Source organism: Brassica napus, chromosome C3 (assembly GCF_020379485.1).
Source record: "Brassica napus cultivar Da-Ae chromosome C3, Da-Ae, whole genome shotgun sequence".
Taxonomy (NCBI): Eukaryota; Viridiplantae; Streptophyta; class Magnoliopsida; order Brassicales; family Brassicaceae; genus Brassica; species Brassica napus.
The window spans coordinates 18,567,400-18,639,488 of NC_063446.1; the positions used below are offsets into that span (position 1 = coordinate 18,567,400).

The following is a 72,089-nucleotide window of genomic DNA, read 5'->3' on the forward strand; positions in this document are numbered from 1 at the left end:
TATCTCCTTATTTATTTATTATGTGTAAGAAAGCATTGGTAGCGAGTATTAATAAGGCCGAGAGAGAGAAGCAACTGACATGCATAAAGGTTTCAAGGGCTTGTCCTCCAATTTCTCATATGCTCTTTCTAGACGATAGTCTTTTCTTTTGCAAAGCACGAAAAGAGAAATTCCAGACAATTCTCAGGAATATTAAGGAATACAAAGTGGTATCAGATCAGCAGAGAAAATCTTTGATTTAGTTCGGTCACAAGATTGAAGAACCCATTAGACAGGAACTACGAGACATTTTAGGGATACATAATTTAGGTGGAATGAGATCATATTTAGGAATCCCTGAGAATTTGGGAGGATCAAAAACACAAGTTTTTTGTTTTATTAATGATCGTTTAAATAATAGAGTAAATGGATGGACCTTCAAGTTTTTCACCAAGGGTGAAAACGAAGTGATTATAAAATCTGTGGTAACGGCTTTGCTAAACCATGTAATATCATGTTTTCACATACCAAAAACGGTAACGAAGAAGCTAACGAGTGCAGTGGCACATTTTTTGGGAGTCCAGAGGGGAAATACAAAAGGTATACATGGGAAATCATGGGATAAACTATGTAGTCCTAAGGACGAATGAGGCTTATGGTTTAAAGTCCTCGCATATTTTAATACAACTATGCTTGGAAAGCAATTTTGGAGATTGATAGAGGAACCGAACACTTTATTCTCTCGTGTGTTCAAATAACGATATTTCTGGAATGCATCACCCCTGGTTTAAACGCCACATTTTTCTTTAGGGTTAGACATGTGTTCTTTTTCGCCTCTGCAAAGCTCATGGCAATTAGGGTTTCGAGATTGCTATTTCATCTTCTTCCTCACAGTACGAAAGGATACCAGTTACAGAATAATCCTCTTAAAACCCTCCATTAGTCTACCATTAATCTAACACCCATGATCTCTAATCAATGAGAGTCCCAATCTTCCAAGGAGGTGGAGATTCGTAAACTTGGTGCAGTTTTTGTTGAGCTTTATGTATTGTTATCACAGCTATAGCTTCAAAAGGAAAAATGATGCTCTATGAAAATAAGAAAATGTCTAGATACATGTGCTAAATTTTGAAAAATAAGACCAACCAGAAGGTGTTCCATTATATTTCTCTTGCAAATTTGAAGAATTCATTGGAAATTCCGTTTACTGATTTTGCTAACTAACCTACCATTGGCAAAATTCTTAGGACTGTTTGTGTTTGGATTGCATGTGTATCTCCAAGCCAAGAAAGAATCCATAACTCACATGCTTTTGATAGTGACCTCTCTGTTTTTTAGCTAGCACATGTTCATCGAATTACTATAGCTAATGGCCAGGATGTGGTTGTTCAAGTTCAGCACAATGGTATTAGAGTGATCATTGTGGAGCTATCTTAGTTCTTTTGAAGCCTTTCAAATGACTAGAAATTTTCACCAACTCCTCTTCTCTCATCATTTCTTAACATGACTTTAAGAATGCAAAGTCCATCATTGACTGGATTACGTAGGCGGAACCACAGTTCGATATTGACCCTGTGAAATATGAGTAGTGCAAGGACTCTTCAAGACAACTATACTTCAGTATGGAAGACGGTATGATACACTTGCATAGATAATGAATAGTCGTACATTTGCAGAAAACTTTTTAATCGCCTTATGTGTCAAGTTCTTGAGATGAGATAGTGATTATGTGTTAGACTTTGCTGGATTGATCTTCATCTCCTTTGATCTTTCTTATGATCTTATCAAACCTTTGGACTGTAGATTTACAATGTTCTCACCCTCGCTCGATTTACCCGTCCATGTCTCATTTGTCTGTTTGTAAAATTTGCTTCGTTTCTTCACATTTTACCCGTCCATGTCTCATTTGTCTGTTTGTAAAATTTGCTTCGTTTCTTCACATTTTAAATGTATTATGGCTTTATAGGTTTCTGACTACTATCGAGATAAACTCCATTTTTCTTAGGCTCAAGAGATCGCATGAAAGACGAGTTATGCAAGAGGAGCCCATGAGAGATAAGGCAGGTCAGTGGTAGATATTCTTCTGTAGCTGTTTTCTTAACGTCGGTGGTGAGATTGGAGGAGAAGCCGACAGAGCTGCTAATTACTAGAATCCTAACACTCAACTTATGCCATAGAAAATCTCCATAGATTGTAACTGTTGTCAAGATTCTACGAATTACTACGTTAACCTACACAAACCAAAATTAATACACTTAATTTATTATTATTTTATGGTCTACTTGCTAATATATATATATATATATATATGACAAGTGGAAGTGGGTTTGTTAACACGTATTCTCATGTTTTTTTTTATATTTTAGGTCATTTTTCTTTTAGATTACTGCAATTTAGCCCAACTCGATATAATTGTGTAATGTATAATCCTTCTTGCACTAACCATCATCATATGAAGTTTGATAATCTATTTTATTGATCACTAAAATTCAAGATCGATAAAAAAAATAAGTAAAATAATAAAAATAGACTCTAAATATTTAATTTATTCACAACTAAAAATAACATAAACTTTCACTATTTATTATTTTTACTATTTTGTATTATTTCATCTACAGATTATATATTTATTTTACTGTTCAAAATCATAAAATAACCAAACTGGAAAAAAAAGAAACTAGAGCACAACACATAATCTAAACCCAAAAACTCTACAATCTCAGAGAAAAGCAAAATTCCATAGTAACAATAATTTCAATCAAAGTTCGGAGCGGAAAGAAGATCAAGACCGAAGACTAACTAACTTAACTCACTTTACCATAGAGTGTTTTCACCAGAACAAACAAATGCCAGAAAAAGATAAAAAGATAAAATCAGAAACAAAGAAATTCCCCAAACACAAAAGAGCGCGATCAAACATCAACGCAAAGAACCAAGAAAGCGGGTCAGAGGAAGAATAATCACTGAAATGTCAAAATCACCACGAATCAGGAAACACATGTCTAAAGCACCGAAATCACAACCACCAGCTAAGAAGTAAGAACCACCTAACAAACTAAACAAGCACAAACAAGGCGCTCATGCCAGTAAAAAAACACAAAGCTCTGGATATAAGGACCCAAAGCTTCTGGAGATTAACTCTGTACACATATACCAAGAGAAGCAGAGGAAGAAAAGGAACAACCTGAGGAATGGAGAATTGAAGCCAACCACCGAGAAATCATAGCTCAAACTTGAGACAGTAAACAATCTTCCAAACCCACAATTCATACATAGACGAAAACACTATCCAAATCTGGGATGACAAACATGGCGAAAGGGAGAGCCACCAGAGACACAAGCAGCGATGAAAGCTTCCACAAGATGAGCGAACATAGAGGGAATGAGAGACAAAACGAAATCAGCAAACCGTGGAGCCGTCCTCGAGAGATGAAAGATAACATTGAAGTAAGATTACCAAAAAACATATCGTGAAAACCAAGACGAGCAGAGACTATCGATGGCAAGCCAACGACGCGAAACACAACATCAAAGACGACAAAACTTTGACCCAACCCAAGGAGATGCAGTTCCTAACATTAGCCGAAATCTAAGGAAGAAAAGGAGCATCCAATATTGACTGGAACAGCATGCAACGCTGTGAGAAACACCGCACAACTGGGAACTCATAAACCCGATCTACAACAAATACCTGATATTCTCAAAGAAGAAGAAGGCGAGGAAGAACAAGAGCATAAGGTGTTTTTCCGGTTATGATAAGATGCACTGCACAACGAAAAGAAAAACAAAATACATAGATGGTGACAGCTCAAGATCAAAATATGTGGAGAGAGCAGAAAACATATTTAAAGAATAATATTCAAAAATAAAATATTCTGAAAAAACTATAGCAACAAATTTTGTTTCGTTTTTCTTTTATTATTTATTTTGGTATCTTTTCATTTTTCAACAATTTGTGTGTTAAAATTTTATTGTACAGCGATAATACTAACATATATTATTAAATGATATGCCAAATTTGTATAAAAATATTGATGGAATCTCTGAAGGCATTGAGATTCTTTTTGGTCGAAGTATTTAATTTGATTAAATAAGAAATAATTATATACAAAACGGAAAAAGTTATATTTAAAAAGTCAACGTAAAAGAAGATAAGACAACCGTCTGTCTGTATCATGCACAATGATATTGGCTATTAAATTAAGTGGACACGTATAATGCTTGGTAGATTTTCCTTATTCCGTAGGTACTTGGTCGTTTTAGCTCTCTGCTGTATCTTATCAACTCTAGCATAAACATGAATGTTTCGGGGTGCAAATTTTGACTCAGTTTTTAGGCCATAATGGTTATAGAAAAAAAACATCTGACATAAATTAAAAATTAATAAAGCATAAACTAAATGTTTTAAAACTATTTATCGGGTTATCGAAGTGGAAAACACTGGTAAAATATAAAATTTAGATTTATACGACTGAATACAATCAAATTTAATGAAGATTATAAAATAAAATGAAAGTATAAAGGGTAAGTTATATTTAATGGTGCTATATTGATGGAGCATGGAGAGAACAAAGATTTTCTTACATGCAATATGATGATTATGTATCACAGGTTCAAAAGACAATACGATAGGGAAATAAACATTCGATGAAGCTTATCACATTTGTATTCAAAATATAATATTATGGTTTAGGCTATTGATGAAGACCCTAAAGTTTCTAGAGATAGTTTTCTTTTTATGACAACATAAGCTAAACTAGGAAAGGAGACCTGTCTGTTCAGAAGGCCAAATTGGAAGTAAAAAATCGACATAAAGCATAGCTGAATGAGAATTTTTCGCACCATATGCAAGTTTGTCCACCATTATGTTTTGTGCTCTTAGAATATGTCTGATCTTGAAGTTAAGGAAGAAAGTCTTATGATATACCATGGATTTCATCCATTATTAGCCATGGTATATATGTGTTTTAATAACTAATTACTATTATATAGAGTCTATTTAGAGTATTTATAGGTTCAGGTACGTTCTGGAGAAATATGGTGATTTTGGAGCCTTTTGAGGTGCAGAACTGCACATGTGTGTCAGATGTCTAGCTATGGATGAAGACTTTCCTACCGTTAGATTAAGCCTATCTTTTGACACAAGATAGATCTTTGAGTTATCTTTCCAATGCCTCCGGTGTGAGGTCAATCAGCATCATGTAGCAGAAGTTATGTCTATTTTACTGAAGAGTGGCCAGTCTGCCTCGCGAGAGGAAGCTGTCGAGGAGATGAACGACTGTCAATCGATGTTGGTGCATTGGCGTCGATCGACAGTGATGTCAGAATATGGGCTGAGCATATTTTATGACCGACTGAAGCCCAGAAGCAACCACAAATTACTAGAATACCCTTGGACGACCATAAACCCTATTTATGTTATTTATAAGCCATTGTTGACGGCTACGCTATCTAGGCTTTCTTGAATTCATAGTTATAAGTTAGGAGAGAAAGTAGGAACTCCTTCAGAGTCCTTCTGGAACTCCTTTGGTTTTTATATTTTATTCTATTGCAATTTCATCTATTCATCTATGATTGCTGTGACAAATTTCAAGTCTGAATAGATCCATCTGTTAGGTTTAAAGTTCAGATAGGATGAGGGATTAGCCCCAACTATCGATTTCTGAGTTGTGGTAATTGTCATTAGGATTGTTCATTAATGCATGTTTCTAGATTAGCTACCTAGAACTTGCCCTAAGATTGATAGATAAAAGCGAGAGCTTCATTCTCATCCTGAAAACATTCTAACTGAGCTAAGTTTCTTGCTATGAGTAAGGCGAGAGCTGATCTAGTGAGCTTAGTAAGCATCAATCAACTCGTGCATAAAGCTTAACTAGAAGCGTGTCGATCGATATCTATATCGGATAATCGATCGACAGAGTGAAAGGTGTATCGATCGATATCCCTATAGGATTATCGATCGAAACTTGCTATTGATCGAACACATTTGTTTGGGTCATTAGATATAGTTAATAGACAAGTCCAAACATGCGATAGCTGATGGACTTGTTGATTTGATAGTTGAGCTTTACATTATCATGCATGCAACGCATTAAGCATCTTTAGGATTATAATCCCAAGTTTCATGAATAGAAACCCTAAGTCTAGCAACCATCCTTCCATCAAACTCCAAATCAATCAATCGAGCAATTACATTGCTCACAAACCTGCTATTTACATTTAATCATTAAATCAACCTAGCTTAATCGAACTGATTAGATTTATTTGGTTCCCTAGCTCCCTGTGAATTCGATCCCTAAGCACTACAACTCGACCTCTTATTTGAGAGAGTATAAATCACTCCTTAGGGTAATTTGAGTGATATCATCTTACTGCATCGAAATTCTTCCATGTGTGTAGAGAAAGCTGGCCATTTTTCAGGTGACGACACCATCTTCACCAATTGAAAACAATCTGCGGCAAAAACTACATCAGAAAACTGGAAGGTTTTCACGATTCCATCGCCCAAATCAGATTTTCAAATTCAGCATGTAAAGGTGACAGACTTCGTCGGAGATTCATTGCCCCTAACATCACATCATCTGAATTGGTTGTTCGACAATACCATCCTTGGCCGGTAAAAACATCTTGCTCCCTCCAAGCTCCATCAACATAACACTATGGTATGCCCTATGGATAACAAAATCTGGCTGGATGTCCCCATGATTTTTCTTCACCGATAACTATGCCTCAGCCAAAATTGTCCTTTCTACTTTAGCTATGCGTAGAATTTCATGGGGATTCTAATTCTTATTCTTGTAAATCTTGTCGTTTGTGTTTTTCCATATATACCACATAATCCATGGGAAATGAGTGAAATCATCGCCTTTCTGGAGCCTCCAAAAGAGATAGTCCAAGCTAGTAAAAACCGAAGAGGACATAAAAATTCTCGGGTGGAAAAAAAATCTTAGATAAAGCCCAAGTTTGTAGTGTCGGTGGGGATTCGAAGAGGACATGATTAGTGATTTCCTCCTCTGTCCCACATAAACTACACCGTAGATCATAATCAATCTCACGTATCTTTAGAGTCTTCGACACTGGTAGTGTACCAGATACTGATAGTATTTGCCAAACAAAATGTCTCAATTTTGGAGAACACTTAAGTTTCCATGAGAAAGTCATTAGGGGTTTGATGGTAGGTCCATAATTAATCGTCGTTGGACCCCTGTCTGGGTATAAGGATTAAGTTCTAAAATCTGACTTACCGAGTATTTGACAGACTCTGTAAACATCCACCCATATGTATCTGGCCGCTGAGTCCTACTAACTGTCAATCCTTTGATGATTTTCACATTGTTTGGATGAAAATATGCATTGAAAAAATCCACATTCCATGAACGATCGAATCGATTAATAAGACTTTCCACCTTTAGAGAATGGTTTAAAAATTGAATTTTGTTTTTTGGCATTCCTAACCTTGGGCGAGGAGTGGGGATCCAAGGGTCAATATTCCATACGGAAATTGACTGGCCAATTCTCACTCTTTTGATTAGCCATTTTTTTAACTAGAGGTTTTGCTGAACAGATGCTTCTCCACCCGTAAGATGAGGAATAAGATCTGTGATCATCCAAAGGATCGATATTCTGGAAGTATCTTTACTTTAAAACCTTTGAAAACAAACAATCTGGTTTATCTATTAACCGCCATAACTGTTTTTGAGTAATGTTGTGTTAAAGCATTGAAGGTCCCTGAAGCTCTAGCCACCCTCTTCCTTATGTATACATACTTTGTCCCATGAAAACTAGTGTATACTTTTTTTGTTTCTGCTTCTACTCCATCAAAAGTGTGCAATAGTGCTCGTAATTTTCTTAGTTACCCCTTTGGAGAGTCTGAAACATGACATTACATACTTTGGCATAGATGTGGCTAACGATTTTATCAATAGCTATTCTCCCCCTCTTGTAAGAAACCGAACTATCCAACTATTTACTTTAGTATTTACTCTCCCATTTAAGAATCCAAAAATCTGTTTTTCTTACCCGCCCAAACTTTCAGGAATGCCTAAGTAATTGTCCATCCCTCCCAGATTCGTGATACAAAGTAGGTTGTGAATATCCAACCTTAACCCATCAGGGACCTTATGACCAAAATGTAATGACGACTTTGAAAAGTTGATTTGTTGGCCTGACACAATTCATAATCTTTGAGTAGCTTTAGGATGACCCCCCCCCCCCCCCCCCCCCCATTCTTCAATTGTAACCTTACAAAAAAACAAACAATCATCTCCAAATAATAAATGAGAAATATAGGGGCTTCCTGCGCTATTTTTAAACATGTTAACCTTTTTTCTCTATCCTCCTTTCGAATATTAACAATAAGATCTTCTGTGCATAAGATAAATAGATATGGAGACAAAGAATCCCCTTGTCTCAAACCTCTTTCTGGAAAAATATGCCTTTTCGGTTGCCTATTTAGAAACACCTTATAGGTAACTGATGATATACATTGCATCATCAAGGCTGCCCAATCCATAGAGAATCCCATCTTCAAAAGAAGGCGCTGCACAAAGGGGTACTCTACCTTTTCATAGGCCTTACTTATATTCGTCTTAATTGTCAAAAAATGTTTCCTTACATGCGTTGTTAGTGTGCAGCCCATGGAACATCTCCTGAGCAATGATAATATTTTCCGATAGTAATATTTCCGATACAGAGCCAGATTGAGTCTATAAAATTAAATTTGGTAATAATCCTTTAAGCCACTGATGTAATACCTTTGCAATAATTTTATAACTGACATTGCAAAAACTTATGAGTTGGAGTTCTGTCAATCGGTTAAGTCTAGCCGTTTTAGGGATGAGACAAATATTTGTCCAGTTAAGTTTACATCAAATATCCCCGACCTAAGAAAGTTATTAACTATGGCTACCACATCCTCCTTAATTATTGACCAAGATTATTGATAAAATAGTGTTGTTATCCCCTCCGGTCCATGAGCATTTACTGGATTTATCATGAAAAGTGCTGCTGTCACCTCTTCTTTCATGGCCCTGGCCATCAGCCTGAGATTTTGGGCTTTCGCAACCAAGTTTGGAACTTCCTCTAAAAATTATCAAACTCAGATGGAAAAGAAGTATGAAACAGACTAATAGACCATGGTTTTGACCCACTTTTACCCATGGTTTATAAGTGTTTTAACTATTAATTATTATTATATAGAGTCTATTTAGAGTATTTATAGGATCATGAGTGATTTGGAGATAAGTGATTATTTTGGAGCATTTTGGAGATATTTGGAGCAAGCACCCGAGATGACCATCGAGTGACCATCGGTCGATATTGAAGAGGAATAATCGATCGATGTTTACATCTTGACATCGATCGACAGCGAAGCGCGCAGAAAGCCCGTTTGGTCACATCCGACTTGAAGCCCAAGTCTTCACCAATTGGCAAGATTACCCCTGACGAGTTTTAACCTAATTATATAAGCTTTGCCAACATGTTAGAGGCAAAGTGTGCTTTCTTGTTTTACTATTTTCACAGCAAAGGTTTTCTAGGATTTTGATAGATTGGAGAGAAGATCCAAAGTTATATTTGTGATTGAAACTCCATTGATATCTATTTACTATATCTAATGATCTCAACTATCGTATGTCGATCAATTAGAAAGTGTCGATCGATGATCCCATAGAGATATCGATCGATACACCTTTCGCTCCGTCGATTGATTATGCAATAATGATATCGATCGACACGCTTCTAGTTAAGCTTTATGCGTGGGTTGAATGGCAGCTTACTAAGCTCACTAGATCAGCTATCGCCTTACACATAACAAGAAACTTAGCTCAGTTAGAATGTTTTCAGGATGAGAATGAAGCTCTCGCTTTTATCTATCAATCCTAGGGCAAGTTCTAGGTAGCTAATCTTGAAACATACATTAATGAACAATCCTAATGACAATTATCACAACTCAGCAATCTATAGTTGGGGCTAATCCTTCCTAACTTATTTAAACCTTAAAATCTAACAATGAAACTACTTAAACATGGCCAAACAATTCATAACAGCAATTAGGTAAGAAAACTTCATTAGAATAGTAAATAAATATTAATGGAGTTCCAATCACAAATTATAACTTTGGATCTTCTCTCCAATCTATCAAAATCCTAGAAAAACTTTGCTGTGAAATTAATAAAACAAGAAAGCACATTTTGCCTCTAAAATGGTGGCAAACCTTATATAATTAGGTTAAAACTCGTCAGGGGTAATCTTGTAAATTGGTGAAGACTTGGGCTTCAAATTGGATGTGGCCAAACAGGCTTTCTGCGCGCTTCGCTATCGATCGATGTCAAGACATGAACATCGATCGATTATTCCTCTTCAATATCGACTGATGGTCGAGCTCGATGGTCATCTCGGGTGCTTACTCCAAATATCTTCAAAATGCTCCAAAATCATCACTTATCCCCAAATCACTCATGATCTTATAAATATAATAAATAGACTCTATAATATAATAATAAATAGTAAAAACACCTATAAACCATGGATGAAAATGAGTCAAATCCATAGTCTATCGGTAAGTGTGATAAGACCCTTCCTGTCTATAAGGCTCTGGCTTTTCACGGGAAATGCCCTTGCCTTTATTTCTGTCTCTAAGTTCCTGTGATTGATTCTTTGTTCATCCTTTCGATCATCCCTGGAGCTACGTTCACGAGTAAAGAAAGTACTTTATGATCATCCCTGGAGCTACGTTCACGAGTAAAGAAAGTACTTTATTGATGGAAGCGAGTTTCAAAATACAACATTCGTGCTACATACTAGAGTGAAAACCATACAGATTATATAAGAAATAATTTAATGGAAACTTTCTTATTTTCTTGGAATGACAAGGAGCGGTCAATCCATGTTATAGGAATCGGTCAATCCAGAAGTCATAGATCGACGGATTGATGTCAGCTAGCAGATTAAAGGCATACTCAACACTTCTCACAATAACAATGTTTTACATCGTTTCTAGTTTATAGTCTCTTTATTTATGCTTTATTGGAATATAATTTTGATCAAAACTTATAGCTTACAATCACATTGGTAAATTTAATTCTTGTTGTAAGTTTACAAGACTATTACACACAAGGTTGTATATGATTGAGGTAATGCAAAAAATAATATCATAATATAAGTTTTATTGAGTTAATATTATATATTGTAATCATGTTATTTTTGTCAACTTTGAGTGAATTTTGTTAAAATAACTTTGTATTTGTTGTATTTGTTGTATTTATATACATGTATAAATTCTTTTAACATATATCTATTTTATTAATTTTTAAAAAGATTAAGTTAAAAAGATTCTAAAAAGATCAAACAATAGTATAAATTTTGTGTTTCTTAGCGATGTGGTTCTGCGATAGGTTACTAGAATATTCACACTCATTTCATGCGCTCTCAAAAACTGCGATAGGTTACGAGAATATTCACACTCATTTCATGCGCTGTGAAAAACAATAGTATAAACAATATTCACACTTATCCACTTATTCCAATGTTTTTCTCACACAACATGTCATCAAAATCCACAATACGAACGGAATAAAAAAATTCAGTTGGACCAATCCATCCAAATATTATTTACTTGTCAGTATTACCTTAAATGGTGAAGAAAGAGGATCAGTAACAATATAATTACTATGTAAGATATTAGATAGTATTAGATTTGATGTCCATGGGGTGTTATTGGTTTCTACGTTTTAATGGAGTTGAAAATCCAAATCAAATCTATTGTTATTGGTTTTATGATTTTAAAATACATATTCAAATTCACTGTTATTGGTTTTATGATTCTAAAATAGATTTTCAAATCAGATGTTATTCAATTATAAGGATTTGATTTGGATTTGCATTTGCATAGATTTATAAATATTTTAAAGAGTAAAATACAAAGAAGCAAACATTGAGTTATACCTTTGTTATTTTGAATGGATTTTTCTTATTGGTATTTTCGAATAAGAAATTTATACCAAAAACCCTAGAGGAAAGATTTCCAAATAAATTATAGGCACTTTAGAAGTTTGGTTTTTCACTTTTTCGATTGTTTCTTAGACCATCTCCAATGGTACACAAAAAAATTCTCTATATTTCACTTTAAAATAGGGTAACTCTATTATAGAGTTAGATTTTCTTCAATGGTTCACTTTATAATAGAGTAAAATATAGAGTAATGTTACCTTTTTACTCTATATTTGGAGTGAAAAAGCAACATTACTCTATATTTAACTCTATTATAGAATAACTCTATTATAGAGTGAACTATTAGAGCAAATCCAACTCTATAATAGATTTACTCTATTTTAGTGTGAAATATAGAGTAATTTTTTGTGTGCCATTGGAGATGTCCTTACAGTATAGTATCTAGAAGATGAAGCGACCATGAAAACAAAGAAAAGAAAGACTTATCGTTAAGCTCTTGCGTAGGGTTTGATATTTTCGCCGTACAAACGCAAGAGTCGGATGTAAAGTGGCTTTAGTATTTCAGATACCTTTGCATCATCACGAAACTGTGGTCTTCCGAAAAGATGGACTGTTTATCGATTTGTTTCTTTGTGGTGGAGGTCGACGGAAAAAAAACAATGATGAAAAGTTTCTCGAGCTGTTGTTTCTTGTGCAGAGAGATATTATTAGTATGAAACGTGTCTTGCCTACCAAATAACACAACCAATTACAAATCAAGAAGAATCACCATCAAATGAAACAAGAAAATTATATTTTGTCAAACATAACAATGTGTTCATGCTTGTTTTGATAGGTTTTTAAGCTTTTTTGTCAAATGTATACATTATCAAATATGAAACCAGAATTTCTTGGACTTCAAGAAACTTCAGAAGAAGATAAAATATATATATATATATATCGCATGAAGATGATGATGAATTAGTTGCAACTCCATTTCATTCATTTATAAAAATCCACTTATTTTGATTTTGAAATTTATATCATTGATAGTGAAATCTGTTTGTTTGATTTTGAAATCAAGGGATTTGTCAATGATTTGTAAATCCAAAACTTTTTTCTAAATCCACTAAAATACTAGAACCAATAACCCCCACTTAGACATTCAATAGATATAATTTAGCTTTAAATTAAATGTAGCAAACACAGAATTAAATGCGCCTAAAAAACAAACAAAGCTCCTATTAGGAAATAAGTACCTCAGTAGAAGCTTTCATATGGAGGATTCTTTTTTTCTTTTGCAAACCGCAATTTGATTTAAAATTAAACTTGGTTCAGTGCATACAAAAGCATGTTTGGCTACAGAGTCAGCCTTATCATTGGCGGCTCTAGGGATCAACTTAAACTCAACGAAATTGAAAGCACGAGAAAGCGAAAAATATATCATAATGGAGGACGCCGTAGATTTTCAAGACGAAAGAGTTGTTCCTTATCATCTTGATTAACGATTGAGAGTCCGAATGGATCACGATCGATCCAATTCCACGGTTGAGGGAAAAGATTATGGCATGTCGAATAGCCAAGGTTTCCGCCATTAGGGGCGATGAGACAAATGTCTCGGTCGCTGCGTGTTGAAATGTTCATCTATCGAATTTATGCCCATACGGACCACCCGAAGATGTTCCATCGATCTCTACGCTACTTTTTAACTTGTCGACTTAGCTGGCCGCATCATCCATCAATCTATTTCTCAGTCTGACATACATAAGTACATCTTTGTATCTGGCTAACATTTATACTCGTCTCGTTATCCAACTTCGTTCTATGTAAAAAAAATAAAAATACAATATAATATAGTTAATATCTTACAAAATTATTCTTAAGCCTAATGTATTTATTTATAACAAAATAACCCTAAATTCTCACCAAATTTATGGTAAGAACTGATGCCAAAAATTTTTAGTAAGAATTTAAATGGGATGATTATTAATGATTTCTTTTATAAGATGATATTATTTATAGGAACAAACATTACTGTCTATAGATCTTCACTTATTTTAGAAAAACATTTTTTAAACTAGGTTGTTAACACCCAACGATTTAAATTTATATATTCACAATAGTAACAAATAAATATTTTGAAATATTTCTTATACGATCCGACATATTTAAACTTATTTCTCAAACAATATAAATAACAAAAACAAACTAATACTATTTAAATAAATTTTGGGTTTCTCTAATATTTTTTTTCAATTTTCGAATAGTAAAATAATTCATCAAAATACAAAAAATGACAAATCTAATATTTTTTCAATTTTATGTACAACTTAAAGTACATAAAATTTAATTTTTAAAATATTATCAATTTTCTGGGGTTTTTAATGGGTCAACAAGGAGTAGGTCACATGTTAATGATAATTTTTTAGATTTGTACCGGGTTTTATCAGATTTTTAATTAACAAAATTTTAAGTAAATTTAAACTGGATTATATATGGATCATCGGGTTTACTAGTTCAACCACGGGTCTGGATCGGATATGAAAACACTGAACACCTATTTTTAACATAAACATGTAGATCAAAATTCAAGAAACAATACCTAATACCAACTAACATTTTTACCCAAAAATCAAATTATGCGCTTTCAAAATGCTGGTTAAAATCTAGTTATCACATTAATGAAGCCAACAATGTTGAACTCTCTAATGTCCTATCTATACTATTAAATCAGGATCCTATTGTCTTTTTTACCTTAGTCTGTCATTTCTTTACTAACATTGCATGTTTTATTAATGGCAATCAAGTAATATTAATAACACATCTATATTGGACCATTTTTTTCGGATCCATCCCACTGTCCACTTCAGATCTCTCTTGGGTCATTTGGGCCGATTAAAAAATCAGATCCAATTCTCACATTTTTTTTCCTTTGGGTCATTGAGTCCAAGTTCAAATAATTTTTTTCAACCATTCTTAATTATTATTTTTTCTTAATATAATTTAATCATTCATGATTTTTTTTCATTGAAAAGTATAAATATTTATTAAAAGTATATAATTTTTTTTATTAAAAATATTAACCACATAATAAAATTAATTTATCAGAGTTATACCAACTTAATTCATTAAAGAAATACAGTTTAATTTTTTAAACATAAATAGTCATTTAAAATGAAACACGATAAAGAAAGATAAAAAGTTTAAGTCTTTTATAAAATAAAACACAAATATATGAAATATGACATTTACTAAATATTTGTCAATTGAAAAAAAAAAATAAACCCGCTCTTTAAAAGCGCGGGTCAAAATCTAGTTTTCAGTTTAAGAAGACAACATACTATAAGTACGAAGACTCCATGAAGACTCAATCCAGAAATATTGGACATATCTCTTATATATTAATTGAGAAACATTACAACATTGTTTTGTAGCCACGTGTCACCATGAGAATGAAATTCAGAATTCTTAGAGAAATAAGTTGGTTCATCTTAACTTATATTATATTTTTTATTAAACTAGCTATTAATTTGATAAATAGTGTACAAAATAATATTATCGCACTTTCCTTAAATAAAGCTACGGAATTGCCTAATATGGTTAACGTATATATATGAAAATTTATGATTATGAATAATAAATATTTGATAATAATGTTTGTATCTTAGCTCTTTTTGTTTAATTTTATATTATTAAAAGATATTAAACAACAACATTAACCATATAATATAAAAATTATTTTTTTATATGTTATATTTTAAATTTTTAAAACGACTGTAAATTACTAAAAACGTTATATGTCTAACACTAAAATTTTGTGATCAATGGTTTAACTTTTGTTTAGGTAATAACAAGGTACAAATGACCATAAATTGTATGAATATGAAGTCTCATTTACTAGACATTCAAAACATAGAAAAATACTTAAATATGATAATTTCTAAATTTGTATTGAAAAAGTATTGAAAATTTAATATTTAAATTTTGAATTTTGCATTCAAAAATCGTACATTAGAAGTTTTGTGTTTATCACATGAGTATTAATTCTTAATAATAAATATTTATATTGAAATTTAGTTATATACCATATAAAATAAATAAATTGATTGTTTTGATTTATTTACTAAAAAGTATCATAAATAAACAAGATATATTGTTTTGATTTATTTCTTTAGTCTAATTTAATTATATACATAATATAATACGTAAATGAATACAAATAAAATAGAAAAAAAAATATTTTTATATATAACATTCATTCCACGCAATTGCGCGGATCTTAAGTTAGTTTTTACTAAAATATAAGTACGGGATATTACGAGAATATCTCTCATAATTGCCACTAGCCGGAATGATCGATGGAAAATGTGGTACTATACCAGGAGAATTAAAATTTTAGATTTTAGGTTTAATAAAATAAAGTTTCCAAAAATTGAAGATCATTTAAATTGAAACTTTCCCAAAATTAATAAAAAAATATTTTTTGATAAAGGGCTTAAAATTAATAATTTTTAGTATGAAGACTTTCCATAAATGGAACAATTCTTGGAATGAAACTTTTTTAAAATAGAAATTTTACAAAATGGTAACTTTCTAAATTAAGAAATTTTCCATAGTAGAATATAGGTTTCTTAATTAGAAAAATAGATCTATGATTTCCAAATCTTGACATATTCGAGACACGAAACTAAACCGTCATAATTTTTTAAACTTTCTTCGGTTTATTATTGATCATGAAGATGATCTGAAAATATGACAACGAGATATTTCTAAAGATACTAAGATCACCTTATGGATTATTCCGGATCGACAGAAAACCTTGTTAAAGCTTACTGTTTGTGAATCCGATCTCAGAAATGAATTTGGAAGAAACAACCGTATATAATTTCAAATGATTCTCCCCTTTCGGTTGTAGCTAGATCTATGAGTGGAGAAATTGCTTTGAAGATTTAGCTTCAAAATAGTCTGTTTGAATCGGCCATTTTTTTTTTCTTATTCTCGTTTTTTTTGTAGATGATATGGCTCCTTCTCTATGGAAGCTATTGGTGGCTACTCTGCTGACATTTCGATAGAGCTTCGCTGTTTCAAAGTCCCGAGATCTATTTAAATTTTTTTTAAAAAAGGATTTCTTCCGGTGGAGATGAATTTTAATTACTACACCGAGGTTAACGAGTCGCTACAAGAATCTTGTTAAACAAATTTACAAATGGGTATATTGTATGATTAAATATCCGTGCTCTTGAACATGATACACCTCTGCTTATTGTTTATTTACTTGCTGTCCACTGTCCAAAATAAAAACTTTTAAAACGAAAATACAGAGCACGACAAGTACAACGGAAACTAATAGGAAGTGAGGGAACACAGCAAAGGAAATAATACTTCCGAACAATAAAGATTATGAGCATTAAATTAAAAATAAATGTGTGCGTGCGTGTGGGTCAAAACTAATAAACACTATTATGTACGTGTGTGTATTAGTCAAAAGAATCAACACCGTCACTCACTATAGCTAATAATGTCGGAGCAATGTCTCCTTGTAGACTATCCTCTGGATTATATATACACCATTCTTCGTGCTTGTTCCTCATCAGGGCTCACATTTTATATATATATCAAAACTTTCACTCTAATAATTCTCTCTCCCTCTCTCTCTCTCTCTGCTACAACTTACAAGTATAAGTACTTGTCCTTCTTACATATATATTGATCACCGATTTATAACATCTAAGAATGTTGTCAAGCAAAGTTATCAACGAATCCCACGGACAAGACTCATCCTACTTTCTTGGATGGCAAGAATACGAGAAGAATCCTTTCGACGAAACCCTTAACCCTAGTGGGATTGTTCAAATGGGTCTTGCTGAAAACCAGGTTTGTATGAATTCTTAACTAATAGTACAAAACTAAACTACTGTGAAAAAAGCTCTGAACTTCTTTGCCGAATGCCCGCTAATCTGTTGGTGTATAACCTATTGTTTATGCAGCTTTCATTCGACCTAATAGAGTCGTGGCTTGACGATCACCCCGAAGTCTTGGGTTTGAAGAAAAACGAAGAGTCAGTTTTTAAACATTTAGCTCTGTTCCAAGATTACCATGGCTTGCCGGCTTTCAAAGATGTAAGTAACACTAACTTCTCTGATATATTCAGAGTGTTAATCCAAGTTTTACTGTACTATGATGACACTAAGTATATATGCTTTGATACGACAGGCCATGGCTAAATTCATGGAGAAAATCAGAGGGAGCAAAGTGAAATTCAATACAAACAAGATGGTGCTCACAGCTGGCTCAACCTCGGCCAACGAGACTCTAATGTTCTGCCTTGCTAATCCAGGAGATGCCTTTCTTATCCCTGCACCTTATTATCCAGGGTACGTTTACACTAAAGTTTTCAAATTCATTACCGTTGGTTACAAGAAAGGCCACTAAATTTGTTTGTTGGCTTATCATTTAAAGGTTTGATAGAGATCTCAAGTGGCGGACAGGAGTAGAGATTGTTCCGATCCATTGTGTAAGCTCAAATGGGTACAAGATAACAAAGGAAGCATTGGACGAGGCGTACGAACGAGCTCACAAACTTAACCTAAATGTTAAAGGAGTTCTCATAACGAATCCTTCAAACCCTCTTGGAACTTCCACCACCCGTGACGAGCTTGATCTTCTTCTCACCTTCACATCCGCCAAGAAAATCCATATGGTGAGCGACGAGATCTACTCGGGGACGGTGTTTGACTCTCCTGAGTTCACCAGCGTTCTAGAAGTGGCCAAGGATAAGAACATGGATTTGGATGAAAAAATTCATGTTGTTTACAGTTTGTCTAAGGATCTAGGCCTCCCTGGATTTCGCGTAGGCTTGATTTACTCAAACAATGAGAACGTGGTGTCAGCGGCGACCAAAATGTCCAGTTTTGGACTCATTTCTTCCCAAACTCAGCATCTGCTAGCCAACTTGCTGTCTGACGAAAGATTCACGACCAAGTACTTGGAGGTGAACAGGAAGAGGCTGAGAGAGAGAAGAGACAGGTTGGTTTCGGGTTTGAAGAAAGCCGGGATCGGTTGTTTGAAGAGCAATGGGGGTTTGTTCTGTTGGGTTGATTTAAGACACCTCTTGAAATCCAACACGTTCGAGGCCGAACACTCCTTGTGGACAAAGATTGTATGTGAAGTCGGTCTAAACATCTCTCCAGGCTCATCTTGTCACTCCGATGAGCCTGGTTGGTTCAGAGTTTGTTTTGCCAATATGTCAGACCAAACACTCGAGGTTGCTATGGACCGTGTACACGGTTTTGTAGAGGCCATGGTGATGAATACTAATCTTGGTAAACAAAAGAGAACAATGTGGGATTCAAGGAGAAGATCTCTGATCAACAAATGGGTCTCCAAGCTATCCTCTGTTCAATGTGAATCAGAACGTTGATGATTTTTTCTCCGAGATTTTTCTCGATTGCTTTCCAAATTTTCTGTTTCTTTTTTAATATGGTTTTTCACCCCAGATCCGGCACATGCCATTGTGGAGTTTAGCGCTACGAAATAAGAAAAAAGTACTGTTCTTTTTATGCGAGGATTGAATGAAAATCCTATTTGTGTTTTCTTCTTTTGTGTATTCAATTTGTATTCTTTTATTCTTTAATATTCATGTAATACTGTAACATGGAATAAAATCACTTCTTTTATTTCAAAGGAAACCTCTGTTGATTCATTTCCTGAAATTAAGGTAAATCGATCGTACAAGAGACACTGAACCAGTTTTTTGTACGATCCTTTTACATAAAAGCACATTTTGGCCAATTGGCGCACTTTTATTTCGTCTTTAGCCGTAATAAATGTTTTTTACCAAAAGGATAATATATTTTTAAAGATAATTATTGACCCAAATTGCCTTTAGTTATGATCAAAAGATTTTTTAACACATAAAAAATAAAATCATTTTGCATAATTTTATATTATTATTTATTATAGCTTTTCATTTGTTTTTTGATTATTTTAATTTATAAGATATATAAACGAATTTTTGATGAAATTGAAAATTACATTTTTTTTTCTTTTTGGTCGATATTTTTTGTTATAAATTTTGATATTCATATGTTTATTGACATTTTAATATTTTCATTTTATTTTCAAATCTCAAATTTAAATTTTACAAATAACTTATTATAGATAACATATCGTGGATCGTGGACCACGTATCGCGGACCGTGTATCTGGTTGAGTGTATTGTTGGATAGGCTGTGGGCACGCTTTTGGTGGGCATATAAGTTGCGGACAAGTGATACGTGGATTAGGAAATTTTGACGGAGAAGTGAGTACAGATGGATCTAGAACATTTTTTTATCGGGAGTACAACATTACTTATAACTAAACTCATTTATAAAATAAAATTCTTAGAAAAATACCTTAAAATTTAATCTTATGCTATTCCATTTTCTGGAATCCTTTTATAATAACATCAGTAATTTTTTCAAATAATTTTTTTAAAACAAAACAAACAACACAATCATTTAAAAATTGACCACTTATATGCTTCTGCAAGATAGTCTTCACAATCTTCATCACGGAAAAACATTTTTCAACTGTAGTAGTGGCAACAAGTAAAGTCAAAACTAGTTTTAAAAGCCGAGAAACCTGGGGATGTGAAAGATGTTTCTTTGTCTCTACCATCATACATACAAGATCTCCAAGATCCTTCAAATTAGCAAATCTTTCATCTTCACGGATGTTATCAATATAAAGACCAAGTTGATGTTCAAGAGTCATCCGCTCCATATGACTAAAATTCTTAAGATAAAATTCAGACAATCTCTAACTTTCAAGTGATCAAACTCACAAAATGAACCACTGGGGGTCAAAGAAGCAATGCAACCAAGTAATTCAGTGATTACCTCATCAAAGTGGTCATTAAACTCCTGAATTTGAATATCCAACATAGTGTAAAAGCATTCTACCTTATAATGATGCAAGTTGGTTATATTACTTTTTTTCTTGAATTCTTCGAATTAGACTCATCATTCATAACCAGCAACTCAATCTTATAATTTTCACAAAAGGAAAAAACTTTGTTGATCAAAGATTACCATCCATTTTCTCTGAGCTTATACAGTTGTTGCTCGGTAGATTTCCCAAGCGACATAGCATTCAGAATATCCAAGTCTTTTCTTTGAAGAGCCTTTGATAAACTATATGTGATCCCAAAAATAAGCAACATTAACTATACGTAGCACACAAATTCAAAGGTGTGGAAGTAATTGAGAAGACCATTAGCTTGCCGTCTTTTGATACCATCACTTTCAGCATACTCAAGTACTTTAATGATAGAAGAAAACAAATCAACCAACCGCAGCAATTTTTTATAGTGAAAGCCTCCAACGATTTTTACCGGGTCTTTGAAATGAAACCTCATGTTTTAGTCCTTTTCATGTCTTAATTTCACATTTCTTAGTTATTTCCTTTATTTTTTCCGAAAATCTTCTCGAATCATATTTTTCCTCTTACAAGAAGCCCCAACGACAATTAACAAACAGCAAGCTTATCAAAAAAAAATTCCCAACTGCAAAATGCTTTTGAGCAACTGCCACGACAGCTAACTGGAGATGATGAGCAAAACAATGGATGTAAAATGCAGAACTGCATTCTCTCAAAATCAAAGATCTCAATCCGTTGAATTCACCCTTTATATTACTCGCTCAATCATATGCTTGTCCTCTTAACTTTTTCATATTCAGTTCATGTTTAGCAAACAATGAATTAATATCACACTTTAGAGATAAAGAAGATGTCTCTTTCACATGATCTAGATCAACAAACCTTTCTTTAACTATCCCATGTTTATCAACAAAGCGAAAAACCACTGTCATTTGCTCTTTTATTAGAAACATCTGCAGACTCATCCACCAACAAGCAAAATATATCATGACCAACTTCTTGAATGAAATATTCAATAACTTCTTCTACAAAGCAATGGACTATATATGTCTGAATTTTGTGGGACACCATCTGATTGTTTTTGGGAGCATTCTCTAAAACAACCTTACTCAGAAGCTCATTTAGCTCTGCAGTATATTTCACAAGCTCCAAAAAGTTTCCCTTGTTAATTGAATCGAGTGACTCATCATGACCTCAAAATGGTAGTCCTTGTGTAACAAATACCTACAAACATCAATTGAAGCATTCAATCTGATCATGTATTCATTTTAACTGCATCATCTTGCTTATAAAAAGCATGAACAATTTATTGCCTCGGTCTCATCAAATAATCAGTATTTTCAATGCACTATTGTGAAAACTGTTCACTGCTCCAACATGATCTTGTAATCAGTCAGTCTTGTTCCAGTCATCAAAGCCAGTTATCACAAATGCATTACTTCAACCTTTTTTCAGTGTAATCTCTAAACAAGTATCAGAACAAACAAAATGTTTTGTCCTTTTTCACACTATATTCCAACCAATCGTCATAGAGATTAAACCAAGATGGATTGAATATATCAATTTAGATGTAAACAACCTTTTATGAAATTCATGATCACGAGGTTGACAAATAACATATTTGCGTCTTACCTCATCTCTTTGATTTGGAGGATATTCTGATATTCTTTTCCTTTCTCCGAGATCATAAGGTAAATTCTCCAAATCGTTTTCGGACATAGACTCACACTTTCTTTTGGGTTTGAAATATTTTCCACTGAAAATTTAACTGCAAAAAAAAAAATTCTTTCATCAAACAAAAATTCTATAGTTTCTAAGTTTTCATGATTTTTTATTAACTAAGTACTCACGCTATGCTAACACAAAATTCCACACAAAATGCAATATGTTTCTTACTGTTAATTTCCCATCCATTCTCATGTTAAATAGTAATTAAGTCTTTATATAGTTTACCAATTTGGAAGAAAGAACGTCTAGCATATAATCAATTAATTAAACCGTAACTACTGTAAATTTTTGATACTAAAATTAGACAACAAAGTAACAGTTCTGATTTATGAAGCAACAATAATTTAATATAGAAATTGTTACCTGTGTTACTTTTCTGTTCGTCTAATTTAGAGTTTACTAATGGTTTGTTCGCGCGGAGTATTTGTTAATTATGTGACATAATATTTAATATTTGTTTTCAATCTAATTTTTTTATCATAAATTAACACTAAGTTGACAAATTCTATTTCAAGTATTTTTGTTCGTCTGATGTTGTTGTCATTGCTATCAAAAACGGTACCTTCGCGTACATAAGTCATCTATATATCCTAAAAGCTTAGCTATATTTATTGATCATTTGTATTATGTATATCACTTATTGTTATGTTTTTGTATTGTACTATATGAAAACGAACATATAATTTAAGTGGCATTGGAAAAATTCCCAAATCTAAATGCATTCTTAAGTATAGTATAGAAGAATAATTATTGTGATGTATTAGTTTTGAGTTTATTTATTATGAAATTCACGCTCGAAAAACTTACTTGTAAAAATAACACTTGCTTATTGTAGTTTTTTGTTAGTAAAAGTTTCTACTGAATGTAGTATTCAGAAATAACATGTGTCTGGTTCGAGACCATTAACAAATCTTGTGTGTTATTTCTGAACCAGACACTTAAAATACATTTAATATTCGAGATAACCAAAACTTCCTTTCACCATCTTACTAACATGTGTCTGGTTAGAGACCATTAACAAATCTTGTGTCTTGTGTTTTCAGTCGTTACCAAAAGATCATTTCCCATCAAATGCTTTGAAAAAAGTCTCCAGTACAGCACCCAAAACGTACCTAAACAAAGTGTAGTCATTAGAAAGACTTGGACATCATGTGAAGCATAACAGAGCACAAGAAAGCAACGATTGTCACCCTTAAGAACATTCCCATAAAATTTTCCTCGAAAGGGCCCCGCTAACAAAGCTCCAGCAACTGCTTTGCCAAGAAAGAAGCATTATCCCGACCTCCCAGCCAAGAGCAGGACAAATGAGATAATATGGTCCCGACCAAGGAAGTTGTTACAGAATAAACTTGTATCTCAGTTTTTGAAAACACTCAAATTTGGTTAAATTCTTTAGTTTACACATTGAGCAATACAAAGGATTGAATTTCTTTTGTATTATTATCATATGGCATTAGCGAAAGAATCGAACATTTATTGTTCCAAGTTATACTTTTATAAACGCTAAGGTAGGTTATTTGTTTACTGAAAATTTTGCTGAGAATAAAAAGAACAAAAGACTCTGGATGAATGCAACAAAAAAAGAAATGAAAGAAAGAAATGTTCTCTATCTATCCAAAAGGTAGTCACTCTTGTTGTCTCGGAGTTGCTCTTGGAGCTTTTGTTACATCAAATTTGCTCAAACCACGGATCAGTTTGATGATATGAAGTTGTCTTTCTATTCAGATTGAGTTTGCTTCTTGTGGTTCTAGTAAACTACTAGTTTGTGGTTCGGGTCGAGAGCTTCAATGGCCTGTAGACAGATTATAACATTGTGTAAAGAGTAAAGCTCCTTCAACAGGTTCTATAGAAGAAGAGTTGGTCCTAAATGTTTACCTGAAGCAGACTTCACACGCAGTGTATAATGGCTCTTGCGAACCTGTATGGAGATAGTGAAGCCCTTTAGCGCATATCTCAAGCTTCTGTCTCCAGCTCAACCTAGGATTATCCGAGTCATACAGATGGTCTTTAAGCGTTCCTTTTTTCATATACTCATACACAACGATCATCTTGCTTTCATCATTGCAATACCTGATTAAAGAAACCAAATGCATGCGTCTGAACTGAGACAACATTTTGATCTATGTCCTGAATTTTTTCTATGTAAAGCTATATCGAGCTGATTACTATTTCTATGTTCGAAAATTAAAAAAAAAAAAAGACATTACATTCTGTGTTTGGAGATACTCACGGTCCAAAAAAGATTGATTCTGGTGAGATACCATGTAATAGAAATCTTTCTTTCGTCGTTTGCTCTTTATCTCAGGGACACTGCACTCAAAACAAAAGAGAACTGTTCGATCCAATAAATATTTTTAATATATAGTATTTCATCAGTGGAAGAGCAGAGAAGTTGGTTTCAAACCTTTGGATAAGGCACCAACAAAAGTGAAAGTAATTGTCGGTCAAGAAACGCACTAACAGATGGGTTACGTGAAAGTGGTCACCTGTAGGGAGATGTGATATAAGCATTTAGCTCAGACAGTGTTAACGTTTCGATCTTCTTAACATCACCATATTTTGTAGACGTTGAGGATGAACCTTCCTACCGAGACCAACCTTGTGGTGACCAACTCTGTATATGATTTATAACATGAAGAAATGTAAGTTATTTGCAGAGTAACAAAGGTTATAACTCCTTACTTTGTGAGATAACTTTGGCTGGCAACACTCTCGTGGTCAAAAAATAAATGTGTTCCTGGAGTAGCATTTAGAAAAAAATTGGCCTAAAATAACAGATGAGTGTTAGAAATGGTTACCTCCAACTAATTTAGGGTTGATATTGGTGGCTACAGAAACCTTTGGTTCCACACCTGACATTACTAATTCCTCATCGAGGAGCTCCGCAAGGTTGTCGAATACACTTATGCATGCGGGTCCGTCCCTGCAAAGTTGAGCATTCAGACAGTCGGACGTTAACAATTAAATGACATTTTGCAACACTATAGCCTCCACCTTTCCACATATGAAAATAGCAAAAGATATAGAGCAAAATGAATACCACTACACAAAGTTAATAGACTTTTATCATGACATTCATCACATAATATTTTTTTTTTTTTAAGTTTGATACAGAGAAACTAATGGTTAAGAGAGAAAGTTTTCCTAGTCCAAGCTTCTTCCTTTGTTCTGTACCAAAGACAAATAAAGTTGTATATATTAAATTAGATCTACAGTTCCTAAAATTAGATATCTCAGAATAGCAGGAAGCAGTCAACAACACAGAGAATGAACATTTTTCCTAACCACACACAGACTTAATTAGTACTTCAGGGAAGCCTGTTAACTAAACCTGAAGATGTAAGCTAGATGTCATGTAAACGACGTAAGGTCAGACGGCAACAACCAAACCGCTAAGGGGATCTATGTGAAGCAAGTAATGAGTTCAGGCTTCAGCCATGAGGCGTCTGAGTGGATTGGGTTTCTCGGTCTAAGTGGTCCTTATGCCCCGCACCTCCCCCAATGATATCTGCAGAGGAACATAAGGATTAATGGCAGATTTTAGAGGATGAAATAAATTATAGGTCAGGTAATGAAGTGTCTAACTGGCAATTCAGTGTTTGTGTTAGCCAGTGACAATAGCTGGTCGAAATTATGAAACCTGTTTGCTCTATGAATCTGATTGAAACAGGGGCATCAGCGAATCTGAAGTTTTGGATGCTCCTGGTGACATCAAAACCAGTTAGCTCCTAAAAGGGATCCTTGTTTTGAGCAGGTCTTTGAATCTAGATGGTGAAGGATTAAAATAAAATCATGGATTCAAGTAACTTATAAGAGATTAAAGAGAATCAGATAACCTTCCCGTCAATCAGAACCATCTCAACACCCATGAACTTACCCCTTTTCTCTGCAATGACCTTCCTTCAATTCGGAAAATAGAATCTGGAAATTAACCATTCATTTTTGGATCTTTTCTGGAGAACTCTTGAAAAAACGTTAGCAGACAGACGGACTATGAAACTCACTTGTGAAATTGATCGGAGGAAAGAGTCATTTAAGAAGAGGTGTGATTTTAGTACAGGTCTCCACGTGTTAAATTTTAGTATTGCACTAAAATGGTCTGATTTTTGCAGTTCTATTGAAGAAGATTCGAAGTAAAAATCACATTAAAATAGTGTTTTGCAGTTGGGTTAGAGATGGCAAGAGTGAGTATAGAAAGTTAGATACGATTTGAGAACGTATTTTTCTAAAAGAAATCCACCTTGTTTAAGGATTTACATCAAAATAACATATTAGCTAGTTGAAAGTAGACAACATTTTCTGAGAGACTTATTTCAGGTGGTGAGATCGTAGATGATGTGAAAGTCGTGAATATAAAATTTCTGGATGGGTGAACCCTGCAAAATGAATCGCAATATTCTCCATAGATGGTAGATATGTGAATATGTTTGTTTCATTAGACATTAAAAGTCGTGTACACTTTTCATGGCATAGATCTTAAAGCAAAGTCATAACTGAAGTGTGATATCGCGGTGTGAATACGTTTGATATGCTCAAATTTATCCTATTGAGCTACTCTGCAATTTCAGAAATGCATTGCAATATTTAAGGATCAAATCCACAAAAACTCTGGATTCACAATAAAATTCAGTTATCGAATTAATCCAAACAAGTAAATAGAACACAAAAAAAGGCAGCAAATAAATAGGTTGTCAACTATGGAGAAGGGCACTAGACTCAGAGAAATTTGAAGTAAATCAGAATTGTAGATCAAACAATTTCTCAAGGTTTATGAAGAACTAGAGGGGTTATCCGCGCCTCGCGCGGAATATTATTTTATTATGGTTATATATGATGTTTTTGGATGATGTAACTATGTGGTCAGTATTTATTCGTGAAGATCATGATTTAATATTTTATTGTGTTATGTAGTATTACGTTATAAATTAATATATTACGTGTTAGTCTTTTCAATAATGTGCTGTTGTGTGTATAGTAGTATTTGTTAGTAGTGAATTGAGCTTTTAATGTAAAGCATATTGAATTTCAATAACTTTGAATTTAAACATTTGTTGATTCTAACATTAACGGTTTCAGCGTAAAAATTGTATTTCATATTTTCACATTTTTGAACATTATTCTTTTTTAACAACATTGAACATTATTAATGTTTTTTCGTCTATGCATATTTTGACTTGAACCGTCACCATCTATGTATTTATTTATATTTTCGGTATGCGGTGTTTCTTACCATCACCGGAAAAGACTCACATTTGTTGCTCTTGTTTTTCCTCTTCTTCTTCTCTTGTGAGATTATCTGATATTTTTTGTAGATCAGGTTTATGAGTTCCCAGTTGTGCGGTTGTTTCTCATGATGTTGTACGCTGTTCTGGTCAATATATTTCCTCTTCTTCCTTAGATTTGGCTAATGTTAGGAACTACATCTCCTTGGGTTGGGTCAGAGTTTAGTTGTCTTCCTTGTAGTTGGCTTGCCGTTGATAGTCCCTGCTAGTCTTGGTTTTCAAGATCTGGTTTTTGGTGATCTGACTTTTATGTTTTCTTCATAGCTCGACGATGGCTCCATAGTTTGCTGATTTTGTGTAGTCTCTTTTTCTTTCTTTGTTCTCTCATCTCGTTGCAATTTTCATCGCTGGTTGTGTTTTTGGTGGCTCTCCATTTCACATATATGCCACTCAAGGTTTGGATAGTGTTTTCCTTCTTGTATGTTTTGTGGGCTTGGAAGATTATTTCTTGTCTCAAACTTGAGCTTTGATTTCTCTGTGGTTGGCTTCCATTCTCCATTCCTTATGTTGCTTTTCTTCTTCTCCTGCTTCCTTTGGTATAGGTGTGTGGAATTAGTCTTTTGGTGCTTTGGTCTCTTCTATTCAGAGCTTTGTGGTTCTTCGTTGGCATGAGCTCCTTGTATGTGGTTGTTTTGTTTGTGAGGTGCTTCATACCTTTTAGCTGGTGGTTGTGCATTATGCATGTGTTTTCCTGCTTCGTGGTGACTTTGGTGCGGTGATTATTCTTTCTCTGATCCTTTTTTTAGTGTTTTGGATTGGTGCTTGATCACGTTCATTTGTGTTCTAGACTTTTATTGAGTAAGTGTTACTATAGTATTCTATTTTTTCTTTGTGATTGTGGAGATTTAAGTTTAGATTATGTGTCTTACTCTAGTTTTTTTAGTTTAGTTATTTTATGATTTTTAATAGTAAAATAAATTATAATTTGTAAATAAAATAATAGAAAATTAATAAAAAATAATAAAATAGTAAAAATTTATATTATTTTTAGTTGTGAATAAATAAAATATTTAAAATCTATTTTTATTTTTTTATTTTTCTTTAATCATCTCCAATTTTATTGACTAATAAAATATATTATAAAACTTCATATAATAATGGTTAGTGTGAAAAAAATAATAGTGCACAATTAGAAAGTACCAAGCCAAATTGCAATAGTGTAAAAGAAGAAGGACCAATAATGTAAAAACAAAAATACATGGGGACACATGTCATCAAACCCCCTTGCCACTTGTCATAAGAAGAGAAAAAACTAACTTTATATATATAGAGCAATAGTGTAAAAGAAGAAGGACCAATAATGTAAAAACAAAAATACATGGGGACACATGTCATCAAACCCCCTTGCCACTTGTCATAAGAAGAGAAAAAACTAACTTTATATATATAGATAGTCCTTGAACTCAAACAATATTCAAATAAATCAACTTTCATTGCATGTACTATTTGTGTCTAGATCCTAGAATTCCAAATCTCTTGACAGAGCCATGGCAAATTGTGCATGGTCAGAGTTGTTCCCTTTGACCGTAGTGTCTATCTCCGGTTTGAGGGCTCTGGTCATAGACCCCTTCTCACCATGTTCGATCAAGCAATTAAGCAAAAGAGAGGCACGTTTTGGTTTGATAGAAGATTGTGCAAAAAATCAAAAATCCGAGAATTGGTTCAATCTCACTGGTCTTGCTCGGAGCCCGAATCAGTCATCTCCAAAACAAACAGGGTCAGAGGCAAAATCATCGAGTGGACGAAGGATAAGAATGCTAAGAGTATTGGAGTGACCAAATCTACCCAAGACCTCTTAGAGGAAGCTCTCTCTCTCTCTCTCTCTCTCTCTGCCCATGTTCCAGACCCGGAGTGTATCTCATCCATCTCTCGATTACTTGAACAGGCCTATCTCGACGAGGAAGAATATTGGAAACAGCAGAGTCGAATTCAATGGCTCCAATGTGACGATCGTAACTCTAGTTTTTTTCATGCCGTCACGAGGGGCAGATGACAAGCAAACAAACTCTCTATTATTAAGGATGATCAGAGAGATATTCATGACACTAAGGAAGGGATTGTGAAGGTTATTTCTCAATACTATCATGCCATCTTCTCCGCCTTAGGATTCGACTGTGTCGCAACCGTAAATAAGGCTATTTCCCCTTGCATCCCTGCCTACGATGACTCCCAGTTAACGTATATTCCGGATAGAGAAGAAGTCCGTAAGACAGTCTTTGCTATACACGCGGACAAAACCCCGGGACCAGACGGGTTCTCCGCTGGCTTTTATCATTCTACTGGGATATTTATAGGTTGGGATATTTATCTGGACATCTGAGAGTTCTTTGATACATGGTACCTTCAACGCAGAAAAAATGAAACTCATATTCGACTCATCCCAAAATTCTTCTTCCCGAGGAAGGTATCTGATTTCCGACCAATCGCGCTGTATACTACTCATTATAAAATCATTGTGAAGATTCTGCCTAATCGCCTACAGCCAGTCAGCCACTTCTCCCTCATATCATCTCTCCGCATCAGTCAGCATTCGTGCCAAAGATAGCTATAGGTGATGGTGCGATCCTGACCAGACTCAACATGAGGGATTCAAAGATCAACAATCAACCAGCTAGGAGGGTGATCAAGACACAATCTAATGGGCTGTTTAGAAGCTTCACTGATCTGATCCGAGATATAATGGATAGAGAGAATACAAAGGCTACTCTTGTTGCAGCCTTTGATACACTTGATCAGGCTTTGAATTAGCATAGAAGACATGAGATTAGCCAGGAGAGACGTCCAGCTAGAAGGCAACACATCGAGATTGGACAAAGATGGCTTTTGCATTAGAGTTCAATGGAGAAAAGTGTTACATGGATCCATAAGGATCTCTATGTGTGCAAACTGGACCAGAAGGACATCAAGGATGAGTTGGGCTTCATCATGGGCGTACCCAAGAAGTAGTTTGCTGAAGTAGGGCCTTTCAAGCCCAAGAAGTGGAAAGACAAACCGGCTTGATTTAAGTTGGTCGATTTCTTTAGCTTAGGTGTATTTCCGATTTCTTGTAATGCTAAACAAATTAGGATTAGGATTTGGTTTTCATAAACCAATTATATATAGGTTTTGGTTTTCAATTTTAGATTAAAATTAAGTGTTTTCTAGTTAAGGTTTTCTACATGACTTTTATATAAGCCAAAAACTGCACATATTGTAGCTTATTCTCTTAATAAAACTAAAGCTTTTGGCTTTTTGAAAACGTCCCTTTGGGGACACCCTTACCTTGTTCACGTGGAGACCAAGATTTCTTTGTCACACTAGGTACTAGGTAGCGTGAGCTTCCGTGGTTCATCCTAGACATGAAGCAGGGTGCACATATATCTCAGGAGTCGCTAAACAACTCTAGAGCATTCCATAGCTCTATGGTGAAGAACCCCTAACGTCCTGGAGCTTCTCAGGCTAAAGGATCCACCCATCATCCCTTTAGTGTGATTGGGATGAGGTCTTCCTATCCAAGGCCGAACCACAACAACGTCCTCATCACTCATGATATTCTCTACAATGTCCGTACATCAAAGGCAAAGGTCCGATGTTCTATGGCGGTTAAGACCGACATGAGTAAGGCATATTATCGCGTTGAGTGGATCTTCCTTGAGGCGGTGCTTCAGAAGTTGGAATTTTACGAGAAGTGGATATCTTGGGTCATGAGCTGTGCGACTTCGGTTTCATACTTATTCCTAATCAATGCTGGCCTGCAAGGGAAATTATTACCCTCCAGAGAACTCCACCAAAGGATCCGCTCTCACCGTACCTCTTTATCTTGTTTACAGAAAATATTTTTCGGAAGGTGTATGAAAGCTCAAAACAAATTATTTTGAATATTATTGGGGGCACGTGCACCTATTCCTCTCGTCCTACATCCGCCCCTGGGTGTATACAAGTGACTGAACGATGTAACGTTTTTTCTTACACACATTTCATAAAGAGATGTAAACGGATCAAGAAAATTCATAAAAACATCTCTTTTCACACATTATTAGAACACATATTATAAATAAAACATTATGAAAAATACAAAATAAAAAGTGAAAATGACTAGGAAGTCTCAAACCCCTTGAACGATATAAGACATTAAATACGGGTAAGAAAATAAAGCTATAGGTAGCAAACTTGTGAAGGAAAGTTGAAATCATGAACTGTAAACGAGAGAGGCAACAAAAGGTTGTTATTATATGGCTAACCCTTCTGGATATCTGCATGTGGTCTCTTATGGTCCAAGACGATAAGGACCATCGCCCATGTAATGACCATCCATGTATAGAGCTGCGTGGTGCGGGTGCTGTAGACCATCCATCACCATGAACTGCATGTCCTCGGACGGTTTCCAGTGACGTTTTCTTTGGTTTATGAACCAATTGTTGATCTGTTTCTGATCTAACCCCGTTGATTCCGCCAACGCCACCTTCTCTGATTCCTGCCACACAACACAAATCAGAACCATATCCATATCATCACTTTTTTAGTATTGTTCATTGTTTAAAAACGGTAGATTTAATCATAAAAGCTAGACGATATTAGTTTCAATAAAAGAAAAAGTAGATGTTCTATAAAAAAGGTTGATGATAGTCAGACCAGGTTATAAAATACAGTCTGCTGCTTCGAACAATCTAGATGACTGAAGAATATTAAGGCCCTCGTTATAAGGGAAAAGTATATCATTCAAGGTTTCGGAACATACAAAATAATGATATACTATGGAAATTTTAAAGCAAACTTATCTTATTTTCTTATAGAACTTTTTAGCAACACACATATACCAACGCGCTTTCAATAAATATGATATAACACTTATCTTATTTTCTTATTTTCTTATTTTCTCAGATCATTCAACTTCTTTTGTAACACAAAATGTAATGCCATGCACTTCTCAGACAAGAATCCAAACAAATATTTGTGTAAATACATAATTTGAAACAAAATATTTCCCTCCAATTTTTCAGTTTATTGTAGCTTTAGACGACTGATATTTTTTTTACAAAGCAGAAGCATGGCTCTGTTAGGGTATCTCCAACCATAATACTAAAATTGGTGTTGAAATTACACCAAATTGGTATTTAGGTGTTAAACTTTATTTTTCATGTCCAACGATCACACCAAATTCTACACCAAAACAATATTTTATTATCAACTTTTTAGTTATATATATATATATTTATTTATTTATTAGATTTGGTAATTTTATCTTTATTTTATTTATATAAGCTATTTTTCTTTTAGAAGTTGATTGTTTGGAGATTTTAAACTAGTTTTTGGTTTTTGATTTTCCAAAATCCATTTTCCACCCAATCATGATTTTAGTAAAGTAGATTTCCTATTTTTTAGGAAAACTAGTTTTTGATTCCTTTTACTCTTTTCTACGTAAAAGCCAAAATCTCTTCTTTTTTTTTGTTTCTCCTTACATTTTGCCACGATCAAGAACTAAAATGTATTTTTTATTTTTGAAAAATATTATTAAATTTAAATAAATAACGTAGAATATAAAACCTACACTTGCCGCTCTATAACACCACACAAAACAAACGTGAAACAACATTACATTTCTAAGCAGTTGGAGTTAATTATCTTCACTACTTATTGAAGCAGTTAAAATTCTATCAAGGTAAGTTAATTTATTATTGTTTAATAAATATTTTGTACCATAAAATTTTAAAGCAGATTAGTTAAAGCTGTTAATTATAAGTATAATAATTTTTCTACACTTTAATTAGTTTTGTATTTTTTAAAAAAAATACATAAAATATTTTAATAAAGTTATTCTTTTAATAAAATTAATTTTTAGTTTATGAAAAATAATATTTATTATTATGTAATACACCATTTGTGTACTTATATTTACCACAATTTTAGATATAGTTGTTAATTTTTCGTTACATTTTTAATATAAATTTATAAATACTATTTGTCCACTGTTGTTTAATTATAAATTTTACATAAAGCATATATAGTTAAATTCTACACATAGAATTAAATTTTTGTAGTTACCCATTATTCAATACATATATAAATTATAGTTATGGCAATTTTTATTACACAAGTTTATAATATAAAGTACATAGATATATATATATATATAACTTATGTTTAAACTTAGAATTAAATTTTTATATTTATGTTTAAACATAGAATTACATTATTTCATGTTTGTTTTTATTTAAAATAAGTTTTTATGTTTTGGTAATGATATTCTATATTTTATTATTTTCAGAATAAATATTTTATTATCGATAATATTTTTATTTATTATTTTAAAAGCAAAAACCAAAAACTAAAAACTAAAAACCAAAATCTAAAATCACCATTCATGTTTTTCAAAAAACTAAAATCTACTACAAAATCAAAAACCAAAAACCAAAATCTAAAATCTAAAAACCAAAAACTAAAAGCCAAAAACCAAAATCCAAAATCTAGAAACTAGGAAAACAATCATCACTTTAGTTAATGTGTATACTTTATTATTTATTTTATTTAAAATGTTTGTCAAAATTAAAACTTTATACATTTAAAAGGAAGATCATTTTTATTCTGTTGCAATTTAATATAATTGATGATACTAATTTAATTATATTATTAATTAAAATATAAAATAAAATAATATTTTAATGTTTTAGTAATGTGAAAATACAAATTAAAAATACAAGAAATTATGATATACTCATTTTAACTATAAGTTATAACTAAGTAAAAAAACTAATCTATCTATTATTAAATAAAAAATAATAAAATATATTATAGTAATATTTGGTGTAATGAATATTGTTAATTTGGTGTAATGCTTTTTACATTGCACTAAATTTGGTGGGATAGTATCACTTTTGGTGTTTTATTGGAAGTGGCATCATATTGACCAGAAAAAATACCTGTGTTTTTTTAACAACAAACAGCCATTCTATGATATATCAATTTTTTGTGGTAAATATGTATTCCTTTATTAAAAACCTTTCGCGATCACCACATTCGGTTTTATTTGTTTTATTTCCTGAAGCTGATAAACTATAACTATAGATCCACGGACTTAAACTTAAAAATTATTTCAAAATTTAGTAAATGATAAAAATGCTTATCAGCAATATATGTGTAAACGTGTTTGATATATGTATATATACATATGTTATGAAATATATGGAAACGCATAAAGGTTTGAACACAAATGATCTCTGCAAAGAGCCTAGCATCTACAAATGATCCCTGCAAAGAGCCTAATCGGCCTAAGGAAGGCCCTTTAGAGAAAATCAGGGCAATTTGGAGATCCCCAGCATCTACACTGTTTTCCAAAAGACTGGTTCTAGTATCTATATAGAGTGTATATTTTAAAAAAAACTGAAAGCATAGAGAGATAAGAGTAAAATTATACGTACAGAAGGATACGGCCACTTGTAATGCAATTCCCACCACGTGAGAAGCTTCTGCCTTGCTTCTTTGGGAAGTTTACCTTTCTTTTTTTTCTTGGACAGTTCTTGCTTTAGACTGCTCAAGTATCCACTGTACTTCTTCAGCAAGTGATTCTTGAGTTCCCGATCTTCCGCCCTCGGGTCTATTTCCGGTAATTCTGCTTCCCCTCCACTGTTGTTATTATCTTGTTCTTCGTCTGATGATTCTATTCCTTCACTTTTCCCATCTGTTTCAAATTTTAGCTTTTCATCAGTCTTATATTTTGATTCATAATTCACGAGCAATTTAATCGTACTGACTTTTTTATGAAAATTCGAAACATTTTGCATACTGGAATTGAGAATACCTATTTGTATTTTTTTTCATAGTGAACAACAAAAAGTGTTTGTGACAGTAGTACTTTGGGCCGGGTTAAAAGTAAGAAACCAAAAAAAGCCCCACCCTCTTTGGATGGATTCCGCAATAGGGAAAACAAGAACAAATATGCACATCTGTTTGCAGCCTACGAATTTCTATCATATTAACTATTATATTTTTATGATCTTAATTAACACTTGAATGTTTAGATAAAAATTTTCACCAAATATAATCATAATTAATTTTGGTCGCCTTATCACAATCTAATTGGTACAAAACTTTCCCGGGAACCAAAGAAATATGCGCCAATGTTGCTCATGAAATTCATCATGAGCCCTACCTTGCCATTATATTTTCTTTTCTACAGTCAATGGTTACATGTGGGTATATGCATGTATATGTATTTGTGAGTTTTATGACATTTACCAGGATTGTTGAGGATGTGAATGGGACCCTGACACAACATGCTAATTTGAGATTCAATACGACGTATATACTCCATTGCTTCTTCAATGGGCCGTGTTAGCTCCTCTCGATATTTAACCAGCATATCACAGTATGCTTCCTGTTGATAAAATTTACCATACAAACAAAAATAAAGACTTAACATATGCACTTGAAGAAACGACCCACTATAATTCAGTTTGATAATTAATTTACCATGAATTGATCCAATTCCGGGTCGCTAGACAGCGCAGTTACGGACGCTGTTGGCCGCTGCTGCCTCGCCTCGAACTCTTGTCTTGCCGCCGTAATTTTATCGACCACCTCAGGTGGTGCTCCAATCTGTATATGCAACCCGTTAACATATTTACGCATATCATCTCGTTAATTTAAACAAACAAGAGTGGTATTTTATATATTACTACAACAAAAATAAAACGAAATCCAGTGCTAAATCTATATAACCTTCTGGCAGTCCAAGTAGGCGTGTAGGAGGGTGGAGTAGTGGGGATGAGCGATGATCTTAGCTTTCATGGATTCCGTATCATTGTTGTTGTTGTTGTTGTTAGTTTCTTGAGTATTGTGGATGGCTTTCATCAACATAGAGTAGTGATTGATTCTTGAGGAGCTTGCTTCTGATTTAACAGATGCGTTGGTAGGCTGATCATGATCGGATCGGAAGCAATTCTCAGTCGTTTGAGGAAAAAGAGAGCTCATATGTGGGAACAACATGTGTTGTTGATGATTATTGTTATTAGTATTATTGTAACCAGAACCATAGTTGGTATTATTGTTGTTGGTGGTGGTGTTATCATTTTTGTTGGAAGAAGAGATTGGAGAGTACAAGAAACTTACTCTATGAGGAGTGGATCTGCTTTCATGTTGATATTCTTCCATACCCAGATGAATAAAAGTTGAGAGAGAAAGAGAGAGAGAGAGAGACAATATAAAAAACTAATGTAATAAAAATAAAACCCTAGAAAATAAAGGGATGGGTGCAAAATGAAGGGGATGTATGTATTCTTTCTTTTGTTCTTATTTCAATCAAAGGTCGATGTTAGACTTTAACCAAATCAAATCCACATGACTAGACGACTCATATCTACGAATCAGAAAGGTGCTTCATAAAAAAAATTGTGAGGTGAAGTTGCACCCAACAAAACAAATAAATTGAAAACGAGATATTTTGAGGAAGAAAAAACGAACTAGGTAAATAGAATTCGTCAAAAAGTGACATGGAAGAGAAGAAATTATAAAAAGATGAGAGAGAAAGAGGAGAGATGTGTTAACAATAATTAAGAAGTTGGGTGGGTTGAGTGGATTGACAAGACGTCGTTTGCTTTGGTGGCAATAATAAATATTTGAAAATTAAAAATAAAGGTAAGAGAGAATGGACAAGAGATAAAGGCTTCCCTTCTTTCCTCCTTTCTCTTCTGTTTCCCTCTCATAGGCTTATTCTGTATTAGAAAATTGAAAGTTTTTTTTCTTCTTTTGGGTCAAAAACTAAGTTTGTTACTCTATGATATATAATGTGGTTAAGCTCTAGGATTAAGATGTACCGTCAATGTTTTGATTATTAAGATGTACCGGCAATGTTTTAATGAACCAGGTCTCCGCAGCTATATCAATACCGATACATTTTTGAGAAAAGAAAAAGAAGAAAATATTTGTTAACCCTACCCCTACAAGAAGATCTATTTATGTAACAGATTGGTTGATGTGCAGATATTTGTAAGCAATTTGTAAAATAAATTTAGATGTTTTGAGAATATGATCAAATGATTAATTTCTGATTTGATATTCGTATTACATCGGTGGAGAGAGATTATATTGTACTCGTTTTCGGATAGAAGATTGCACAAGAAACAGAGAAGATAAAGAAAGAAATTATAAATATGCTTCACTGGGTGTTACACGAAGTTCTATCAGTTTCAACTATTGGCTCTATGATAAGACCATGCTACAAACACTTCTTTCAACACTTGTTCTGTTCCACGGTCAACAATCAATTTTATATTTATTCATCTCAAGATATATATTACCCAACCGGTGGTATGATGGTAAAGAAACCTCGGCTGAGGTGCCCGTCATCACGACTTCGAACCCGGCCACAGCGGATTTAACATCCCTTCTGTTGGGGCGCTGGACCCCCTACAGAAGGATAGTTGGGAATGTGGCTGTACAGATACCAAAGTTACCAAAAAAAAAATATATATATATATATATATTACTCTATTTCATGATTCATGAAATCTATAGAGTGCCAAATATTTTATACAAAAAGAAAGAAGCGAAAGTTCTAGGGATCTAAATTAAAAACATCCGCTCATCGAAATTTTTATAATTATTCCTTCACCGGATTTGTTCAAATGCCCTAAGGCCATCTCTACCAGAGGAGGTGCCAACCATCTCTTATTTCTACAAACACGACTTAAAAGAGTTTAACATAGACATAGGTTGATGGACTGGTCTTTGGCTATCAGTCATATTGAATAGCAATTTCGAAGAATTAGTATCTGAAAATCTAATGTTAACTAAACTCATTTATCCTTTTTATTTAACATTAGGTAATTTGGGTATTTACAAGTATTTAGAAAGTAAAAATAGTTCTGTTACAGGGGTTTTTGGTTAATTTAGTTATTTAAAATTTTGAATATATTTGGATAGTTAAGTTAGTTTTTATCAGTTTTTTTTTTGAATTCGGATACGTCCATATATTTTTGAAAAATGTTTGGGGTAATTTGTATATCGAGTAAACTCAATCCCAATTCAACCCCAAAAAAAGAAACCAGAAATGTATCTGATGATTTAAAAAAATCCAAATTAACATGTTATTAAAAACCTAAAAATCTTTAGAATTAATCCAAACCTAAATGGATATTCAGACGCTCATTTTAGCATAGATAGTAGCTCCATTCGGGAGGTTTAGTGTTCAAATTGTTTTTTTTATAACCTTAATTTAATTTGAGTTTTCACTATTAGATGCTTTTAATTAAATTCGCTATGATGTGCTGAAATATTAAATAATAAAAGAAATTTCATGAAACTTAGATCTTTTGAAAAAACTTAGATCTTTGAAGCCAATACCATGTCATTCACTACAAGAAAACACATGCTTAACGACGAAAATTAACGAGGAAAACCAATTCTCGTAAATTTGCGTCGAATTTACGACGAATTTACGTGAAAAACTAAAGTCATCGTTATTTCCTCGTAACGTAACGACAAAACTGTTTCGTCGTAAAGTGGATGTAATTTTACGAGTATTTTACGAGGAAAAATTATTTCCTCGTAAATACGACGTAAATTTTGCGTGGTATTTACGAGGGAATAGTTTACGTGTATTTAGCGAGGAAATTTTTGAATCCACCAACTTCATAGGTGTTACACGTTTTTTTTGCCCACCTAATTAATTTTCGTCGTAAATTCATAGCAAAATTACAACTACCAGATTCGAATTTTCCTATAAATATGGATGTTTGAACATCATTTTAAACACACCAACAACAAAAAACGTGAAAGAAAAAAAATGGCTGGCTCCGGGACTATTTACGAGTTGCGGAAGTGGATGTATATGCATAGAGATGCTAACGGGAGAGTGACGAAAGAATACCTTCTGGAGACATTTATGCATCAAGCAGATTCAACACCGCTCGTCCAAGAAAGTGGTAAGATGTTCTGTCCTTGTCGGAAATGCAACAATTCGAAACTGGCAAACCGTGAAAATGTTTGGAAGCATTTAATAAATAGAGGTTTCACGGCAAATTACTATATCTGGTTTCAACATGGAGAAGATTTTAATTATGATCAGAATGAAGCTAGTAGTAGTAATAGCAATTTTCAGGAAAAAGAACCGGTTGATCATCATTTGCATAATGAACATAGTTACCATCAGGAGGAGATGGTAGATTATGATAGGGTTCATGATATGGTAGCTGATGCATTCGTAGCTCATGATGAAGATGAAGAACCTAATATAGATGCAAAATTTTTTTACGAAATGTTAAACGCGGCGAATCAACCACTTTACAGTGGTTGTAGAGAAGGTCTCTCTAAATTGTCGTTAACTGCTAGAATGATGAATATTAAAACTGATCACAATCTACCTGAAAGTTGCATGAACGAATGGGCGGACTTGTTTAAAGAGTATTTGCCGGAAGACAATGTGTCTGCTGATTCTTATTATGAGATTCAGAAACTGGTTTATAGTCTTGGGTTGCCTTCGGAGATGATAGATGTTTGCATCGACAACTGCATGATCTATTGGGGAGATGATGAGAAGCTAGAAGAATGTCGATTCTGCAAGAAGCCACGATTCAAGCCGCAAGGACGGGGACGTAATAGGGTACCGTACCAAAGGATGTGGTACCTACCAATTACAGACAGATTGAAAAGATTGTATCAATCAGAGCAGACTGCTGGAAAGATGAGATGGCATGCCGAGCATACTCAGACGGATGGTGAGATGGCTCATCCATCAGATGCAAGAGCCTGGAAACATTTCAACAAAGTACATCCAGATTTCGCTAGCAATATCCGGAATGTGTATCTCGGATTATGCACAGATGGATTTAGTCCGTTCAGAATGTCAGGGAGACAATATTCATTGTGGCCAGTCTTTCTTACTCCATACAACCTGCCACCGGAGATGTGCATGCAACGGGAGTTACTATTCTTGACCATATTAATACCTGGTCCGAACCATCCAAAAAGGTCCCTGGATGTTTTCCTACAACCACTGATAAAAGAGTTGAAGGATTTGTGGTCAACAGGGGTGAGGACGTATGACTGTTCAACGAAGACGAATTTTACGATGCGAACGATGCTTTTGTGGACCATAAGTGATTTCCCTGCCTATGGGATGTTGTCTGGATGGACTACACATGGGAGATTAGCTTGTCCATATTGTAATGGAACGACAGATGCGTTTCAACTGAAGAATGGTAGGAAGACAAGTTGGTTTGATTGTCACCGTCGATTTCTTCCCATTGGCCATCCTTACCGAAGAAACAAGAATTTGTTTAGGCACAAAAGGGTTGTGAGTGACACTCCTCCTCCATATCTAACTGGAGAACAAATTGAAGCGCAAATCGACTACTACGGAGCTAACGAAACAGTTCGTTGGGGTGGTAATTGGCATGTCCCTCGTAATATGCCAGATTCTTACGGTGTTCATCACAACTGGCACAAGAAGAGTATATTTTGGGAGTTGTCATATTGGAAGGATCTTCTTCTGCGCCACAACCTCGATGTGATGCATATAGAGAAGAATTTCTTTGAGAACGTCATGAATACAATATTGAATGTCCCAGGGAAGACAAAAGACAACATAAAATCGAGGTTGGACTTGCCGGATATTTGCTCAAGAAGCGAGTTACATATTAAAAGCAATGGACAAGTTCCCGTTCCGATATTCAGATTATCTTCAGAAAAAAAGTCGGTGTTGTTCAACTGGGTGGCATCAGAAGTGAAGTTCCCCGATGGGTATGTTTCGAATCTCTCTAGATGTGTTGAAAAGGGTCAAAAGTTCTCCGGGATGAAGAGTCATGATTGTCATGTATTTATGCAACGACTACTGCCCTTTGCATTTGCGGAGCTACTTCCAACAAACGTACATGAAGCACTTGCAGGTACGTAGTGTATTATATCACAATAATTTACAAAATAATATATGACTAACAATGTGTTTAATTTTTTTTTGAATATAAAAGGCATTGGAGCATTTTTCAGGGATCTGAGCACACGCACTCTTAAAGAAGAAGTTGTGGAACAGCTTCAGGAGAACATTCCCATCTTATTGTGCAACTTGGAGAAGATATTTCCTCCCGGATTTTTTGACGTCATGGAGCATCTAGCTGTCCACCTCCCATATGAGGCATTGCTTCGTGGACCTGTACATTACGGATGGATGTATCAGTATGAGCGAGCCATGAAATATTTGAAGGGAAAAGCAAAGAACCTCGCCAAAGTTGAAGGTTCTATAATTGCTGGAAGTTTGACGGAAGAAGTTTCTCACTTCACATCGTACTACTTTGCGTCAAAAGTACGTACACGGAGAAGAGCTCCAAGAAGATATGATGATGGTGGTGTTGCGCCAACATATGCAGTTGCTGGTGTTCCAGACATCTTTAGCCAGATTGGGCGACTCGGTGGGAAGTCTAAAGAGGTTTGGTGGTCGAGTGAACAAGACGCTCATAGTGCACACACCTATATTCTACTCAATTGCGAAGATCCATTGATGCGTTATTTTGAAAGGTAACATATATTGACACTTCGAAACACATATAAGTATAATTAATTGTATAATTGCGAGAGATTCATTCCTATAAAATGTGATTTTAGAGCCTATTTGTTTCTCAAGTCGAAGAAACATTTCCTGGTATATCCACAAGTGACGTATACAAAAGGAAAGATCAACACTTCATTAATTGGTTAGCAGTAATCAAAGTTACACCTCGAGGACGAATCATCAGTGGAGAAGAACCACCATTGCAAGAAGAACAGATAAATGAAGTTGAGGAACCTGAACAAGAAATTGATGACATCCTTCTCATTGATCCACATAATCACGAGTACGAAGATCTTACCGATGATGCCACAGACGAAGCTGTTGAAGACGAGTTTAATGAAAATGATGATGTTTCTAGTGATGACGAGAATGTCGATGTATTCGATTGATGTATTTGTTTTATGAATAAGATGAGAGAGTTTGTTTTATGAATAAGATAATGTGGGGTTTGTTTTATGAATAAGGTAATGTGGGAGTTTGTTTTATGAATAAGCAAATGTGGGAATTGTGGTTTGGAATATATGAAGTAGAAAATAAGGAATATGGGGTTTCGGGTTTCGGGTTTTGGGTTTCGGGTTTCGGGTTTCGGGTTTGGGGTTCTAGGGATTTAACCATAACACTCGTTAAAAATAACGACGAAACTTAAAATTAAATATGGGGTTTGGAATATATGAAGTAGAAAATTAAAGATGGGGGTTTGGGTTTCGGGTTTCAGGTTTCGGGTTTGGGGGTTTCGGGTTTGGGGGTTGGGGGTTTGGGTTTCGGGTTTCGGGTTTGGGGGTTGGGGTTTGGGGTTTCGGGTATGGGGTTTCGGGTTTCAGATTCTAGGGATTTAAACATAACACTCGTTAATTCCACGTAAGCACAAATCGTCGTAAAGTCCTCGTATTCCAACGAGTAAATAACGACGAAAAACTCGTTAATTCCACGTAGGACTAAATCGTCGTAAATACCACGTAGGATGAATTCGTCGTAAAACCCACGTAGGATGAAATCGTCGTAAATATAACGTAACATAACGAGGAAATAACGACGAAACCTAAAAATAAATATGGAATATGGGATTTGGGGCTTGGGGTTTCAGGTTTCGGGTTTCGGGTTTGGGGTTTGGGGTTTCAGGTTTTGGGGTTTCGGGTTTTGGATTTCGGGTTTCGGGTTTCGGGTTTTTGGTTTCGGGTTTGGGATTTCGGGGTTTGGGGTTTCGGGTTTTGGATTTCGTGTTTCGGGTTTCGGGTTTCGGGTTTGGGGTTCTAGGGATTTAACCATAACACTCGTTAAAAATAACGACGAAACTTAAAATTAAATATGGGGTTTGGAATATATGAAGTAGAAAATTAAAGATGGGGGTTTGGGTTTCGGGTTTCGGGTTTCGGGTTTGGGGGTTGGGGTTTGGGGTTTAGGGTTTGGGTTTCGGGTTTCGGGTTTCGGGTTTCGGATTCTAGGGATTTAAACATAAAACTCGTTAATTCCACGTAAGCACAAATCGTCGTAACTACCTCGTAGGATGAAATCGTCGTAACTACCACGTAAAATGATTTAAACAAAACACTCGTTAATTCCACGTAAGCACAAATCGTCGTAAAGACCACGTAAACGGATTTATACATAAACCCGTTAATTCCACGTAAGTACAAATCGTCGTAAATATCTCGTAGTGTACAAACTTGAAAAAAAGGAAAAGGAGAGAAATACCAGATTAACATGTGGCAAGACTTCCAGCAATTATAATACGTAAGTCTCGCCCACATGAATTCTAATATCTTCTCCTTTTCCTATTTTTTTCAAATATTTATAATTTGAATAGGATTTTTTTGAGGATTGTGATTTGAGATAAGGTGTGATTTGGGAGTTTGTGTGTGGTTTGAGAGTGAGAGTTGTGGGTATATTTATAGGAAAGCAAGCCTCGTTAATTCCTCGTAAGGTAAATCGTCGTTAATACCTCGTATAAAAAAACACGGGCCTTTGTGATTCCTCGCAATTTCCTCGTAAAAAAAAAGACGGGCCTTTCTAACTGCTCGTTATTTCGTCGTAAACTTACGAGGAATTTGCGGCGATATGTAATCTTATATATACACCCGAGCGCTCACTCTTTCTTTCCTCTCTACTTCCTCTCGACTTCCTCTCCATTTCGTAGCAATGGTAAGCCTCTCTGATTCCTCTCTAATTTGGTTAGTTTAGGATAGATTAGGTGGTTAGTATAGGGAATTTAGATAGGTTTGCGGATTTTATGTTATTTAGTGTTGATTAGGTGGATAATGTTGGGAAATATATTGTTGATGTTAATTTTAAAAATTTCATTTTTTTCCCAGGTTCGAAAAGGAAGACTTACTGCCCATTACAGAGAGATCTTCGGTGAGCCGGGTAGTCGTTTAGACCCGGCCTCTTCTTCCGCTCCCAGTTCTTCGGGCCAGGAGACTGTCCCCGAGACTCAGTACACTCAGAGAGTCTCTGGGTCTACTTCTTCTAGTGCACCATCGGCTCCTCATGTGCCTCCTCCGATGCCTCCTCCTGTGCCTCCTCCGATGGCACCTCCGATGGTCGCCGATATTCATCATGATCTGATGGTGCCTCCGAGTGCTCCTTACTCGCAGTACACTGTAGAGGACATTCTCAGTCTGCCAGGCAGAGAAGGTTTACCAGTCATCGACCCAGACCGACCGGACGGAACGTTGTGGTATGTTGCATTAATTTTTTTTTAATTCGTTTAAATTTCTTTTATAACATTAAAAATAATTTATATTTTAAATTTGTATTTTCCAGGTGAGGGGTTGACGGATGTCTTGCATCGGACGTAACCGACACGATCAAGGGTTACTTCTCCATGGCACATCCAAACTGGAGTAAGACGCCTCACTACGTCAGAAAGACGTGGTTCAAAATTTACGCTGTAAGTTTCTATTAATTAATTATATATTTTTTAATTTTTTCATGATTTATATATATACTTTCTAAAAAACTAATTGTTAATTTATTTTTTCCAACAGCAAAAATATAATTGGGCCTTGGGGATCACTGAGAGGGTGAGGAAGAAGTTTAACGCGAAAGCGAAAGTTCGCTTGTTGGACACGGTCTCCAACTGGAAGGGTGACTGGATCGTGAAGGGGTATGAGCGTGGCAAACCCGCTGAGCTCACCACGGAGGTGTGAGATGGCCTCATCCGTTATTGCCGCCTTCCTGATTCCATTAGAATCGCCCAGGCTTGCTCTAACTCCCGTAACACGGTCGATGAGCACGGGAACGGGCCGATGCTTCACACTACGGGCCAAAAACCCCACGCCGGTGTCCGTTTGGAAATGGTAATTAAATATTTTATTAAATAATTTTTTTAATATATATATTAATTTATTCTAACTTTCTTAAATGTTTTTTAGGCCAAAGAGACGGGACATCTCCCGTCTCTTATGAAACTTTACGAGAGGACCCACAAGAACAAGGCGGGCGTATTTGTAGATGGCAAGTCCGAGCAAATCTACAACGATGTAGTTGCTCGGGTTGAAGACCGCCAGACTCAGCTGACCCAGCAATCTACCGACGGATTACCCGTCACCTTATCCACACTTGAAGTGGATAAGATTTACGAGGAGGTAAATTTTCAAAAAAATTAATTTTTTATTATTCATTTAATTTAACTTTAAATTTTTACTTACAATATTTATTTTTTGTTTTTAAGGTTGTCCCCAAAAAAAAGGGACGGACGTTGGGTATTGGTTCCGTCAACGATGTTCCGAGAGCGACATCGTCTTATGGTCAGCGACGGGATGATGAAGTCACTGAGCTGCGTAGAGAGTCCGCTCAGCTGCGTAACGAGTTGACCGCGACAAAATCTCGTATGGGTGGAGTCGAGGGCTTCTTGGACGTTATTGCGGCCACAAATCCGGAATGGGAGTCCATGTTGAGGAACATGCGACAACAACATCCCATTCAAGGCGAGTCATCCGACGTACATAACGAGGCGGATGTTACGAGGAGGAGTGATGAATTCTACCTGGCGATGAACGACCCTTAGTTTTTTTTTTTGGTTGTTGTATTATATAAATTCAAAATTTATTTATATATTAAATATTTTCATATTGATTTATTTTTATTTTGAATTTTAATTTATTATTAAATTAAATAATTTTAATTATTTTTTAATTATATTTTTAAATTCTGTAAAATAATAAAAACGAAGTAAATTCGTAGCCAATGTACGACCTCTTTACGTGGAAACCTCACGAGGAAATGACGAGAAACATTTAACGAGTATTTTACGAGGAATCATTTACGAGGAAATAACGAGGAAAAGTTTACGACCATTTTACGAGGAAATCATTTCGTGGTTTTTACGTGTATTTTACGAGGAAACTCTTTCAAGGTATTTGCGTGTAGATTACGAGGAACTATTTTCGAGGTATTTACGAGGTATTATAGCGACGTCCTTACGTGGAATATTGACGTGGTCTTTACGACGAAACGTCATACTTCGTCTTTACGACGAAATATATTCCTCGCTAAGTTACGACGAATTAGCGAGGAAATATGTGTTACGACAGACGTGTAACGAGCAAACGCGTTTCCTCGCTAAATCGTCGTAAAGCCTCTTTTACGACGAATTAGCGAGGAAAACCGCCCTCGTTAAAATTATGTTTTCTTGTAGTGATTTAAAATAAGTAAAATAACTTAAAAATAAACCATAACCCTCAGTTAATCATGAAAGCGGTGATAATATTCATGACTATACATACTTTTTTTTTATAAAACTATATACTTAATTTGATAGAACCTTCTTTGTATTATTATATTATAACTGCATAAACATGGGTTATATTACAAGTTACATCTAATCTAGGAATATTTTTCTATTATCGGTTTATTCTAATATTGATTGTATGATTTCCTACAAAAAATATTAAACCTATAACTATTATAAATTTATGATATCTTTTTAAGAGCAAGAATGATAAAATTTATTGTAATACTAAAATTCTTATAAGATTTTCATAAAACTGTGGAAACACAATTATTATTATGGTCTAGTCACTATTTTTATTTTATTTTATCTCAACTACTATGTGTCCGATCAAAGTAAAGATGTTTGCAAGAGCAAGTCAAAGACGGCGACACTTAGCTTAAACAAGATGGGCGACCAGCACCATTCTCTCCTTGACAGAAAATTAACTTCTATTCAGTTGTGCCAACCAATATAATCTCATTAACATGAATCTCTAGCTAGCAGTCCAGAATTAGAAAACGTATATTTTTAGCATATGTTGGCCGTCCGCAAAAGCCCCTTTGGTCTTTGCCAAGACTGCTGAAACTAAGGAACTGAATCTGGTATTCCGGTTTAAAGAATTATGGTAGAGAAACAAGGTTCTAACAATCTAGTATTTGCCTTCATTCTATGATTTAGATAATCTTATGGGTAACTCATTCTTAATGTTGAAAGGCTTGTAGGATTAATCGATGCAAGCCGCTCATTCCCGAAAATAAGTATGTCTACCTGTCAATCGTAATGGGGACATGAAGCAAAAGTTGTTCACAGTAGTCACTAGTCAGTTCAAACACAAAAGAAGAAGAAGAATATATTTAAGAATTTTAAATATGTCTTTTCTATTATTTGGTCAAATATTATGGAAGTAACAGAAAATGGAAAGCAGGTTGAACCTAGAAATGAAGGACACATTATCAATCGGTCATATTGCAAGAAGTAAGAACTGCCAGTAATAAATGGCCAAAAAGAATCTAAAAGGTGGCAAGTAAAGTAAGTAATTGTTAATGACTGGAAACAAAGTAAAGGAAAAGGAGGCAGTGTGAGTGTCTTGAAAGGTTTTTTCAACGATTAACAGTGACAACAATTTGGCAGTGAATTGAAATGAAAAAAAAATGACTGATTCTACCTATTACTGTTTCTTCTGGTGCAGCCCACGTGCGTTCATATGTTCTGTATATAATCATCATCTGTCTGCTTGTAGGTTTTATGGTCCAGATTCTTATGTAAATTGTCACCATAAAAAATACTTTTTCTCCCGACTTGTTCTTTTGTTCGATTAGGAAGATACATTATTATTTTTTTAGTGAAGGCTTAGGAAGATACATTATTGTTAATATCACGGATACTTTTTTTTTTTTGAAACTTAATATCACGGATATGTTGTAATGATTCCACCTTATGTTTTTTTTTTTAATTCCACCTTACGTTTAATATAATCAGATGACAAAAAAGAAGAAGAAGATACATTGTTAATATGATCTAAATACATTTATAAAAATATAAAAATGACTGGTAATTACACAAATAATATATCACCTTATAACCAAACATTTATAAGAATAAGTGTACTGAAAAATGTAAAATTTCGATAAAATTTTGACAACCGAGAAAATGCGTCGGATATGGAACCGTAATTCCAATGATGTTTTAATATGTTTTCAAATGTTTTCAATTGAATAACACATCATTTTTTTTAATTTTCAATACATTACTTTTAGGTATATAGTTATGTGGTAATATTTCATTTGCTTAGAAAACTATCAGTTTTCCTAAAGTGTATTTATATGCACGAAAGAATGTGATGACAATCTTGAAAAGTGTTACTTGAAAAAATTCTTCACTCATTTTATTCAAACATAAATCTTTTTATATATGCATTTTGATCAAAGCAAAGGCTTTCAAATTCGTTGAGTGGTATGTTGAAAGAAGTACAAAATTTTAATGTTTTTTTACCAAATTGAGAGCAACATGAATCAATGAAAAGTTCTATATTTTCGAATACAAATATTACAATACCAAAAATACAATTTTGGCTTGTTTAAATGCATTATGGTTTTGTTAATTGCGCAAGAAAATGTTCTCAAAGATTTTCTGAAAACGGTTTCCAAAAAATTGAAAAAAAAAATCTGTTATATTTTTAAAAATCTTATATCAGATATTTTGTAAACTTATTTTTCCAAAAGGTAAATCCTAATTAATAAAATAGGTAAAAATAAATCAAAACAATAATAAATAAATTTATAGTAATGAAAGTAATGGAATGATAAGAGTTATAGGGTTTTTATGTTTTATTTATAAATAGAATTAAAATATTGTTAAAAAATAAAAAATAAATAGTGTTATTATATATTGCTAAAAATAAATCTAAAATTTATTTGATTTATTAGTTTTAAAATTTATCATTTTCTCTTATTAAAAACTTGTACTGCTTTAAATTAATTGGAGCTATTTTTTAAAACAATACTGTAAAATTAAACCAAACATAATTGTGAATAGAACTATTCTAGATTTGTAGAAAGATGCTATTGATTTATGAGTTCCATTTTCCTATTTTACTTGATAGTTCTTTACCATTTCTCTTTTCAGTTGTCTATTTTCCTTTGATATATTTTATACCTGATTTGTTATTATTATTTTTTGCAACTGTTTTATACATGATTTATAAAAAGACAATACAAACGATAAGGTGTTTTACCATCAAAAGATCACTGATCATAAATAAAGATTTTTAACCAAACCCATTAAGTAACAACATGTTTGAATAAACCCTTTGTCAAAAAAAAAACATGTTTGAATACCCTTTATAAAATTACATGTTAGCAAATAGAAAAAAAAAAGATAGTTTAAAAAAAAAAACAGAAAAAAAAGATGGGTTTAGCTGTTTCACTGGTTGACAAAAAAAATAAAATTTAAAGCAAAAACTTTCACTGTTGTCGTTGCTGATTTGCATGTGCGAGAGAGGGAGAGAGAGAGAGCATTGGGCCAGACAGAAAATACAAGTCCCCCGAGAGATGCGCGCTACAAAAGGAGAGATGGGACATTTATAGACGGACCCCATCTTTTGTCAGAACTCTATTCACATCATCATCAATTCAAAATCATTTATTATAATAAAAAGTTATTTGGAAACCATTATTTATAAAAATAGACAAATTAACAAATGGGAATCCAAGACTCTTTTGGTGGGATCGTTTTTTCCGCGCTAGTTGAAGGGGTAAACTGTGCCTTGGGCTAGACTTCGATGGAAGCTCATGCTCTTGCTTGGCTTATAAATGGAGTTTTTTTTTTTTTTTTTACGTCAAAAAACCATTTTATTACTCAAACTTGAGGTGGTCTGGGTAACCAAACCGGAATAGAACAACCAACAAAATATAACTCCCTATAGAAAGATCTAGCAGTCTTAGCCAAAAAATCAACAATCTGATTGTGCGCCCGTGGAACGTGAGTGATGTTGAATTCCAGGAAGCATATCTGTAGCGTCTCTATCCCTTCCAATTCCGTCGAAAAGCTTGGCCACGCCTGAGGGTCCTTTACCATTGCAATTAGTTCCTTACAGTCTGTCCCAAAGTTCTGGCAGGTCGAATGTTGCAGCATATTCTCCATCGCCCACCGCAGTGCTTCTACTTCCGAGTGCAAGGATGATTCGCGTCTGGGGAAGTTTCTTGTCCCCATAAGTTGAGTGTTTCCAGAACTATCCATCCATGCCCATCCGCTTCCACTAAAGTTAGCAGAAAATGTCCAAGATTCATCTAACAAGCAAATGTTTCTCAAGCTTACGACTAGGGGTTCCTCATTTATATTATCTTGTGCCACTGCTTGTGCCACTTCATTAGCATCAAACCAGGCTTGGCATTCACTCTCTGCATGTCTAACAAGTTCCAAAGGATCTCTATCTATTTTCCTGAAGAGTTTTTCATTCCTAGCCTTCCAAATGTACCATATCATCCAGGGATAAGGATCCCTATCTTGCTCTGGCCCAATGATATCATTCTTCCTCCAGAATAGATAATTCATATTTGTGTAGACGCTCGAAACCGGGAAAATATTTGGGCATGTCGGAGTTGATGATAAAGACCACACTTGAAGAGCTGGTGGGCATTCAAAAATTGCATGTGTGACGGTCTCCTCCACTTCTCCACATCTTGGGCAATAATTGTCACACCTCATATTACGTCTAACTAAGTTCCTCGTTACTGCCACATGACCAGTTAACAACTGCCATATAAGATGACATATCTTCGTAGGAGCCTTCAATTTCCACGCAAAAGCTTGTAGCTTTGTAATACTTGGCTCCAAAACTTCCTTTTCGTCCGTTACCATTAAAAAATTTTTGGGCCACCCAATAACCAGATTTGACAGTGTATTGGTCATTCCTTGTAAAGTTCCAGCATAAAGTATCACGACGATGAGTTGAGCTTATGGCCAAACTCCTTATGAATGGTATATCCTCAGAATGAACATAGTTCTCCAATAGTCCCACACCCCAATCCTTTGATCCCTGATCAATAAGATCGCTTACTCTCATATTAGGATGCATCACTGGTGCTATGGGGACAGCTGGCCTCGCGGGGTTCGATGGAATCCATGGATCCTCTCATACCTTAATTTCATACCCTGAATGTATCTTCTGTCTAATTCCAAGTAATAGCAATTTTCTTACAGCAGAAATGCTAGTCCACACATAGGATGGGCTGCTAGCAGCGTTTACTCTTAATGGAGCTCAATATTTAATATCTTCCCCGTAAGACTCGAGCGACCAGAGAATCAGGGAACTGTACTAGTCTCCATAGTTGTTTAGCCAAAAGAGCCAGATTAAACTCATGGATCATTCGAAAGCCAATTCCACCCTCCTCTCTTGGTAGACAGACTGTTTCCCATTTTGCCCAGTGTATTCTTCTTTTTGGTGGATTCGAGCTCCACCAGAACTGAGCGATGACACTGGCTAAATTTTCGCATATCTCCAATGGGAGTAGGAAAGTTGACATGACGTATGTCGTAAGAGCGAGCATAATGGATTTAATCAGCACTTCCTTTCCATTCACTCTATGCATCAGCTTATCTTTCAGGAATGAAAAAAGTTTGCATTTAGATATGCTTATGTCTTCGGGGATACCTAAGTATGTTCCCATTCCTCCTTCATTCTGTATCCCAAGTGCATCTTTAATCTCTTGTCTAGTAGTTGCATTAATCATCTTACCAAAGAGTAAGGACGATTTGTCAAAGTTGATACATTGACCAGATGCTTTGCCATATCTTCTGACTACTTTCATTACTTCTTCACATTCACGGGGCTCCGCCTTACAGAAGAAAAGGCTATCATCAGCAAAGAAAAGGTGAGATACCGACGGACACGTGCGTGTAACACGCATCCCTGTTATCTTCCCTTGTATTCCTGCATGATTAAGAAGGCTAGCGAGCACTTCCGTGCATAGAAAAAAAATGAAAGGAGACAAAGGATCTCCTTGATGTAATCCTCTGTCTGGAGTAATATTCCCTCTTGGCTCTCCATTCATGAGAACCTTATATTTCACCGATGTAATGCATCGCATGACCAAGCTGATCCAAGTTCCTGAGAAACCCATCTTGCGCAGGACAAATTCAATAAAAGACCACTCCATCCTATCATATGCTTTGCTCATGTCTGTCTTGATGGTCATCCTTTTATTTCGTCCACTTGGCTTCGTTCGGAAAGCGTGGAACATTTCCTGAGCGATCATAACATTATCTGAAATCTGTCTCCTAGCAACAAAGGCTGACTGGGTTTCCGATATCAAGCCTGTTAGTACTTTTTTTAACCTCTGGCATAAGACTTTAGAGATTATCTTGTAGCTGACGTTGCACAGGCTAATGGGTCTAAACTGAGCCATTGCATTAGGGTTTGTTATCTTCGGGATGAGACATATATTTGTATCATTCAGTCCATTCGCCACCATCCCCTCAAACAGGAATTTATTAACCATAAGAGTTAAATCTTCTTTTACTATATCCCAGAATTTCTGGTAAAAAAGCGCAGTCATCCCATCTGGTCATGGGGCCTTCTCTGGGTGCATGGCAAAAAGCGCTAATTTGACATTCCAATCAGAGACCGAAGCTGTTAGGTTGTCATTCATATCACCAGTGATCGTCGTTGGAACTTGAGCTAGCGCCTCCTCAATTTCCTCCGGATTCGATGATTCAAAAATCTGCCTAAAATAACTAGTAGCAATGGCTACTAGTCCTTCTTCATCCTCAACAATATTTCCATTCTAATCTAAGAGCTGTGTGATCTTATTTCTTGCTCTTCTTTGCTTCGTCAAGGCATGGAAAAATTTTGTATTTCTATCTCCTTCTCTCAACCAAAATACCCGACTCTTCTGCTTCCAGAACATCTCTTTTGCTTTAAGAACATCTGAGAGTTCCTTTAGGGCTGCTGCAATTTCCTCAGTTGTGGCATTATCATCTGCATACAATCCTTCCACCTTTTCTTTAAGCTCCTCCACTAATTTTGCCGAATTGACATTATTTTGTTTTCGCCGTTCACTCAAGGCCCTCCTGCAGCTGGAAATATGTTCCATAATAGTTGCATTGGAAAAAGATCAGGAGATTTCCATCCCTCAAGGATAACTTGCCGTAGCTCTTCATTATCCAACCATCTTTTATCAACCTTAAACTTTTTGACAGCGTCTGAGTCTAATATATAATATGTATGTTATGTTATATGTTCATGAGGAATGTAAACATTTCAAGAAATGATGGTCTTGGGTTTTCTCGTTTAATACATTTCCTCTTTTTTTAACTCTTGGCTCTACCCCTCCTCTTTTGGTTTCTTCTTGCAATGCTCAAATGTGATGTTTTGTTCCATTTGCGCTTCATCTCAAATGCTATTTATCATAAAATATCAGCATACTGCAGGCTAAAACATTATATTTTCAGAAAATCATACGTAAACCATCTTAACTTTAGAAGCTAGTTTAAAGGTTACATATACCAGGTTTACCAAATATATGTTCAAATACAATGACAATAGTGTTAGGTAGCGTCCTACAGATTTTGGTGATAGAACATCTGCAGTATAAAAAGCCTTTTTTCAAAAAAAAAAAAAAAAAACATCTGCAGTATAAATATATTACTTTTGTGTTAACTAGACATACTTAAAATGAAAGTTGTTGAAAAAGTATCAAAAATATTGAAGCAGTGGTAATGCGTAGATAGCTTAACATTTTTTCTTTTAATAACTTCTCCCCTGAACCACGCGGTGGTGGGCTAGTGGTCTTGAGGGAGCAACAGTCTCAATACGGATCCGGCTTCGAAACTCCATGTGGCCACCCGGACTAGCGTTAAATCGCAAGAATAAAAATCGCAAGAATAAGTAGAATACCGTAGGCTTCGTGGGACTAGTCGGTTGACCTCGGTCGCTGGATTCCTACGGTTATCAACAAAAACAAAAACAACTTCTCCCTTATATGGTTCAAACAAACAAATTTCGTATTTTATAAACATTACAGTAGGACTAAATAGAACTAAATAGAGACAACAAATGACATGATATTGTAGAGGAGTATTAATATTGAACGATGTAACAAATGAAAAAAAATAGAGAAACTATAGATGGGTTGTTTTTTCTTATGTTAATAGGCTGTTACCACTGAAGAATGGCCATGATTGGTAATTTTGTAGAATGGCAGAATGGTGATTTAAAATAGATTCTGCAGAATTTATTCCAATCAACAAAAGTTGCGGAATGAAGACAAAGACCCAAAAACGCATGTTTGCGTTTTCGTTGACCAAAGTACAAAGAAAAAATTTATTAAGTAGAAAAATGTGTTTTAGTAGATTATTTACAAAATCAACACTTTACTAAATTATATGATAATATTATTTTAAAAAATTAAATAAATAGTAATATTTTTTTTATATAGTTATGTTGTAAATAAAACTATATTATGATTTGTCCTATAATATTATAAGATGTCAATATATTATTAAAAACATATTGAAAAATAAGATAAATATTTATAATAAAAAGAAAATTATTTTTAATAAGTTTTAGTTATTTTCACATTTTGTAATAATTAGTTTAACTTCGATGTTTTCTTTTCCTTATAATAAAGTAAATATCATACAACTATTTTAATTAATATATTATCATTCCGTAATTTTTTTAAAAAAATTCATAGTTTAATTTTTTTTTATAGCCTAACTTTTTTTTTTTCCATGATTCAGCGATTAAGCAATGTTTACTAATCAAATGAAATAATCAAGGTGGACAAGCGATGCATGGCTACCACTTACGACATACTATATGAAAGACCATTAGTTTATAAAACAGAAAAGATGGATCAACTATAAACCGACATGAAAACAAAGCCATGATGCTGTTTGTCTTGTGATGAAATATTTGAATAAACAATCTCGTGGAAACATATAATTCACATATTTTAGTTATCTTTTATTAGTCCATAATTTCGATCCATACAGCTGCTAAGCATTTTATTTATTGATGTGAAAGAGAAGCTAAACCTACCTTTTACTTTGCTTTTACTTAAAGTCCACCTTCTTTTTTATATAGTACTAAAAACACCTCTATTGCAATTAGGTTCTCAACATAAAATTTAAAGACAATTTTTTTTTTTTATCATCAATTCATATTGACTCTGAGAACCAAGCTGGTAACACTGCATCCAACGTGATGCTCCTTCGTCAGATGACCAAGATATTGCCGTTTGAACGACGAAAGACGGTTGTGTTCTGGCACTATGTGCTACACTGTCCGCCCGATAGTTCGCCGTTCGAAGTACATGAATGATCTTTGTGTTTCTGAAACTACCTATCAAAACTTTTATGTCTTCCAAGTACACTTCAAATGCCGGCCATTCTTCTGATTCTGAAACCATCTTCACCAATTGAGAACAATCCGTTGCAAACGTGATCTGAAACTGATGCAAATTCCTCCTACACTTCATTACCCATACTAAAACCTCCATCTCCGCATGAAGAGGTAATAGAGATGCCCTAACATTTTGTGTCCCCATTAGACCGTCAAAGCCCTCTAGGGTACTATATCAACCTTGTCATGAATAAAGATCCTTATCTTTCCACGACTCATCAATAAAACACCGTCTCCCTTAAATGGATTGTACATTACTAACTTTTATTGGTTGTGTTCCTCGATATGCATTTATTATTTTATATAATTTGATCATAGAATTAAAATTAAAACTAGAAAAGAAAGTATACCATTTCAAAAACATATGTTTTAAAAACTTTTGATAAAATTTTCATAATTTCTCATCTTTTATATTATTCCATATTTTTAATATTTGTTAGAATCCTTCAAAATGAATGTTTTAAGCATTCAAATAGAATTAGGGAGTTACCATATTCGATTCAATAGATTTAAATCCCTTATATATTATTTGAGAAGCATTAAACTTCTTTTTGTAGCCACATGTCATCACTAGGATGATTCTTAGAATCATTAGAGAAATATGTTGGTCCATTTAATTATATAATAAGCTTTCTATTAAACTAACAATAAATTCATCATTAATGTACTTTATTATTTCCTTAAATAAAATTTACGGAATTGCCTAATGTGGCTAAAGTATATATGGCAATTAATAATTTTGAATAATATAGATTTGATAAAAAAAATAGTGTATCTTCTGTCATATTTGTTTAATTTTAAACTATTAAATAAATTAAACAACCACAATAACCATATAATAAAAATTTAGATTTTTATGTATATGTTATATTTTGAATGTTATATTTTGAATTTTTACAAACGGCTATAAATTACTAAAACTGTTAAGAGTCTCACATTCAAATTTTATGATCCATGGTTTAAAAAAAAAATTTTGGTATGACAAAATATAAATGATTACAAAAATTATATAAGTAAAAAGTCTAATTTAATTAATTATTAAGATTAATATATATATCGTTTTAAATTAAACTATAGACCATATAAAATACAATATTTTAGTTTCAAAATTTACTTTGAACAATTTTTTTGATAAAAATTTTGAACGATCATTGACAACTTTTTTTAAAAAAATTACAAATTACTAAAACTATTAATCCCACAATGAAAATTTTGTTATCAGTAATTTAGATTTTTTTCTATAAACGATATAAATGATCAAAAAAACTATATGAGTAGAAATCATCATTTAATAGACATTAATATTAAAAATATACTAAAATATATTATCTAAGTTATTATCATTTAAATTTAATTACACATCCTATCAAATATAAAAAAATATTTTTTGGATTAATAAAATTTATTTATATGTTCGCACCAATTTAATTATATATTTAATAGTTACTGAACTTTAATTATTTAATATATATTAATTATATATAATTTCACAAGGCTTTAACTAATATGTAACTAACAAGGAAAAGATATATTAAATAGTATACAGTTATAATATCAATGTGCATATATGTGTTTCAAAGTTTTTAAATTTCTACAGACGCTAAAAATAATATCATATTTTGTCATTTGTTTTGGATCATAATATATAAACTAGGTTAAGATATATGCGGATTTATATATTCACTAATAAAAATTAATACGAATAAATTTTCATAAAGGCGTATACAAGAATTTAGGTCAAATGTCTTTTCGCTTTTATTGTTATTTTCAAACAGTAAATGTTGTTTTCCCTTTCACCAACTCAATGATTTTCTGAGAAAATGAGATAATTTCATATGCATATTTTGTTAATTTTATATTTGATACGAGAAATAAATTTTAAGAGATACTTGTCACGAATGTATACTCTAAAGATTAAAATGACCAAAATGTTTTATTAAAGAGGTAAATATACACTTATACTCTTATGGTTGACTAATCCAAAACTTAAGATTTAGAGTTAATGGATGAAGATTCGGGATTAAGTTTTAAAATTTTATAAAATAAAAAATAAATATTAAAATTTTGAAAATAAAAATTTGAAAAATAGTTTCGAAAAGTATTTCGAATTACAAAAGAAAATTAAAAAAAAAAGAATCAAATTTTTTATTATAAAAAACTTCGAATTAAAAAAACATATAATCTAAAACAATAATATTTTTTGTTATTTATTTTTATTTATATATCTAGGATATTAAAGTACTTTTACCTATTAAATAAAATATTTTGGTCATTTTTCCACGAAATTTATTTTTATGATAAAAACTTGAAAATGATCTATTTAGGAGAATTTCTCATATTTTAAACATAACATTTTTTATATCACGCATAGTTGAAGTTGTTGTAGATATTCAAACAATTTGTGCAAAATGTACGAAAAAATGTGTATCCAAAATTCGAAAGTCATTAATTAAAGATATTTTCTACCAAAAATGAATAGAAGTATTTTATGATATTTGCCCCATATCCTCGTATAACAAAATTATTACTACATCTATTTAGAAACAGTACTTCGTTGTTCTAATAAAATGATTTTTGTTACAAAATGTTATCTTCTGTTGTCTAAAATTTTACATTTTCCAAAGCATAGATGTATAGAAAATTATTCTCCGATAATAACGCTTTACAGTATGAGAATAGTACGAGACCGCACGGTTATAATGATTTTTTTATTAATGCATAAGACCTATAATAATTACTACTAATTAGAAAATGTTTTGGCTTATTGATTAAACATTAATTAATATTTTCTGAAAAGCTCACTCAATCAGCTATATTTTTGAGTTTTGGCCGACAGAACGGACAAGGACGTAGTCCTTTTAAGAGCAACTCATCCAACGGTCAAAAATATTGTTGTGTTTTAAGTATAGAATGGTTATAAATTAATAATGAAGATTGACGTATAAATGGAGAAAAAGGGTAGGAAAAAAATACTCATGTTTGATTACTTCTATAAGTAGTAATCAAGACCAACCAGACAACACAAGACATGAGTGTAAATTATAGAATGGGGTTAGGTTTAAGGAGACGAAAAAGAAGAAGGGTCAATTATTAAGTGACGACAGAGATACTAACAAACTGGGATTTGAAAGTTACCATACGAAGAAAAGAAAAGAGCTTTTAGAGACTGCCTCCTCTTCGCAGACCCCTCATCACTTCCACTTAGTCGAGTCCCAAGGACTGTCCTTTACTGTTGCTCTCTTATTTTATTTATTGCATTAACTATTCTTTTTATCTGTTTATATTATTGCCGTATAAATATTTGTGTCCATCTTCTTGTATGCAGAGACTCAGTGGCCCACTTCCTATCCTACCCTATTGAACTAGTATTAGTAAAAACTTTACTTAGAGAAAACTGCTCACGCGAAAAAAACAACAAAATGCAAAATCATTTGATATATTATCGAATTAATCTGGAAAATAGTCATGTAGAATGATTTACTAAAAAACGAGAAATTCATGAGTTGTTATAATGAAATAACAATAACGTACTGGCGAAGAACTGATATGAAATTATCCTCATTCAACTACGTTGTTTTGGTCTAGTGATTTCCATTGGACGAAGAGGCGCCTTGTTGATATAGGGCAGTGATCGTTTTCTTTCTAGTACAAAATTGCTATTTTCTAGTACAAAATTGCTAGTGTCCGTCATATGGCCAGACGATGTAAGTTTCTAACTCTCACGTAGAGCAACCGAGCTAACCTGTAACCGTTGGACACCCTTGGTTAATCCAAAAGAATTATCATCATTTTATTTACTTTTAATTATACTTCCATAGTTCCATTTAATAATTTTTACAAATATTTATACCATAATCAACAATTAACACGCTATTATGACACTTTCTATGTTCTTCACCATTTAAAAACTTGTCATTTATTAGTTGACAAATAGTTTTACTAAATTTAACACGCTATCATTTTCTCCTTATGTCTTTTGGATAATATCAAAATCTTTATACTACATAAAAGATCATTAATGACTATACCAATATTACCGGAAGACTCAGTCTGCCTTCTTTCAAGAAGATTGATTCCATATCTATACTATTAAACCAGGACCCTATTATCTTTTTTACCTTAGTCTGCCTTTTTTTTTACTAACATTACATGTTTCATTAAGGGCAATCAAGTAATATTAATAACACATCTATATTGGATCATTTTTTTTGGATCCAGCCCACATCAGATCTATCTTGGGCCATTTGGACCGATTAAGAAATCAGATCCAATTCTCACATATTTTTTTCCTTTGGACCTTTGAGTCCAAGTTCAAATAATTTTTTTTTCGACCATTCTTAATTATTATTTTTTTTTTCTTAATATAATTTAAGCATTCATAAAAAATTGAATTTTTTCATTGAAAAGTATATAGTTTTTTTAATTAAAATATTAACCACATAATAAAATTAATTTATCAGAGTTATACCAACTTAATTCATTAAAGAAATAAAGTTTAATTTTTTAAACATAAATAGTCATTTAAAATGAAATACGATAAATAAAGATAAAAATTTTATGTCTTTTATAAAATAAAACACAAATATATGAAAATATGACATTTACTAAATATTTGTCAATTGCAAAAAAAAAAAAAAAAACCCGCGAGTCTTTTATAAAATAAAACACAAATATAAAAAAATATCATATTTACTAAATATTTGTCAATTGAAAAAAGAATAATAATAAATCCGCGCTTTGAAAGCACGGATCAAAATCAGATCTATATTGACGAACATCTATATTAGGCCATTTTTTTGGATCCAGCCCACTGTCCACATCAGATCTCTCTTGGGCCATTTGGGCCGATTAAGAAATCAAATCCAATTCTCACATTTTTTTTTCCTTTGGGCCATTGAGTCCAAGTTCAAATAATTTTTTTTCAACCATTCTTAATTATTTTTTTCTTTTCTTAATATAATTTAAGCATTCATAAAAAAAAATTGATTTTTTCATTGAAAAGTATAAATCTTTATTAAAAGTATATAATTATTTTTATTAAAAATATTAACCACATAATAAAATTAATTTATCAGAGTTATACCAACTTAATTCATTAAAAAAATACAATTTAATTTTTTAAACATAAATAGTCATTTAAAATGAAACACGATAAAGAAAGATAAAAAAGTTTAAATCTTTTATAAAATAAAACACAAATATATGAAATATGACGCTAAATATTTGTCAATTGAAAAAAATAATAATAATAAACCCGCGCTTTGAAAGCGCGGATCAAAATCTAGTAATATTCTTATAACTTTTGAAATGTTTTATGGACTCAGAAAAAAATAGTTTGTGCAAAGACAAGTTTTTAGCTATCAATTTTGAGTAATATGAGTAAAAATAGTAATTTCTCCATCATCATCAAAGATACCCATTTAGGGGAGAAACCCATCGTCAACAACATTTCAAAAGTTGTGTGTGTATTGTGTATCTAGGGTTCAAAATCTCTGTTTTCTCTTGATCTTCTCCTTCTTTATAGTCGCTCCTCTCTTCGCATGTTGCCGCGATATCCTCATTGGTTTGTTATTGGTTCCAAGATCATAGGCTCTGTTGGTTAGGATCGGAGAATATTCCCAAGAGACCGATTTATTTGTCTTCGTGCGGGCTTTCGACCTTGCAACTTCGTTGTGAGCTCGGCGTCATGTCCCGATCGACATGCATGAAGTTGGCCTTGACTCTTTTATAAGGTTTCCCATTCTTTGTCAAGATATAGGCCCAACAATAATGATTTGTAAACACTAGTTCTAGCCCTCGTTTTCTATAGTCGAAAGTGAATAGTTGGCCATCCTCCTCCTTCAGAAATTCTTGGGATGAACCTCTAGATTCACCAACCAATAGTATTTGAATATTTGATATTTGATATCTTTTAAAAAAGAAAACAAAATTGAATTTCCAAATAAGATTATATTTTTAAAATAAAACAATAAAAATACATAAAAATAGTTAAATAAATATTGTTAAACCATTAGCAAAATACTAAATCCTATACCCTAAATCCTAAACTCCAAACCCTAAATTATAAACCTTAAATCTTGGATAAACCGTAAACCATTGAAAAATTTTAAACCCTAAATCATACATTAAAAACTAAATCTTAATAACACTAAACCCTAAACCCTAATCACTAAACCTTAAATCCTTGGATAAACTCTGAACCCTTGGATAAATCATAAACTCTAAATCAAAAATATTTAAAATTAAACCCTAAAGTTTATGATTTATCCAAAGGTTCAGAGTTTACCCAAGGGTTTAAGGTTTAGTGATTAAGATTTAGTGTTATTAAAATTTAGTTTTAATGTATGAATTAGGGCTTAAGATTTTCAACGGTTTAGAGTTTATCCAAAGTTTAAGGTTTAACTAGGATTTAGGGTATATGGTTTAGTATTTTGCTGAAGACTTAACAATATTAATTTATTTATATTTTGTAACTATTTTTATATATTTTTATTATTTTATTTTGAAAATATAATCTAATTTGGATATTCAATTTTATCTCCTTTTTTTTAAAAGATATCAAATATCAAATACTCAAATACTATTGGTTGGTGAACCCAAGAATTTCTCATCCTCCTTTACTAGGGTTTAGAAGTCCTTTTATCGATTATCATAGGGTTTGGCTGGTTTTCCCGCTACCACCCACAAACGCATCTTTTGGGGTTTGTAGTTTTTGTTGGCGTTTTGAAGCAACGACAAAAACTCTACAAACTGTTCTAAGCCTCTTAAAATCAAAAGTTGGTTTCCATTGGCTTTTGCAGTTGCGGGTGGATAAATTAATTTAAAATATTCTAAATTTTTTTAATTTAAAATTTAAAAATAAAATATTATAAATAAAAATATATATAAATTTTAAATTTTAATTTAAATTCACTAACAGTATCATAATTTGTTTTGTAAGAACTTTAAACGAAAAATTATTCACTATAATTTTTAAACATGAATATACATATATACATATATAAAATATATAAATACATAAACAAACAAAATATTTTTTTAAATAATTTCTAATATAAATCTTAAAAATAAATCTTATTAACATTATAACTTTCATTTAAACTACAAAATAAATAAATAAATAAATAACGTAATATTGTTATTAATTATAATAATTACTAATAATTATTATATTTTATTAAAATTATTGTATTTTATTAATAATTATTATATTATATCATATTAGTATGTTTTTGATATTTTTATTATGTTATAATGGGTTAATATAGGTAATTTATTATTAAATCGTTATAATATCTTATAATCAACCAGTCACAAATATTCTGCAAACGCACAAATTTCTTACCGCTATACCAGTCATACAAATTGATTATCAACGTTAGAATCACAACCATCCACATCCGCAGACTCCCGCAACCGCTGCGTGTCAACCACTCAGGCTATAGTCGAAATCTATGTTAGATCTTTCCATATCCTAAAATCTAAAATATGGGAAGATCTCTTTTCGTAGAAATTTTCAATTTTACCCAAAGGCATGAGGGAAACTTGACCCACAAGCCGACTTATGCAGGAGAAGAATGATAGAATAGGAATATTCTTGTAACAACTTAGTTAAGATATTCCCGTACATATGAGATTGTGTATAAGATCACTCATGATTTTGTATAACTGATTTGGCTATTTAAAATCCTATGAATACAACGTAAAACTCAGAGGAGTATAATCAACTTTCATGGTATCGGAGCTCACTCCTTTCGATCTCTTCTTCTCTGATCCCTTCTTCATTTCTCTCTTGCTTTTCTTCTTCTTCTTCGCTATGGCGGCAGCTCCTCCTGCACATGTTGATCAAGCCTTTGGTGTTACTAACATCAAGACTCACATCCCGATCATTTTAGATCTAGATGATCACAACTACGATGCATGGCATGAACTTTTCCACACACATTGTTTGGCCTTCGACGTCTCAGGAAACATTGACGGTAATTCTGTTCCAATTGGTGTCGATGATGCCATGTGGCACAAACGTGATGGCTTTGTCAAACTATGGATTTACGGTACCTTAGCTGAGAAACTCTTTCGCAGCTCATTTAAGACAGGCAGTACAGCTAGGGATATATGGATCAGAATTGAGAACCAATTTTGCAACAATAAGGAGGCGAGAGCGATTCAACTCGACAATGACCTAAGAACAACAGAGATTGGCGACCTCACTATTCAGGTTTACTGTCAGAAGTTGAAGTCTCTATCTCATCTCTTGGCGAATGTTGATGCTCCGGTGACAGATCGTACATTGGTTATGTATCTTCTAAATGGATTGAACGACAAGTTTGATAACATAATCAATGTAATCAAAAATCACGAGCCATTCCCCTCATTTGAATCAGCACAGTCAATGCTCGAAATGGAGGAGAAGCGTGTCAACAAGCTCAAGAAGCCTGCAGCCACTGATCATGTATCCTCTTCCACCATTCTCACTGTTGCAGACGAGAAACCAAACAGCAACCGCTCCCAATCATCTCGCAATAACAACTACCACAACAACACTCGCGGTTCTCGTTGCACCAACAACAACGGCAACAGATACAGAGGGCGCAACAACAACAATCGTTACAATCAGCAAACGTGGCCTGCAAGCAACTACTGGCCTGGTTTCTTTCCACAATGGCAGCAACCGCAGTTTCCTTTATGGGGACAATTCCTTCCTAACAATCCAAATCAACGTGTTCTTGGACCAAGACCGCAGACAACCCATCATGCAAACGTCTCCATGACAGATCCTCAGCTAACAATTGACTTCTCAAACGCTTTCAATGCTATGACACTAGCTGATCCATCAACGAGAGGAATGGTACATGGACTCTGGAGCCACCAGTCACATGGCGGAAAATGAAGGTATACTCAAGTCCAATCTTGTTAAAGATATCAATCATTGTGTTATTGTTGGCAATGGGTCTCGGATTCCGGTAATCTCTTCTGGAAATACTTCACTACATTCTTCTTCTCGTCCTTTTCTCTTAGCCGTGTTCTCATAACTCCACAAATTTTCAAAAATATGATCTCTGTCCGAAAGTTTACTAAAGATAATTTATGTTCTTTGGAATTTGACCCTTTCGGATTTTCTGTGAAGGATCTTCATACTCATGAGGTTCTTCTGTGCAGTAACAGCAGTGGTGATCTCTACTCCATTCAAGCTTCGCCACAACCTCAAATCTCTACTGCTTTATTATATTTTTTGCCTTCTCTGTGGCATAAACACTTAGCTCATCTTAATAACAATGATTTGAATTCCTTACGTTCATCACATTTGATTGCTTGTAATAACGACAACCTTCACACTCCTTGTCAGGCATGTCAATTGGGGAAACAAATAAAACTTCCATTTTCTAAGTCTGAATCTTACACTTCTAAACCTTTAGAACTTGTTCATTCAGACGTATAGACGTCCCTAATACCGAGCATAAGTGGTCTCAAATATTATGTCTTATTTCTCGACGACTACACTCACTTTCTATGGATTTTCCCATTACGCCGTAAGAGCGAAGTATTCGCAAAGTTTTTAATATTCTCAGCCTACGTTCAAAATCAATTCAAAACTCAAATTCAGACTTTTCAGTGCGATAACGGGGGCAATATAACAACTCTGTTTTTCTGGACCATTTTTTATCAAAAGGGATTCAAATTCGATTTTCTTGTCCACATACTTCTAAACAAAATGGTAAATCCGAACGTATGATACAAATAGTTAATAATGCCATTTGTTTTCTTTTTTTCAAGCTCATCTCTCTGTTGGGTATTGGGTTAAGGCTCTCAATGTTGCGGTCCACATTTTAAACATTCTCCCTTCTGTCTCCATACAAAATCGCATACCTTTTACTATGCTCTTTCATAAAGCTCCTAAATATGATCATCTCAAGGTTTTTGGGTGTCTCTGATTTCCTAATCTCAACCACTCTAACCTTCATAAGCTTGCACCTCGCTCTACGCCTTGTTTATTTCTTGGATACCCATCTCTTCATCGAGGGTATAGATGTTTGGATCTTAAAACATGAAAAATAATCATCTCTCGTCATGTTTACTTTGATGAGTCATAGTTTCCAGCGGCTGAAAAACAACGTTCCTCCATGGGGTTCTTGATGAAACCATATACATGCATCAGCCACCAGGATACAAAAGCAAGGAATTTCCAGACCATGTTTGCAAACTAAACAAGGCTATCTATGGCCTCAAACAGGCACCAAGAGCCTGGAATTCTGGGTTTGCATCGTTTGTCCTTAATCTTGGTTTTTCCTGTAGTAAAAGTGATGCCTCTCTGTTCATTTTCAACAAAAACGGCCGCACTGCATACCTCCTACTCTATGTCGACGACATAATATTAACAGCTTCAGACACAACCTTTCTACAACCAACTGTGTCGCAACTTCAGAAGGAATTCCCTATTTCTGATTTGGGAAAGCTGCATTACTTCCTTGGCGTGAAAGCTGATTTCATCAACGGAGGTATTTTCTTAAGCCAATCGGCATATGCTCAAGACATCATCAAGCGTGCTGGAATGATTTATTGTAAACCCCTTGCAACTCCTGTTGACTTGCGCTCCAAGCTTTCTGTTGATGATGGTGATCCGATCGTAGACCCTACTCAATATCGTCGCCTAGCAGGAGCACTGCAGTATCTGACATTTACAAGACCCGCCATTGCGTATGCGGTTCACCAAATCTGATTATACATGCACGATCCTCGCTTGCCTCATCTTCATGCTCTAAAACGAATTGTTCGTTATCTAAAAGGTACTATCTCTTATGGCCTCCAACTTCAAAAAGGATCCATATCAGACTTGATGGCTTACTCGGATGCTGATTGGGCTGGATGTCCGGATACTCGAAGATCGACATCTGGTTACTGCGTGTATCTCAGGCCTAATCTCATCTCTTGGTCATCTAAACGGCAACCTACAGTCTCGCGATCGAGTTCAGAAGCAGAGTATAAAGGTGTAGCCAACACAGTGGCTGATCTTAGGTGGATTAGAAACCTATTACTTGAGCTAGGGGTTCCTATAACGAAGGCCTCCATAGTCTACTGTGACAACATCAGCTCAGTATATATCCAGGTCGACATCAGCGAACTAAGCATGTGGAAATTGATATCCACTTTGTATGTGAAAAGGTGAAACTTGGTGAAGTCAAAGTTCTCTTCGTCCTTTCCTCACTGCAATTCGCTGATATTTTTACCAAAGGGCTTCTGACAGCGTTGTTCCAACAATCCAGGACCAGTCTCACCATTCGACCACCCGATGATGTGACTGCGGGAGGGTGATAGAATAGGAATATTCTTGTAACAACTTAGTTAAGATATTCCCGTACATATGAGATTGTGTAGATAAGATCTCTCCTGGTTTTGTGTAACTGATTTGGCTATTTAAAAGCCTATGAATACAACGTAAAACTAAAACTCAGAGGAGTAGAATCAACTTTCAAAGAAGACCCCTGTCCTGCTCAAAGAAAAGAGACTTGCTTTAATTATACCCTTTTCCCTTTTTCTTCCGAATACATGTTGGGACTCGTGCTTTTTGCTCGACCGAAATCGTACCTCCACAGCAAATTTTCGGGTGGTGTGAAGATCAGGACGTCACTTCTTAAAGGTTATACGGAGCACCCCGGCCTGGACCATTCGGGGATCCAGCAGGAAATGCTTCATTTCGAAAGCGTAGGAAGAGACCAGGATCTCTTATATTGCTTGGCACGGAGCCTTTTAATCTAGAATCTTGTTAAACATGAAATAGATACATTGACAATCCTCCTCCGTACCATATTTACAGTGATCTAGAATCCAAACTTTGTACAACCTCATAACTATTAAACCTGAAGGGCCCAAGTTTTGCAAACACTTTCCGTATAATCTTGCTCCCCTCTATTCCTGAGACTCTGAACAACCAACATATATGTCTGGCACGCATTGCGCATATTCCTGAGACCTTTAAAGTTTGTGATGGACCTGTGCAAACAGAGATAGTAAGATTAAGTCAATGTGATTATGTGAAAACTGAACATGACGCAATTTAAAACTTTGCATGCTTTTGTCTCATAAGATTTCCTTTGTTTTTAGGATGACTCCAAACCATACGGTACAAGATAGAAGACCAGATTATATTAACCTACTAAACTCTTAATAACCTTACAATCCACCAAGCCCAGTAACTAGATAGAGCTAAGTATAACATCCCTTATCGTCAACAAGATATCGGAAAACCATTTACGAGAACCCTTGTATCCGTTACTTTTGAAAGCATAAGAAAACCTGAGAAAATGCAATAACCGTGTAGCAACAGGTGGTACCAAGTTGTTATGTAACCTCAAAACTACAAGATATAGATTGACCTCTTAAGTAGTAAACCCTTTCACCGTGAGGGTCAGACGACTAGCCGCATCTGATTCAGGTTAGGAGCTCTCTACTTCCCACGAAAATTAAAAATAACCTCACCTAAATAGTTTATGCTATGAAGCCACTTAGAAATGATTCAAGGTTAGAATATTTGTAATATCATGTGCAACACTCCATATCCTCAATACCAATGACCAGAAAGAATATAGAGACAAATGACTGGAGATAAAACCTTAACATGAATTCATTATTCAGGGACCTTGTAAAGGAACAATGCAATTTGATAAACAAAGAAAAGCCAATGAACTTTATTCCTAACTAGGTTTTATCTTATTTATGAAATTAAAAAAAAACAACTATTAAGCCACTTCCACTTCTCTATTCCTGACTAGGTTTTTATCTTGGAAGTAGCCTTCTTTGGAGGTAATGGTCCCTTTTCACCATTCTTGTTTGGCTGCTTGGACATGAGTTTTTCCACCAGTCACCTTTTTCTTGTATTTCCCACCAATGAGAATAGTTCCCACCATTAAAAATTTCTTCCTAGTCACCTGGTCCTCCTGTGCTTCCAGCTGGTTTGTGTTAATATCATCCAGCTGATCACCCTCCATATCAAAACCTCTTCTGCATCCCCAATCTAATTGAGCAGGAAGCCGAAGCATTCTTTTGCCACCAAAATATAACCTTTTGAAAATCTTGGAATACTGAAAAACCAATTTTCATTACAACGGTCTCCCAAGTAAAGAGAAACTCTGATCTTACTAAATTATTCTAAAGATATAAAAAAAAATCACATAACAATCATTTTACTTTTAAACGAAACTTTGCTCATGCCCGTATGGGAAAACCCCTTAATTTTTGTCGGACAAATCACAATAAAATCAAGGAATCGGAAATTTTTGTCAGAAACAAAAAGAATAATTTAAATATCTAAAGACAAGAGAGGACTCCTGTTAGCATTGTTACCTCTTGCGGATATCCAGTAAGGTAGCTTTCTGCCTTTGCGTATTCAATATAAGCCCAAATAAGATTTAGAGCATATTCCTCCATTTACAAGGATTGAACAAATTTGTATATTAATCGAACTTTTTTCTTGATTACAAAAAAAATAACAAGTAGAAACACTTGTAACGCAAACTTGTGAGTAAAGAATAATGAGATGAAAAAGAAAGCCCATGAAAAAAAACTCTAATTGGGAAAAAAAAAGATAGGAGGTTTAGATTTTGTGATTTAAGAATCGATGAGAAAAGAACTGAAGCTTATGTTATTTACTCAGTTTGTTGTTCGGAATCGATGTGACCAAAGATATCCGGACAGTCTTCCCATGATCCGCTCTCGCGGGCTTCCCAGTACCCTCCGTTGTATCGGTAAGCCTCGCTCCCTTCCTCTTTCGTGAACCACTTCGGCTTCCATCCTCTCTCCTGCATCTTCCTAGCCTGCGACACACACGGGCCAGATGTGAGTTTTGATGTGATTATAAAAACTGAATGAAATACGGACAAAATAATGCAACCGTATGAACATCATTTTAAAAGTTAAGACTACAGGTATATACAAAACCCAGATTTTAATTATTATCTTTAAATATAAGATGGGCATATTTTATACGAATTAACAAAATAGTATATATTATTATAAATTAACAGATAGTCCATAATGAAACCTTGACTGTAAAATATAGAACTTAAATATGAAAATATAGAACTAGCCTTTAAAAATAAACTTGAAACATTTTAGCCTTTCTTCTTAATTCTCCAAAACATACTAATTCAAATTAACGAAGAAATTAATTTTGTTTTTATTACTTTCCTTGTATTCAAAACCGAACTGAAAACCAAAACGCACTTGTTATATTTGGTATCCGTAGTGAGAGACTTGTATTACCTGACGTTGTCGCTGTTCGAGTCGCAACTTCTCTTCGTTGGCCATTTCAAACTCTCCATTCTCGAGATACCTCTGGTCCGGTCGCAGCCTTGAATCTGTTGGTGGCAGCTTCTCCTACATCCATATCTCATTCATGGTCTCAATGTCTCACTACAAGAAACAATTTGTGAAAATAACAAACATAATTCTCTGCGCCATTCACCTTAAGCCCAGGCGTAAGCTCATTCAGCGTCATTGCGAAACGTGTCAGATTATACTTTGTTGGGTTTCCAGGAGGCTTGCTCCGTTTCCACAGAAGTTGAGCTCCTGACATATCTTCGCTCAATTTCCCTTTCCCAGAACAATCACCAGTGACATAGTGCATGCTCTCATCCCATTTCCCAAACATCGTTGCCACTGTCTTCCCACTCTTATCTTGAACTATACCATGAACCTGTGAAAATGAACAACCGAATGCTCACTCCTAAACATAACACGTGAATTCATTCGTCAAGTGGTAACATGTTGAAAGTAGGTAGGTACCTGGTGAGGATTCCGGTCTATGATGGACTGTTCTTTGAATTTAAGTTTACAAGAGTATTCAGCACTGCCCTCAATACGCATTGTACCGTAGTGATCACAGTACAGTTTACCAAGTATAAGATTGTATATTGATGTAGTTACCTAAAAGTTCAAATCGTTATATTAATGAACAAAGAACATATTAAAATGGATATTTGATTGGTACCTTACTCCACTGAAGGATTTCTCCATCATCAAATTGCAAAGTCAATACACCAACGGGATCAAGCTGAATTGACCGACCCCAAAATTTACTCTTCAGATTGCTGTCTGCCCAGAATTTCCATCCCGTGCCATCGCAATGGCATGCCACAACCATAGGGTGGTGACTGACCTGAAAACAAAACAAATAAGAGGTCTGAATAGCAATAGCTAATGAGTAATTACAAGTTGTGAACTGAAACCTTTTCGGAGAAAAATCGAAGGCCTTTGTCTGGATAGTCTGCCTCGTATGTTTCACCTAGCAATGGGTTAAATGGTTTGCAGATTCTTCCTTCGGTTGATGCGTACCCAGATACAGCAAAAGCAGCTACGTTAAGAATCCTCATGAGGCTATTTCCCTGTAAAGTTTTCACGTAATGAGCAATATTCAAGAAGCTACCCATAAGGGTCTTTAAATGGTACAAAGCTTTTACTCTTTTGCCCCATTCAAATGCTCGGTCAAGAAGGTATGAATATTCCAAATCCTCAAAACACTTTTGTAGAGAAGATAGCGGCTCGTTGAAGTAAACAGGTAGACAAACTTTTGTGAGATCCTTGCCAATATTGTCTTTGATCATTGACCAAAGGCTCACACTTTTCTCCTTTTCAACCGGCTCAGGTAAGCTTTTCCTCCTTTTAACGTGTGGATAGTCGCATCCAATAGACTTGATGGAAGGATCGATATCGTCTTCTGATGACCCAAAGCCATCACCATCAGAAGAAAACGACGATGTACGAAAGTCAGAACCGCTACTTTTGAAAGAACTTGAAGAGAGGAAGTCACGTGTATCAAAAAAGGTATTGTCTTCCTCATCAGTTTCTGCATCACCTCGTTCATGATCATCATCAGATTCAGTGGCAGTCCCTTCTGAGGTAAAACGAACCAAGTCAATTGCAAACTCGAATAAAAAAAAATACTAAGATAAAAGAATAGTAAACTCGGCGACTAACCACTGCACTTCTCATGTCTTAAATCAATGGAACCTCCATTTACAGCCTGCCTTTGACTCTCATCTACAAGTGTATTCTCCAGATCTACCTTTTCTGTCTAGAGAATCATGCAGGAAGAGCAGTTTCTTAGCAGCATAGAGCCGGAAG

At 34.1% G+C, this 72,089-nt stretch overlaps 4 protein-coding genes, 1 long non-coding RNA gene and 1 pseudogene across 7 annotated transcripts in view; 1 reads left to right on the plus strand and 5 right to left on the minus strand.

Annotated features, from left to right (window-relative positions):
• The first annotated feature begins 17,382 nt into the window (after nt 1–17,382).
• LOC125583629 (1-aminocyclopropane-1-carboxylate synthase 11-like) lies at nt 17,383–19,381 on the plus strand. Its single transcript, XM_048750909.1, has 4 exons — nt 17,383–17,781; nt 17,895–18,026; nt 18,121–18,281; nt 18,367–19,381. The coding sequence occupies exons 1-4, from the start codon at nt 17,641–17,643 to the stop codon at nt 19,325–19,327; spliced, it is 1,395 nt and encodes a 464-aa protein (XP_048606866.1). The 5' UTR covers nt 17,383–17,640; the 3' UTR covers nt 19,328–19,381.
• Nucleotides 19,382–23,978: 4,597 nt separating this feature from the next.
• LOC125583630 lies at nt 23,979–26,602 on the minus strand. Its single transcript, XR_007320677.1, has 5 exons — nt 25,889–26,602; nt 25,356–25,480; nt 24,962–25,171; nt 24,788–24,867; nt 23,979–24,627 (listed from the first exon to the last, which is right to left on the minus strand). It is a non-coding gene; the product is annotated as an uncharacterized LOC125583630 (long non-coding RNA).
• Nucleotides 26,603–31,814: 5,212 nt separating this feature from the next.
• On the minus strand, nt 31,815–37,284 carry LOC106385545 (homeobox protein knotted-1-like 1). Of its 2 annotated transcripts, XM_013825456.3 has the most exons (6): nt 36,924–37,281; nt 36,534–36,728; nt 36,285–36,410; nt 36,051–36,189; nt 35,234–35,493; nt 31,815–32,292 (listed from the first exon to the last, which is right to left on the minus strand). In XM_013825456.3, exons 1-6 carry the CDS (start codon nt 36,963–36,965, stop codon nt 32,086–32,088), a joined length of 969 nt encoding a protein of 322 aa, XP_013680910.1. In that variant the 5' UTR covers nt 36,966–37,281; the 3' UTR covers nt 31,815–32,085. The 2 variants fall into 2 exon arrangements, with proteins under 2 accessions (XP_013680910.1, XP_013680909.1); XM_013825455.3 differs by having other exon boundaries at nt 36,534–37,284.
• Nucleotides 37,285–38,381: 1,097 nt separating this feature from the next.
• LOC125584925 lies at nt 38,382–38,496 on the minus strand (annotated as a pseudogene).
• Nucleotides 38,497–51,834: 13,338 nt separating this feature from the next.
• On the minus strand, nt 51,835–52,377 carry LOC106384050 (uncharacterized mitochondrial protein AtMg00310-like). Its single transcript, XM_013824071.1, has one exon. The coding sequence runs from the start codon at nt 52,375–52,377 to the stop codon at nt 51,835–51,837; it is 543 nt and encodes a 180-aa protein (XP_013679525.1).
• A 17,025-nt stretch (nt 52,378–69,402) lies between these two features.
• Nucleotides 69,403–72,089, minus strand: part of LOC106388454 (oxysterol-binding protein-related protein 1C) — a 3,955-nt gene continuing 1,268 nt past the window's right edge. The window contains exons 3-10 of one of the 2 annotated variants that reach the window (XM_013828531.3): nt 71,943–72,039; nt 71,426–71,856; nt 71,195–71,350; nt 70,957–71,124; nt 70,752–70,892; nt 70,432–70,662; nt 70,230–70,343; nt 69,403–69,781 (exon numbers count right to left, since the gene is read on the minus strand). In XM_013828531.3, the coding sequence (XP_013683985.1) occupies nt 69,614–69,781; nt 70,230–70,343; nt 70,432–70,662; nt 70,752–70,892; nt 70,957–71,124; nt 71,195–71,350; nt 71,426–71,856; nt 71,943–72,039 (1,506 nt within the window). In that variant the 3' untranslated portion in view covers nt 69,403–69,613. Of the gene's footprint in view, nt 69,782–70,229; nt 70,344–70,431; nt 70,663–70,751; nt 70,893–70,956; nt 71,125–71,194; nt 71,351–71,425; nt 71,860–71,942; nt 72,040–72,089 lie in introns of both variants that reach the window. The other variant, XM_013828530.3, reaches the window with a different exon arrangement.

Coding starts and splice junctions, on each gene's coding strand:
- LOC125583629 (XM_048750909.1), top strand. CDS start 17,641: ATGTTGTCAAGCAAAGTTATCAACGAATCCCACGGACAAGACTCATCC. Junction 17,782..17,894: donor TGGGTCTTGCTGAAAACCAG/GTTTGTATGAAT, acceptor TTGTTTATGCAG/CTTTCATTCGACCTAATAGA. Junction 18,027..18,120: donor GCTTGCCGGCTTTCAAAGAT/GTAAGTAACACT, acceptor TTGATACGACAG/GCCATGGCTAAATTCATGGA.
- LOC106385545 (XM_013825455.3), bottom strand. CDS start 36,965: ATGGAAGAATATCAACATGAAAGCAGATCCACTCCTCATAGAGTAAGT. Junction 36,190..36,284: donor CGGAATTGGATCAATTCATG/GTAAATTAATTA, acceptor TTTTATCAACAG/GAAGCATACTGTGATATGCT. Junction 32,293..35,233: donor ACAAGTGGCCGTATCCTTCT/GTACGTATAATT, acceptor GTTGTGTGGCAG/GAATCAGAGAAGGTGGCGTT.
- LOC106384050 (XM_013824071.1), bottom strand. CDS start 52,377: ATGAAAGTAGTCAGAAGATATGGCAAAGCATCTGGTCAATGTATCAAC.